The sequence below is a fragment of the Silene latifolia genome, chromosome 7 (assembly GCF_048544455.1).
Source record: "Silene latifolia isolate original U9 population chromosome 7, ASM4854445v1, whole genome shotgun sequence".
NCBI classification, from domain to species: domain Eukaryota; kingdom Viridiplantae; phylum Streptophyta; class Magnoliopsida; order Caryophyllales; family Caryophyllaceae; genus Silene; species Silene latifolia.
The window spans coordinates 122,540,027-122,612,115 of NC_133532.1; the positions used below are offsets into that span (position 1 = coordinate 122,540,027).

Genomic DNA, 72,089 nt, shown 5'->3' on the forward strand with positions numbered 1-72,089 from the left:
AAACATGTCAACTCTTTATAATCATAAAATTCAATCAGTGTATTCCCCTACCTCAAATAGCGGTGATAAGCTAACTGCAGTTCAGAAGTACTCCACCCGAAACTCGCCACCTAAACATATATATATATAACATAATTAATTCTCTTACTAATCCCGTTCCCATAATCAAAAGTTACTATAAGTAGAAACTTTCCCAATTTAGAAATTACTAAAAATATAAGTTACCCAAAATAGAAAGTTTCCTAAAATAACAGGTTACTAAAAATAGTAACCTTCCCGAAATAGAATCCCGACTCAAAACTTAAATATATTATTCCGTCACCGCCACTTAATATTAACTCACTAATTAAACTAGTACTGTAAATAATGGAAATATACATATTCCCGACTCATTAAAATAAAAATCGCAACAAAAGACCCAAAATACAAGAATCCAACCCAACTTCCAAACACCCCCTTTTTCAACCCGCCTCAACTCTCCCGTCAGCCACCAATCCTCACCGCCGACCACCAGGCCTGACACCAGGTCTGGCCTGGTCACCTCCCACCACCACCAACGTGGTCGACCCACGCCGGCGGTCCGAGCCACCACCACCAATACCCCCTGTTCACACCCAGCCGCCACCAAAACGCCATGAACAGCCCCCTTTTTAACCCGACAGCCACCACGACACTCCCCTGCCACCTTACCAACCACCACCATTGCCACCACCGTCGCACGGCGACTCTGACACACGTGGCACCACCGATTCGACCTCCCCCGAGTCCACGGTGGTGCCACCCCTTTCCCTATGTCTGAAATGCTACCAAAAACACCCCAGCGACCCCGACACCTAAACACCACCACTGCAACCACCACCAGCAACGACCACCACTCTAACCACCACCACCCGACTCGACTCCACACCAACAACACATCCCAACACCCCACGACCACCACAACAGTCCCTAAAAGACGCATAACTCAAAACAAAACAGTGTGACAGAAATGAAAACAGGGAACCTTACCTGTGACGGCCGTCGACCTGAGCTTTTCCGACCAGTACAACCACCCTCGACCCCTAGCAACGACTCCCCTGGACTCCTGGCAGTCCCTACTCCCTCCACACTCACCGGCGTGCTCTCTTTGGCCGTGTAAAAGGCTTGATCGTGAAAGGAAGAAGGGGTTGATGTTTGTGATGTCAAAATGACGGTAGGGAGGGGACTAGGGTTTTAAAGGTGTATTAGGGTTTGATTTTAGGGTTTGGTGAGGTAAAATGGTAGGTGGGTAAATGGGTAAAAAGTGGGTAAATGGGCTATGACCCCTCGACCCAAAAATGCCACTCAATTATAAACCCGACTCATCTCGCGATATAAATTAAACAATTATTTTTACGCTTTTACCATTACCTTTACGCTACCATTAAATAATAAAACTCGCCCAAACGATAATAAAATACGGGGTATTACAGTCTTCCCCCCTTAAAAGAACTTCGTCCCGAAGTTCGCCCCCATACCAAACATGTCATACGAAAATATAAAAGACATCTCGTATAACTAACACGGTCAAACACACTACTAGACTACATAAACACGAAATGTTACATTCTACCCTCCTAAAAAGAAAGTTACGTCCCGTAACTTACCTCAAGTGAACAGATGTGGATAGCTCTCTCTCATCGCGGCCTCGGTTTCCCAGGTAGCCTCCTCCGCTTTATGATTAGACCACAACACCTTCACTAAAGCAGTCTCTCCGTGCCTGGTCTTTCTAACCTTCCTGTCCAAGATCTCCTTAGGCGTCTCGATGTAAGTCAACTGCTCGTCCACCTCGACCACATCATGGCTCAAAATGTGCGAAGGGTCGCTCATATATCTCCGCAACTGAGAAACATGGAAGACATTATGTACCCTGGCTAAAGCTGGTGGTAAAGCTAGCCGATATGCCACTTCCCCAACTCTATCCAAGATCTCGTATGGCCCAATAAACTTCTGACTCAACTTTCCCCGCTTCCCGAACCTCATCACTCCCTTCATCGGAGATACTCTAAGAAGTACTTTCTCCCCCACCTGGAAAGAAATGTCGCTTCTCCTAGCGTCGATAGCTCTTCTCGCCGGTCCTGGGCGCCCTCATCTTCTCGTCGAATGATCTGCACTGTTCAACCATCTCTGAATCATCTCTGGTCCCAAAACTACCGCATCGCTCGATCATCCCAACACACAGGGACTCCTACACTTCCCGCCATACGAGCCTCAAATGGAGCCATCCCAATACTAGCGTGGTAACTGTTGTTGTATGAAAACTCAATCAACCCCAGCCTATCCTCCCAAGACCCGCCGAACTCCAAAACACAAGCCCTCAACATGTCCTCGAGTGTCCAATAGTCCTTTCTGTCTGACCATCTGTAGCTGGATGAAAAGCGGTGCTCATCTTTAACTGAGTACCCATTAGTGACTGTAACTCCTGCCAGAATTTGGATAGAAACCTGGAGTCTCTATCGGAAATGATGTCCTTGGGTACACCATGCAGCTTCACCACATACTGTACATAAGCCTTGGCCAACTCAGCTTTACTCCAAGTATCCTTCATGGGGATAAAGTGAGCCGACTTGGTTAGCCTATCCACGATCACCCAAATCATATTGTTACCTTTCTGAGTTCGAGGCAACCCAACAATGAAATCCATGGAAATGCTTTCCCACTTCCACTCTGGCACATCTAGTGGTTGAACCTTCCCTTGCGGTCTCTTATGTTCACCCTTCACTCTCTGGCATGTCAAGCATCGAGCTACGAACTCAGCAACTTCCTTCTTCATATTCGGCCACCAAAAGGTCTTCTTGAGGTCCTTGTATAACTTATCTCCCCCAGGATGAACCGAGTATGGTGTGGCATGTGCCTCGGTAAGAATCTTCCTCTTCACTCATCATTATCCGGAACACACCACCGTCCCCAAACCTCGGACTACCATCGGCATGGATAACAAACCCGAATCAACCCCAGCTTCTGCCTGTTCTACTGTGCTTTGCGCCACTTCTGAATTCTAGCATCGGCTTTCTGTAACTCTCTGATCTCCTCATATAACTCCGGCTCAACGGTCAGGTCCCCAAGAATCTCTCCTCTCCGGATCATGTGGATTCCCATCTCCCGCAGCTCATTATGCAACCTCACCCTAGATCTGGCACTGCTCAAAGCATGGATGGATTTCCTGCTTAACGCATCTGCTACGACATTCGCTTTCCCTTCATGATAAAGTATCTCCATGTCATAGTCACCAATCAATTCGATCCATCTCCTCTGTCTCATGTTCAACTCCTTTTGTGTGTAAATATACTTTAAGCTCTTGTGATCGGAAAACACCTTGAAGGTAGCCCCATAAAGATAATGTCGCCATAGTTTGAGCGCAAATACCACTGCCCCCAACTCCAGATCATGAGTAGGGTAATTCTCCTCATAGGTCTTCAATTGTCGAGAAGCGTAAGCGATTACTTTCCCGTTTTGCATCAATACGCACCCCAGACCCTTCTTGGAAGCATCAGTATACACCTCGAAATTATCATTCCCATCTGGTAGAGCAAGTATAGGAGCTGTAGTGAGACGTTCTTTGAGGGTTAGAAACGCCTCCTCACAACTCTCATCCCAAACAAACCTGTTCTCCTTCCGCATTAATGACGTCAATGGCTTTGCGATCTTTGAGAAGTCCTTGACAAATCTTCGATAATAACCTGCTAGCCCCAAGAAGCTTAGGATCTCACCCACATTCTTAGGACTCTGCCATCTCGTCACACGCCTCGATTTTACTAGGATCAACCGACACCCCTTCCTTGGAAATCACGTGTCCCGGAAAAGCAACTTTCTTCAACCGAACTCGCACTTGCTCAGCTTGGCATATAACTGGTTCTCCTCCAAAGTTTTCAAGACTAACCTTAGATGTTCCTCATGTTCTTCCTCATTCTTGGAGTACACCAGGATATCATCGATGAACACAACCACGAACTTGTCCAGATAAGGACTGAACACTCGATTCATCAAGTCCATGAACATCTCTTTGGCGCATTAGTTAACCCAAATGGCATGACCACGAACTCATAGTGCCCATACCTTGTTCTGAAAGCGGTCTTAGGTATATCCTCGTTCTTAATTCTCAACTGGTGATAACCTGACCTCAGATCGATCTTAGAGAAAACTCCGGCTCCACTCAATTGATCAAACAAATCATCGATCCTTGGCAAAGGATAACGGTTCTTGATGGTCACATTGTTCAACTCACGGTAATCCACGCAAAGTCTCAAGCTTCCATCTTTCTTCTTGACAAACAACACTGGTGCTCCCCAAGGTGAAACACTAGGCCGTATGTAACCTTTCTCTGCTAGCTCATCCAACTGCTTCTTTAGTTCCTCCATCTCCCTTGGTCCCATACGGTAAGGTGGTTTAGAAATCGGCCCTGTTCCCGGCTTCAGATCAATGGAAAAGTCAACCTCTCTCTTCGGTGGTAACCCTGGAATGTCCTCCGGAAATACACTCTCAAACTCCCTCACCACTGGAATCTCAGACAACTCAGGGGTCTCCGCCCCATTATCCCACATCTGACACAAGATTAACTGATCCCCTTTCCTCAGACTCGACTTTAGGGTATTAACAGATATGAATTTGACTCTTGGCTTGACCACATACCCCTTATAAGACACCCTAGTTCCCTTAGGTCCCCTCAAAGAGATTTTCTTCTGATAGCAGTCGATAAAAGCCTTGTACTTCCCTAACCAGTCCATCCCCAGAATCACCTCAAAACCTCCCAAGGGAAACTCTATAAGGTCACCGTGAAACACAACCTCTCCGATCTGGATTGGTACCCCAGTGTAGACTCTATCACAAGACACCGACTTCCCCGAAGGTACCACTACCGAATCAACAATTCTATCATATGACTTAAGATTTAAGACTCTGGCATGTTCCGCAGATATAAAAGAATGTGTAGCTCCGGAATCAAACAACACAAAGGTGGGTTTAGAGTTAACAGGAAAAGTACCAGTCACAACATGTGCATCCTCCTTTGCTGCTTCCTTCCCCATGGCAAAGAGCTTGCCACTGGACTTAGCTCCGTTGACTCGATGAAGCGGTATTGGGTTGCTTGTTCCCCTCGTTCTGGTTCCTCTGGAAATTACCACCCCCGCTGGATTGGTTTTGCTGGCTACGGTTCTGGTAGTTGTTGTAGCTTCCTTGATAACTGTTACTTGCCCCAGATCGGGCACCTCCTCCATAGCCAGTGTTAGGAGTACGGTAGCTGCTGTATCCTGATCCCACTGTCCGAGACCCACTGAACCCAGATGTAGGTGTCCGGAAGCCCCCAGATTGGTTTCCTCCAGAACTTCGGCACTCAAACTTCCTGTGTCCCAGCTTCCCACACCCAAAACAAGTGATCCTGGACGCATTACCTCCAAGACTAGCACCTCTGAAACTGCCTCCGCTTTGGTTCCTCATCCCCCCAGGAGCACTATTGGTGGAGTATCCACTGAACTTGCCTGAATTTGGCTTCTTGGCCCCCGTATTATCACTGACAGTTTCTGACTTCCTCTTCTCAGCTTTTCCTTTCTTATCCTCTTTGATCTGCTCGGAGAGCCTTTCAGCAGCACCAGCTCTCAGATAGATGTTCTGAACGGTGGTAGGTGGAGCTGCCGTGAGTCTCTTTTTGATATCCACCGTCAAACCCCTTTCAAACCTCATAGCCAGCATGGTCTCGTTCTTTGCAAATTCATCGATGTATGATGCCAACAGTCGGAACTTCCTATGGTATGTTTCCACTGTCATGTCCTCTGTCATCTTAAACGTATCAAACTCCTCCCTCAGCTTAGCTTTCCTGAACTCTGGCATGAACTGATCCGTTAATATCACTTGAAATTATAACCAAGACACGTATCCTTCCTCAATGTCCCTAGCAACATGTCGAATCTCCGCCTTGTTCCTATTCCACCACTCCCCAGCTGTAGCCCTGAGGTAGTGTGCAGCTTGGTCTACTTGCAGCTCTTCAGACAAGCTATCACTCGAATAGGTTGGTGAACTCCCGACACCAATCTCCCAAAGCAAGTGAGGTTCCCCTCTCCCGGTGAAGATGGTAGGGTTATGCCTCGCCACTATTGTACTCATCTTAGCAGGGTCCATTCTTTTGGCCTTTAGGGCCTCATTCTCAGCCAGTAGCCGGTCTAACTCTTCCTGGGTGATGTTTACAGCCGTGTTCCTTCTTGGAGGCATGACTACAAGAGAATTTTAGGAATTAGCTGCAACACAAAACACTTTGGCAATTCTAGCCAATTCTTTTACTCTTATCTTACTTGTCTATCTAGCATGGCTTAGGGATCACATAACCGCATATCACTAGACATAGCCTTCTGACACAACTTTATAGATGTATAAGTATAAATCAACCTTAAAACATGCAAAGGATTATGCCACAACCTCCTACCAACTCCTTATGCAACAATTATCATATCAATCAGTTAACACTTAGGCAATAATATATGGAGTTATGCTCAATATCATGCAACTTCTCTACCCTTCCTCTCATATGCACTCAGGGTTCCCGGGTCAAACTGAGAGGGCCAATGGTTCGGTGTGAGGGGGCCCCTAACTCATCCCTTACCTTTAGTGTGCTCCTAACAGTTTTGTCCCGGGGTTCATTTTATTTAGACTCTTCCTATATTCATTGGATTCATTGGTTTAGGCCTGAAGATCGTTCGCTCTGATACCACTTTGTAACACCCCCATTTATTTAAGGGCCTGAACTAGGACTCCTCAGATAAAGAAGGGCGTTACCATCTCGGAAATCCGAGGCAGTAGATAACAAAGGGAAAGATAACAGTACTTTAAAGTAAAAAGGTTATAATGTTTACAACGGAAATAACACATGTCTTAAATAAAATTAAAGTCTGACAACTAAACAAAATAAAGGTGAGCTAGCTCTAAGTCAGGTGATCCATGCTCTCTCCCTGCCAGCTCCCAATGTCTCAACAACCTGTCAATCTGCTCCCCATTAAAAGGATCATCACAGGCATACACGAATACACAGGGTCAACCGCGAGGTTGAGTAGGTAATACGATATAATAAAGAATGCAATGCTATGCTCCTTCAATCAACTCCATCACACACATCCCCGGCACGCCCAGCCATACCGATCCCCGGTAGACTATATATATCGACCGTAGTCGATCTGCCCGCTCGCAGCGGAGGACACCAGGGCAAGTCCTGCAGAACCCGCCTGGGCCTTAATCACAACAATCTCATCTCCTCCAACTCCAACTCCAATGCAAATGCAATGTATGAAATATATGAAACAAAATGCTCAACAGGATGAATAAGATAGTCAGGTATGTCATATAATTCCAAACATGTCAACTCTTTATAATCATAAAATTCAATCAGTGTATTCCCCTACCTCAAATAGCGGTGATAAGCTAACTGCAGTTCAGAAGTACTCCACCCGAAACTCGCCACCTAAACATATATATATATATAACATAATTAATTCTCTTACTAATCCCGTTCCCATAATCAAAAGTTACTATAAGTAGAAACTTTCCCAATTTAGAAATTACTAAAAATATAAGTTACCCAAAATAGAAAGTTTCCTAAAATAACAGGTTACTAAAAATAGTAACCTTCCCGAAATAGAATCCCGACTCAAAACTTAAATATATTATTCCGTCACCGCCACTTAATATTAACTCACTAATTAAACTAGTACTGTAAATAATGGAAATATACATATTCCCGACTCATTAAAATAAAAATCGCAACAAAAGACCCAAAATACAAGAATCCAACCCAACTTCCAAACACCCCCTTTTTCAACCCGCCTCAACTCTCCCGTCAGCCACCAATCCTCACCGCCGACCACCAGGCCTGACACCAGGTCTGGCCTGGTCACCTCCCACCACCACCAACGTGGTCGACCCACGCCGGCGGTCCGAGCCACCACCACCAATACCCCCTGTTCACACCCAGCCGCCACCAAAACGCCATGAACAGCCCCCTTTTTAACCCGACAGCCACCACGACACTCCCCTGCCACCTTACCAACCACCACCATTGCCACCACCGTCGCACGGCGACTCTGACACACGTGGCACCACCGATTCGACCTCCCCCGAGTCCACGGTGGTGCCACCCCTTTCCCTATGTCTGAAATGCTACCAAAAACACCCCAAATACCCCGACACCTAAACACCACCACCGCAACCACCACCAGCAACGACCACCACTCTAACCACCACCACCCGACTCGACTCCACACCAACAACACATCCCAACACCCCACGACCACCACAACGGTCCCTAAAAGACGCATAACTCAAAACAAAACGATTAGCAGACAGAAATGAAAACAGGGAACCTTACCTGTGACGGCCGTCGACCTGAGCTTTTCCGACCAGTACAACCACCCTCGACCCCTAGCAACGACTCCCCTGGACTCCTGGCAGTCCCTACTCCCTCCACACTCACCGGCGTGCTCTCTTTGGCCGTGTAAAAGGCTTGATCGTGAAAGGAAGAAGGGGTTGATGTTTGTGATGTCAAAATGACGGTAGGGAGGGGACTAGGGTTTTAAAGGTGTATTAGGGTTTGATTTTAGGGTTTGGTGAGGTAAAATGGTAGGTGGGTAAATGGGTAAAAAGTGGGTAAATGGGCTATGACCCCTCGACCCAAAAATGCCACTCAATTATAAACCCGACTCATCTCGCGATATAAATTAAACAATTATTTTTACGCTTTTACCATTACCTTTACGCTACCATTAAATAATAAAACTCGCCCAAACGATAATAAAATACGGGGTATTACAATCCCTCCTTTCCATCCTTGTAGATATTATAGTTGTTAACTTATTTTATATCCGTAATTGTGTAGATATCGCTCAAGTATATATAGCTAGAATTTGTATTGTAGAAACACACTTGGAGTAAAATATAATTGTTCATATTATCTCAATCTCTATTTTCTAATAAGCTTCAATTTAATAAATCAATGCATAAACTTTTCTACAGAAATTTCATACACGATTTAATTTTATTTCATTTGAAAGAGTTTGACTTTAGTTTTTTTTAAATATAATGAGTGCAAATTTATGAATATTCAATCCCATATAAATTTGTACGAGTTTAAAATAAACTAGTAGTGTATTTCTTAAAGACAAACCTCTTGAAAAGGCAATAAATTGACGTATATGCAAGAAATTCTTGATCCGACTCTAAAGGTTAAAGAAGCAACATCACTTGGAATAACATATGCAAGAAATTCTTGATCCGACTCTAAAACGGCCATTTCCCTTTCATCCAGTATCGGCCATGCTTCGATTCCATGACCACTTGTATGAATCAACGGAATTTGGTTTAGAAAGTAAGAGACCGTCCTACCGCCCATTAAACCGATCCAAAGCGGAGCTCCTGACCCGAAATTCACCTTATCAAATCCCCTTAAACTAGTAAAGAAGTATGATTTGGGAAAAAATTTCTCGATAGTTTTCTTATGTCGAAATGCTGCTTCGATGCGTCCTTCACCTTGAAATTTGTTTAGCCATTCACTGTTCTTGGGCTTCGACAACCCTTGTCGCAATGATACGTACGACTAGGTCACTAAGCGTTGGCGTGCCTCCCTTTTCGTTTTTTGAATTAGCGAAGGCATGTGTTACGAAATTTCCAAAAGTTGTTGGGTGTAACATCAGACGGAGGTGAGGCCGTATGTTGACGGAATGGATGACGGCCGTGGTCGTCGGAACCCTCTCTTGTCCTACAAGGGAATTATTTTTTTTCATACCTCCTCTTCATCATTTGACATATAAGCATTGATAATTAATAAGATGGTAAAGCTAATAAGATCAATTAAACTAGTGAGACACGGAAATGGAATAGAGAATCCGCTTTCACATTTCCGTACCATAAAAATCTCGAGGTTGTTAGACAAAAAAAATATTACAAAGTTTGACGCGAAAATGGAATCATAAAACAACAATAAGTCTTGCTTCAGACGGCCTGAAATAAGACGAACTAAATGTCACTATTTTTTTAATAGAATGTAACTATTTAATGCCAAAATGTTATAACTAAAGTTGTCACCTTTTGCCCTGGAAATGATGGTAACATTTTATCAGAAAATTGTAATATTTTATCATAAAATGACTACATTTAATACGTTTTATTTCAGACGGGAAATAGGCCGTCTGAAATAAGAATTTGCGCTAAAACAAAGATGAGGGTTACTTGCGATTTGTGAGCTGAATGACTGAACGGTAGCGACAGCGGCCATTAAATGATTCCAAAGAAAGCAAGTCACGGATTCGACTCGGGTAGGATTTGGAACAGAATTGCTACGAGCCATAAATTGTAGCTTGGAAATGTTAGCAGAACAAAACTCGAACGCTTTAACGATGCACCCACCACTCGGATGCTCGACTGGCTGTAGAACTGACGGCATACTCGTCATTGGCGTCAGATAGCCGCTGGAGACGGGAGGGAAAATACGAGCCTGGATAGTCAAATCCGGACTCGTTATTTCAGATAACTTTGGGCTGCCACCAGTTGCAATGGCAGCCCATGTCATGAGAAATTTGGCCCACGTGGTCCCATGTTGGAGATATGTCGAGATATCGACATAATATTATTAGGTATATGATATATTATATTATATCATATAGAATAAGTTATGATATTGATATATATGGTGGAATATTCTAGAATTAGGTTTAGAGATTTACTTGTTTGTATGGATCTCTATATAAACCCAAGTCTATTGTATTTGTGAGATCAACATATTATCAATAACATAAATCGTTTATGAATTATCTTACTCTATCATTTATCATCCCATCAATGGCCTTTGTTATTGCATGGCTTCCTACGGCAAACCCGCCACAATTAAACACACTAATCTGGAAAGTATGAAACTATTCTCAGTAAAGAAGTAATAGAGAGAATTTGAGTGAAAAATTATATTTCATTAAGTTGTATGATTACAATGATTCTGATTTGCTTATATAGTAGTTGAGGTCGGTTTGTATAATTCCCTCTAACTAATTCTAACTAATTCCCTTAATACATGGAAAGTTAGTTGATTGTTAGTTAATTCTAACTAACTGACTATGCTCATATCCCCCCCCCTCAAGCCGGACCAACTGAGAGTCACATAGGAGGAAGTTGTAGTCCTAGCTTGGACGAAAGAAATCTATGCTCATTTGCACCTAGAGCCTTGGTCATTATGTCAGCCAGTTGCAAGGCACTCTTGACATGCTTTGTCTGCAAAAACCCTTCTTGTTGCTTATCACGTACATAATGGCAATCCACATTTAAGTGCTTAGTTCTCTCGTGAAACACAGGGTTCTGAGCTATATGTTCAGCTGCTGTGTTATCACAATGCAGCATTACTGGCAGTGGGATATGAACCTGTAGATCTGCTAATAAGTTCACTAACCAGACAAGTTCAGAAGCAGTATAGGACATACTCCTATACTCAGCCTCAGCAGAGCTCTTGCTAACTGTTCTTTGCTTCTTTGTTTTCCAACTTATTAAGGATCTCCCTAAGAAGACACAAAATCCACTTAGAGATCTGCTACTGAAATTGCAAGTAGCCCAGTCTGCATCAGAATAAGATTGCAGGACCAACTCTGACTTTGCAGAATAGAATAAACCAGTATTTGTTGTACCCTTGAGATATCTAATAACATGCTGTGCTGCTTGATAATGTGTCTCCCTTGGTTGACTGAGAAATTGACTGAGATGCTGTACACTATAAGAGATATCAGGCCTAGTCATATTGAGATACAATAGCCTTCCTATCAACCTTCTGAACTTTTCGTGTTCTGCATAACTTCACCAAAGATCGGTAGTAAGCTTTAAACCCTTCTGCATTGAAAAATTAGCAGGTTTGCAGTCCTCAAAACCTGCATCCTTAATAATGTCTAAGGTATACTTTCTCTGGTTGACAACTATACCATTAGCATTTCTTGCTACTTCCAAGCCCAGAAAATATCTCATAAGACCTAAATCTTTGATAGTAAACTTCTTGTGTAATGAATCCTTCAGACTCTGAATGTCAATCTCATCATTACCACTGAGGATCATATCATCAACATAGACTAGAGCAACCAAGACCTTCTTGGTGTCTTGATTAACCTTAGTAAACAACGAGTAATCATGTCTTGATTGAATGAATCCCAGACTGAGTAAGTGCTTAGTTAATTCCAAGTTCCATTGCCTTGAGGCCTGCTTTAAACCATACAATGACCTCTTTAATCTGCACACTTGCCCCTTCTTTGCAGCAGAATATCCCAGTGGAGGCTTCATAAAAACTTCCTCATCTAGAAACCCACGTAGGAAAGCATTGTTTATATCTAATTGATATAAATTCCAATGCCTGACAGCTTTGAAAGAAGAGCCCTAACAGTGGCAAATTTTGCAACATGAGAGAATGTAAACTTGTAGTCTTTATCCTTCACCTGGTTATACCCCTTAGCAACTAATCTGGCCTTGAAACTTTCAACTGTACCATCAGCTTTGTGCTTTATTTTGAACACCCACTTGCTGCCAATAACTTTCTTGTTTGCTGGCAGGTTAGTAAGTTCCCAAGTATTGTTATCTTCAAGAGCTTTAAGCTCCTGATTCATTGCAGTAACCCATCTGGCATATGTGCTAGCTTGGGCATATGTGCTAGGTTCATGCTCCTCGATCACATTGCATAAGGACATGACAAAATCCTTATCATAAGTAGTCAGATCATTGAGAGTCTTGACATGTAGAGCACTATGTCCTCTCCTGCTCTTTGGCAAAACATAATCTGAAAGAAGAACAGAAGGTCTCCTTGGCCTATCTGACTTCCTAACCTGCTGGTCAGCTGGATTATTTTCCACTAAAGACTGATCAGCAGTGGTTGCATTATCAACACCAGACCCAGCACCCTCAAGGATATCAGATGCCTGAGTGCCAGTGACAGCTATATCAGCTGCTGTATGATTATTGACAGGTTCTGGTACTTTAGAAACAAGATGCTCATCTTGTAAGACCAAAAAATCAGTCTCATTGGGACCAATAACTTCAGACTGTACAGTTTGTGTTGTGACAGAATGATATGGATAGATATTCTCTTGAAAAAGAACATCTCTACTAGTGAAAATGACACGCCTATCCATGTCATACAACTTATACCCCTTCTGATTACAAGGATACCCCAGAAAAAGACATCTCCTGGCCCTGCTTGAGAACTTATCAGTTGATGTAGGTGGTTGGGTTGCATAACAAAGAGTGCCAAAAATCCTGAGCTCATCATAGGATGGTAATTCATTATAAAGCAACTCATATGGAGTCTTCCATCCCAATAACTTCACAGGCAGCTTATTGATCAAATATGTGGCAGTGAGGATACACTCACCCCAAAACTTTATAGGAACTTTAGACTGAAGCTTGAGTGCCCTAGCAACCTCTAGCAAATGCCTATGCTTTCTTTCCACACGGCCATTTTGCTGAGGCCTGCCTACAATACTTCTTTGATGGACTATACCTTTGTCTCTAAAAAAGTCCTTACATTGAACTTGAAAAAACTCTGAACCATTATCTGATCTAATGGTTTTAATGGAAGTAGAAAATTGATTCTCAACATAAGCAACAAAGCCCTTAATAAAACTAGGTACTTGTGCTTTGTTTTGAATTAAAAAAGTCCATGTATTTCGTGAATGATCATCTAACACGGTAAGAAAAGATCTGGCACCAGATAAAGATGGGACCTTATATGGCCCCCAAACATCAACATGAACTAAATCAAAAATCTTTTTAGCATATGACAAACTCCTTGGAAAAGGCAACACATGATGTTTAGCTAAAACACAAGTCTCACAATGAAATTGTTTTATTCCTTTCAAATTTATTCCAATTACATGTTGAAGCTTCTCTAAAGAACTATGACCAAAACGAGAATGTACAAGTGCTAAATTTGGTACACTAGTAGCATTTATTTGACAGTATGAGTAACTATTCTTATTTGGACAAAATGAAACATGTCTCTGAACAAGTGGAGTTAAACATGTTCTAAATCTATAGAGATTGCCAATTCTATGTGCCTCTGCAACTGCCTTACTTGTATGGTCCTGAAAGACACATTTAGTTTTCAAGAAACAAACAGACAGATTAGCAGCAGTGATCAATTTAGCCACAGATAGGAGATTTTGCTGAAAATCAGGAATTAATAGAACACTATGCAAAGTGATATGATCAGTCAAAAAAACATCACCAATTCTATGCACAACTTTGACAGTTCCATCAGGCAACCCCACATAGACAGGTTTAGCAAGAACTTTCACATTATGCATTAATTTAATGTTAGACGTAATGTGATCAGATGCTTCTGTATCTACTATCCAATCATGGTCATTAAAACCATTAAGACTAGTAGTAAACACATAAGAGGAAGGAGTCATACCAGCAAAATTAATGGATGACTTCAGATCAGAAGTACTAGATGAAGGAACATCAGAAATAGCCTGAAACACTTGCTGCAAGACTGACTTGGTGACAGACTGAATAATACCCTGAACAAAATCTGGATTAACATGAGGTGAAACAGCAGCTTGAAACTGAGATAACTGAGCAACCTGAGAAACAGGAGGGCATTCAAGAGGAGAAATAGTCTGGTACTCAGAATCCTGATCTTCAGGTAGCATATCAACATTATTAGCCTGGAAAGATGAACTAGCACCAGCTTTGCCTTTGCCCTTCAAGAAAGCTTTGTATTTGTAGCACCTTTCTTGAATGTGTCCCTTAATCTTACAGAAAGTACAAGTCTTTAATCTGTGACATTCTTCAATTGTATGTCCAGCTTTCTCACAGTGAGTACAGAACTTATACTCAACATCAGAATCTTCCTTGGGACGCTTATTTGCAGTACCAGCTTCATTGGCCTTGGAGTTGAATCTCTTCTTGGAAGCAAAAGCAGCTTGCTCAACAGAAACTTCAGCAGCTTGATCATTGATATGCTTCTGCCTCTCAACTTTCTGTAACAACCCCAAAGCCTTATTGATGGGTGGTAATGGTTCCATGGTCAGAAGATTAGTCTGAGCATGCTCATAACCAGAAGTCAGTCCCATCAATAACTGCAGCAGCTTGGATTGAGTCTCTCTATCAACCAGACGTTTTAACATTTGACAAGAGCACTAATTCATGGCACCACAAGTACAAGATGGTATAGGATCAAGGTGATCCAAATTCTCCCAGATATTATTTAACTTGCCATAATATTCAACAAGAGGAGAATTATCTTGAGTAATTCGACCAAGATCCTTCTTAAGCTCATAAACTTCAAGGATATTTGGCTGTCCAAACCTCTCAACAATGTCAGTCCACAGAGATTTTGAAGAAACAGCAAATTGCAGGTTCTCACGAAGACTAGGAATAATGGAATTAAGAATCCATCGTTTAACCAAAAGATCACATCTGATCCATTGGTTATACTTTCTGTCAGTAGCAGCAGGAAGAGAACATTCTCCAGAAAGAAACCCACTTTTGTTCTTGGATAGCAGAGCAGCAACAACTTCACGTTGCCATTGCAAGAAGCTGGTGCCATCGAACAGAAAAGAGGACAAAACCAGACTTGGCTGATCAGTAGGAGAAAGAAACAAGGGATCATCGAAAGGAGAATAAAGAGATGAAGTGTCTGATGAATCTGACATTGTTGTAAATGTTTAAGAAATGTAAGAAAAAGATTTAAGGATGTGTATGTTTGTTAATGGCGGAAGCGTAGGATCGTAAAAATGGCGGATGATACCATATGAAACTATTCTCAGTAAAGAAGTAATAGAGAGAATTTGAGTGAAAAATTATATTTCATTAAGTTGTATGATTACAATGATTCTGATTTGCTTATATAGTAGTTGAGGTCGGTTTGTATAATTCCCTCTAACTAATTCTAACTAATTCCCTTAATACATGGAAAGTTAGTTGATTGTTAGTTAATTCTAACTAACTGACTATGCTCATAGAAAGCCGCCTTGATTAGCCCCTCAACCTCGACTAGGTTCGGGTTGAGAAATGTGACATCCTTGGGGATAAATAGGGGAACCAACTCGACCCGGTTAGGTGCACTTAAAAAGGAAATTAAGGTACAGTTAACTCTTGCAGCGACGAGGGAAATTCCCTCGTCGTTGCAATTGATAGTTGACTCTTGGGGAAATACCCTTCCGGCGAGAGGGTAATAAAGGGCGAGTGTTTTGGAAAGTGATTCTTTCAACCGGGTAATAATACTGATATCCTCGTCGTTGTTGTAACGACGAGGGGCAGTATAGAAGAACGCCAAAGGTGAGCTATACACGGTTAATGAGATTTGATCGAAAAGTGAGAGTTTGTAGGATTTTAGATGTGGGGGAGTTGGTGTTGATGGTTTAATCATTTCGGTTGATATTGTTTCCATTTCAAGAGATAATTCCATGGATTTCATCATTTCTACTTATGGACAATTGACTAATGCTAAAGGATTGATATTACTATAAATAACTACACCCATAGTCTTATACTCTTATCCTCAATGCTAATGTGAAGCCACCCATTTAAAGGAAGATAAGATAGGTTTGATATGAAGTTGAAGTTGGTTTTTCTAACGTGCCATAAAGGTAGTTTGAATTTAGACTTTTGGAACATTTATTAAAGGAAAATGATAAGTCTAAATATAGTTTGAATTTAAATATTTATCTAAATATAGTTTGAATTTAGCTTATCGGTTTTTCTAACGTGCCATAAAGATACGTATTGATAAGTCTAATAAGAAAAGATTTGCAAAAGATTCTCATTAATTAGTAATGCAAGCATTGAACTAATAAAAGTTAACAATAATATCATCCACAGCAAAAGTAACACCTCTAAATTTGTGTTAGCAATTAATTAATAATTTTTGGAAGAATGAATGAAGATTGAGTTATATTTTGTTGAAATTGCCCAATAATGAAACACTATCTATTTTCACAAGTGTACTAAATAAATTATTTGAAAATTTTAATAGTAATCCCGTGAATTTTCACGGAAACAGATCTGATCTGAACTGAACTGAACTTATAGGATCTGAACTGAACTGAACTTAACTTAACTTATAGGATCTGAACTGAACTGAACTGAACTTATAGGATCTGAACTGAAATGAACTTATTGGATCTGACTGAACTGAACTTATTGGTGAACTTATAGGATCTGAACTAAACTGAACTTATAGGAACTGAACTGAACTTATAGAATCTGAACTGAACTTATAGGATCTGAACTGAACTTACACGATCCGAATTTAAATTATCTTAAATTAATTTAACTTTATTATTATTATTATTATTATTATTATTATTATTATTATTATTATTATTATTATTATTATTATTATTATTATTATTATTATTGTTGTTGTTGTTGTTCTTGTTGTTATTTTTATATTATTATTATTATTATTATTATTATTATTATTATAAAAAAAACGCAAACTTTTAGTGAGATTAAACAAAAATTTTACATGAAATTAGTGGGTAGCCAAGAGAGAACACTGATAAGAAAATATAATCTAAAACACATGGTAAAATAATAACATTTTTCTGCTTAATATACATTGGTTTGTTTATACATTATATTACGGTTACATTACGATAAAAAATAATGAGAAGAGTGATAGTTTTGTTTTGAGAATAATAATGTATATATGTATCGAATAATTAATAATGTCAAAAATTTTTGCGTCAGTTTTTAAAAAAAATACTCTGTATATTACTTTTCTAAACTGAATTTATATGATCTGAACTTATAGGATCTGAATTGAACTGAACTTATAGAATCTGAACTGAACTGAACTGAACTTATAGGATTTGAACTGAACTTATAGGACCTGAACTGAACTGAACTTATAGGATCTGGTCTGAACTGAACTGAACTTATAGGATCTGAAGTGATCTTAAATTAAGTGACTTTAAGTCCAAAAGAACATGGCCTTACTCTTACACTTGGGTTACTTGATAAAAGCAACCCGACCCGGTTGACCCGATCTGAAAAGGCTTACCCGAGACCCAAAATTGGCCCAAACTACATCGCCTGAATGTGACCAAAAGTCGACCCGAGCTTTCTTAACCCGTAACTGCCGGTCCGGAAATGGCCCGATCCGAAACCACCCAACCCGAATATGACCTGACAAAACATAACTCTAACTGAACCGAAATGACTTGAAATGACTTTTTCTCTCTTATTCATTGACTCGAAAATGACCCGACCCGAAATGACCAGATCCGCTTGACCTAAAACAGTCACAACCAACAAACTCGAAACAGATCTGAAATCCCAAACGACCCGACCCGACCCGAATTAACCCGAAATCATTGAGAGAACTGAATTGACAACCCAACCCGATTGACCCGTACTCTAAATTGTGAGCGACTTAGCAGTTATATCCATAAACTTGTTTGTGTAATTGCGTATGCCGATGCACTATTTTACAAATCAGGACTAAATTAATGGTTAAATTAAAATTAATGTTCCTTTTTCAATATTCGGGGAGGAGTTATTATACTATGAATAATATTGTTAACATTTTAAATGATTTTTCTTTATTTATGTAATATCCTATAACGAATCATTAAATAAAATGGATGAAACCAATAACGAACCCAATTTAAGGCATTCATAAATACTTTCATGTTTATCAAAACATAGCCCGTAGTTCGATTCTCCGATCCAACAAAATAACAACCATGATATCCATCTAAAAAAAATAACGTCTAAGCATTAAATAAACGTACGTTTTACTGTAAATATCATAGAATTGAAACCAATACGAGTAAAAGTTAAAGTGACGCCTTCGAGATAAAGGTGAAAGGAGCAACATTACTTGGAATAGCATAGGCAAGAAATTCTTGATCGGACTCGAAAACTTCCATTTCCCTCTCATCAAGTATAACCCATGCTTCAATTCGACGACCACTTGTATGAATCAACGGGATATAATTCTTAAAATAAGAGCTTGGTTTACCACCCGTTAAACCAATCCAAACAGGATCCCCTGACCCGAAATTGACCTGATCAAGTCCAGTCAAACTAGTAAAAAAATATGATTTTGGCAAAAATTCCTCGAGGGTTTTCTTATGGTGAAGTGCTGCCTCAATGCGTCCTTCGCCTTGAAACTTGTTTAGCCATTCGTTATCCTTAGCCTTTAAAAATGCTTGTCGCAGCGATACGACTAGCTCACAAAGAGTTTGGGTGCCTCCCTCTTCGTTTTTTGAATTGGCAAAGGCATGTGTTACAAACTTTCCGAAAGATGTTGGTGGTAACGCTGGGCGGAGATGAGGCCGCATGTTGACTGAATGAATAACCGCCGTGGCCGTTGGAACGCTCTCTTGTCCTACGTAAACAATAACGTAGTTCAATCACAAATTATTTTTTCAGACGGGCTGTTTTCCCGTCTGAAATAAAACGGATAAAATGTGACCATTTTTTTAGAAAATGTAACCATTTAATCCACAAAATGTTATGACTAGATACGTCACTTTTTACCCTAAAAGTAATGTGAAAAATAATAGTAAGATGTAATCAGAAAATAACGACATTTTATTGTAAAATGACAACATGTTGCCCGTCTTATTTCAGTTGGGAAACTCTTTTGGTAAGAATATAAATAAAAACTCTTTTGGTAAGAATTCCAAAACAAATATGCTTTTACAAAGTTTAATGTCAGGCTCACCTCGAGTAACAAAAATATCAATTAATAAAATAAATTACTACGGAGTACTCTGTATTTGTTAAAGGATAATGATACGGCGCCACTGGGTGGCGCTCAATTTCGGTGCCACCCTCTGGTAAGCAATAAACTAGGTGTCGTAATATACTAGAATTAACTACCAATTTAACAATTTATAAAGCCAAACTCAACTCTACACTATGCAATTAAGAATAGTAGTATAGCATAAGTAAGGGTCGAACCCAAGAGAAGGGATTTAAGACTAAAAACTTGAATTTGTAAACTATTAACAACTAAGTAGGTCTCTACTACTAATCAAGAGCCTAATAACAACTTAAACTTAACAAAATGCAATAATCACAAACAATGGCTATTAACAAGGATCAACTAGTGGGAAACATAGATGGAAAAGGGTTGGTTTTGGGAAACAAACATGGGAAAATGAGTAAAGATTGGAGATCTTCCTATTGAGACAATTCAACAAACAACTAGTATGCAAGATTCAATATAAAGGGGAAATACTTGATGTAACTCTCTCTTAGTAACCCAACAATGGTAAAGCTTGACTCTTTTTACTCTCTTACTAATTTCTACCCAATACTATCACCTCAAGATATTGATACATGCAAATTAAACCATCTACACATATCCTTCAAACTTAGACAACAAGTCATTAAACCATGAAAAGAGACTAAGCATGAGCATTAAGAATTTAACCAAAAGGTGAAGCTAGGATCAATTCCTCACAAGATTAAACCATACAAATGAGTAAAAGACATGAACTTTCCTATTTGTTGCAAGAATCCTTTAAACCAAATCAACTAACAACAAACTTGCTTCAACAATCCCAACTAAATTAAACCATTTCATTAGGATTTGCACTAGTCAAGTAAATAACATGCAAGGATGATCAAACCAAACATTCAATTACTCAACATGGGAGATTAAGCACAAGAAAAGAACATTAGATAAATTAAGAGAGATTTAAGAGTCTTACAATCACCAAAGTTGGGTACTTTGATCAAATTACATCAAGCAATGGAAAGATTAGCCTTCCATCTTCTTAGAAAAACCCAAGAATAAAGAAAGATTACAACTTGAAATGGAAATAGCCTTCTTAATTGTTACAAGATTCAACCCTAAGAAAGAGATTAGATGATAATATGATGGTAGGTAGATGATCTTTGGTCTTCAAAATCTCGGGGTATTTATAGGGCTGCACCGAAACCTAGGAAGATCCTTACTTAAGAAGCCCACAAAGAAGATTAGAAAAACCCGTAAAGCGTAGTGCGCGCAGCCGCGCAAGCACTGTTCATGCCTGCGCAATTTTGCGCACCTGCGCACCCTGTTTGCGCAGGCTGCGCACCGGCTCGCATTTGTGGACTTCTATTTCTTCACGAGCTATACCTCTTCAATTTCCCTCATCTCTTCCAATCTTCATTCTTACTTCTCCCAACTAGCATCCGGGTTATAAGCGATCCCCTTGTGCCTTGTCTTGACCATTGGAAGGTGCTCTATGGCCGCTCGGGTTCCATGCACAAGGATTGAGTGCCCAACCGAGTAAAAATGCACAAGTTACCACTATATACCCAATTGCCAATTGTTAGGAAAAGTGTACCAAAAGACCCATATTAAAAGACACGAGGGTGATAAAATCACCCTTTTAGACCGACACAATACAATACTATCAAACTCCCCCACACTTAGACTTTTGCTAGTCCCGAGCAAAACCCGAAACAAGCAACCATGAAGTCTACAAGAGAGTGTAGGAGAGAATGATCTCTCTTCCCTTTCCTCTTCCTTCTTATATCTCCCTCAAACACACAACCACCGATTAAAAAAAAAGAAAAACAAGACTCAAAGTTTTGCACACACTCTTCACTCACTCCCCCTCCTTATTTCTCCCTCAAACAAGACACGACATACCACCAACGCCGACTCATCACGCAACTCCACCCTTCTTATATCACCTACAAGAGATGGCCACTCTCACCTTATCCCAAGGTGGAAGCAAAGTGGCCTAAGCAACTCCTAAAACATCCTAATTCACCACTTATATCACCCCCTTATCACTCCAAGCAAGGTATGATCATGCTACTTGGTTGGCCACACTCCGAAGTAAATCAACAACCAAAGTAGCCAAAGCAAAAATCCACCGATTTGGGACAAGTTTTGTGACTCAAAAAGAAATTAAATCCTACTCTAGCCTCCTTCCAAGACCCTCCTTATCACTCCCTTCTTATCCCTCCATCTTTTGGTGTTACAATTTTCAATTTTTCATTTTTTTGGTGAAAATCCCTCATTTTGCCTAAGGTGCCCTTCCGGGTTTTCACCTTAGCTTTTCCTTTCCTCTCATGGTGGCTCGCAACTCATTTCTTCATTTTGCCCGGAATGCCCTTTCGGGTTTTCATCCCGTCCTCGGCCACCTTTCCCAATCTTGCCTAGGCGCCCACCCTTGTGGGTTTTCACCTAGCCGGATTTTTTTTTTTTTTTTTTTTTTTTTTTTTTTTTTTTGCATTGACTTGAAAGACAATTTACATATGATACAATTCTCACTCCCCCACACTTAAATTTCACATTGTCCTCAATGTGAGGGAGTGCCAACTTCTTCAAAAATTTAGTTGGAGGGGCCCGAGCCTTCGCCTTGCTCATATGCCCCCCGGTTCATTCTTCTTCTTTCTCTTCTTGCTTTTTCTTGTTGGGCCCTTATGTAGGCCTCATTCACTTGAGCTTCATTGATGGTGGGTTGATAGGTTGGTTCATTGTGATGAAGAGTCATGCCGAAAAGGCCTTGAATGAGGCCAAAGGAGTCCTCATGGGCTTAGGCGTCGGAGTAAGAATCCTCAAGGTATTGGTGGTGCCTTTCATTTTGCACCCCAAATTGTTGGCTCACTTCTTCTCGCCACTTGTTTTGCTCTTGCCACATGGCTTGATTTTCCGCCCAAGCCTTTGCACTTTGTTGTTGCCATGCAAGAGACTCCTCTTGCCTCTTGGCTATCCCTTCAAGAATTTTCCTTTGGGCCAATTCGGCCTCATCTCCTAACCTTCTATGTTCTTCAAAAGATTTTCGAAATTGATCAAAACTCTCCAATCTTGGCGTTTGTTGTTGTTGCCAAGAATGGGAGCTCTCAACCCTCCCACTAATTGCTTCCAACGTCCCCCGGGTATCCTCAAAGTACTTAAACATTTGGTGTTGCCATGGTGGTAAAGGTGGACTTGAGGAACCCCCGGCCTCAAACATAGGAGTGTCTTGAGGCGGTTGGTAGGATGAAGGAATGTGCGGGGTCTCATGGAAGCCCCCCTCAATTATCTCAACTTCTCTTTCTTCTTCTTGTTGGGGATCATGGGAAAATTCAACGGCTCTCCTCTTCCTCATTCTTGGTGGGGGTGGGTTGGGGAGATTGCCCTCGGGAGGACAAAAGAAATCCCGGGCACGTGGTCCACTCGGGAGGGGGCCATTCAAAGGGAGCTTCATGTATTGTACTTTCCCCTCCCCTAACCAATGACAACTCCATGGAACCGTATCCATTGGAAGAATCATGTGAGTCTCTATCAACCCCGCTTCATTATATAGGTGATTCCCCCACACTTGAGGTTGCTCTTCCGGTATGTCCCCAACCAAACTTGCCACAAAAAGAGTGACCAATCCTCCACAATTTATACTTCCTTTCTTTTCACGTTGCTTGGTCGCACCCACCACAAAAAGCCTTGCCCAATCCGGCACTCCCTCCCCCTCGGGCAACATTGCCCACAAACACTCACGGACCCCATCATTGAGCTTGGTAGGCTCCCCCATCGTAAAGAAAAAGCATGAAATCATTCGGGTGAGAATCCGGATGGGGGGGTTTGTGATTGAGGATATTTTGTCATTGTTTGTCCGGGGTGATCTCCGTGTGAGTCCAAACCAAGTATCGTCCAAGGCCGTACCCGGTAGGTTTAAGGAGGAGGGTGGTTTGGTGATTCTCAAAATTTCCCTTACCCGCTCAAAGGTTATGGTATGCCAAGTTCTATTCAACCTAAAGTTCACCCGTTCATTCCCTCTTTCCCCCGTGATTTCAATGGTCGAGAGGAATTCTAAGGTGTAGGCGGGGTATGTACGAGGTTGAAGGTTAATGTACCTCTCTAGCCCCACCTTGGTGATGAAAGCAAGGGTGTGGTCGTAAATACCCAAATCCCTCAAGGTTTCCGGGTGAAGAAATTTGGAGACCGGTAGGGGCTTACTCTCAAGGAACCTAAAGTGAGTCTTAAGGTTGTTTGGTAACCCTTCATCCCCCTTAAAAGGTTTGGGTGGTGCACTTGGTGGAGGTTGGTTGGATGAGTCACCCTTCTTCTTAGATTTTCCCTTGCCAAGTCCAAAAACCATCTTGTTCTCTTTGAAAATTTGCAAAAACAACCACTTTAAAACAACCAAGAATCTGAAAAATTTTCTAAGGGGCAATTCAACAAACACCTTGTGAGCACTAGCACAAAATGGTGTAGCTAAGGTAATTTTGTTGAATATTTGCCTTCCCTAACAGAAAATGATTGCCAACAATCCCAAAACAAGTAATTACAAGCAAGAATTCAACTCAACTACTCAAAGGAAATCGAATTGCATGAATTTAAGACAAAGATAGTGAAGAAAGTTGTTATACCTTCCCGAAAATCCTCAATCTTGCTTGAATACGGAAGAATGTTGCATAAAAACCCCTTTATAACCCAGAAATCCACTTGAACAAGCTTCAAATCAACCCGGAAAAATTCTAGGGCTTGGGAGATTGGGGGATTTTTGTCAGAAAATTGAAGATTTGGTGGTGTTTTTGATTCCAAGGATGATTTTGGGGAAGAAATTGGTGATGAGAAGGAGGTTTGTTGTTGATATGGAGTGATTTGGTAGGATTTGTAGTGAATGAGAGAAGGGGGATTTGATTATGTCGAAAAAAAAGTTGAGGGAAAGATGAGGATGAAACACGGGATAAGAGAAGATAAGGAACCGAGATTACAGACCTGCGCAGGCTGCGCAATCACTGTTCACGCCTGCGCAAAATTGCGCACCTGCGCAAGCCTTATGCGCAGGCTGCGCTGTGCTTCGCAGTTTTGGGCTCTTGTTCTTTTAATTCCAAACTTACTCCTTAGTCAAAATTTTTCCCATTTCTTCTCATTCTCTTTTCCTTGGTCTCTTCCTATAACTTTGTTCATCAAACCCGACTCGCATCTCCTCTTGGGCACGCCTTCCAAGAGGGTTCTTGCAAATCACTATATCATTAAACAAACCTCAAGTGCCTTTTTACATGTCAAATGCAAATGAAATTAATTCAACGAAAATTAACATGCGAGTAAATAAATTGCGGAAATAAACTACTCTAAGAAAGCAATGAAATTGGGATAGAATATTTACAAATTTGCCGTTATTTAACGTCGATGGCTCGACTTAGTCAAAGTTGGAGAATCAATCTTTATAAATTGGATCTTCTAAAAGAAGATCCTCTTCACCTTGTAGTTCGATTCCTTTGTAGTACTTCTTCAACCTTTGCCCATTTACCTTTATCACTTTCCCCGAGGTCGGGTCTTCCACCTCCACCGCTCCGTGGGGAAAGACTTTCTTGACTTTGTAAGGTCCATACCATTTCGACCTTAGCTTGCCGGGAAAATTCTTGAGGCGACTTTGAAAAACCAACACATCTTCTCCCTCTTTGAAAACTCTTCTTGTGACCATCTTGTCGTGCCAAGACCGAGCCTTTTCCTTGTAGATGCTAGCATTGTCATAGGCATTGTGCCTAAGCTCTTCCAATTCTTGTATTTGAAGCTTCCGGTGCAATCCCGCCTCATCGACATTTTGATTAAAAGCTTTGATTGCCCAATAGGCTTTGTGCTCCACTTCTACGGGAAGGTGGCATCCCTTCCCATAAATAAGCCTATATGGGGACATGTCGATTGGGGTCTTATAAGCCGTTCTATAAGCCCATAGAGCATCTTCAAGTCTCTTGCTCCAATCCTTTCGGTCGGGATTGACCGTTCTTTCCAAGATGTGTTTAACCTCCCGGTTAGAGACTTCCGCTTGGCCATTTGTTTGGGGGTGATATGCCGTAGAAACTTTGTGAAGCACACCATATTTTTGAAGCAAGGTTGAGATCACCTTGTTACAAAAATGAGTCCCCCTATCACTCACAATGGCTTTTGGGAAGCCGAATCTTGAAAATATATTGCTTTTGACAAATGCTTGCACCGTCTTTGCATCATCACATTTTGTGGGGATGGCTTCCACCCACTTAGACACGTAGTCGACCGCCAAGAGGATGTAGATGTATCCATAGGAGTTAGGGAATGGCCCCATGAAGTCTATTCCCCAAACATCAAAAATTTCCAAGTAGAGCATCGGTTGTTGGGGCATTTCGTTCCTACGTGATATGTTGCCAAAACGTTGGCATCTATCACAAGTAGTAACGAAAATATGAGCATCTTTAAACAACTTGGGCCAATAGAAGCCGCACTCAAGGATTTTACGTGCCGTTCTATGCGGCCCAAAGTGACCCCCACAAGCGTACTCATGGCAATGCTTTAGGATAGATGGGATCTCTACATCCGGCACACAACGGCGGATGACTTGGTCTTGGCACATTTTCCACAAATATGGTTCATCCCATATATAGAATCTAGAGTCGGACTTGATCTTGTTCCTTTGACTAGATGAAAGGGAGGTGGGAAACTTCTTGGTGACCATGTAGTTTACCAAGTTGGCATACCATGGCTCCGTCATCCTCAAGCTATAAAGAGATTCATGAGGCAAACTCCCATCGACTACCCCCATTCGTTGCATTTGTTGATCATTAAGTTGTAGTCGACTTAGGTGGTCGGCCACCACATTTGCCAATCCCTTTTTCTCTCTTATCTCTATGTCAAACTCACTAAGTAGGAGAACCCACCTCATTAATCTTGGTTTGGAGTCCTTCTTGCTCACAAGTTGAGTGATGGATTTGTGATCGGTATAGACAATCACCTTGACTCCTAGTAAGTATGAGCGGAACTTCTCTAGAGCATATACCACCGCCAAGAATTCCTTCTCGGTGACGGTGTAGTTTCGTTGAGCATCATTCAAGAGAGATGAAGCATATTGAATCACATATGAAGCTTTGTCATCCTTTTGTCCCAAAACGGCTCCAATGGCAAAATCGCTTGCATCGGTCATGATCTCAAAAGGCCGATCCCACTTGGGTGCTTGAATGATTGGGGCCGATATAAGTCTCTCCTTCAACAAGTCAAATGCTTCCCTACAATGATCATCAAACACGAACTCCACATCCTTGTGCAAAAGTTTGCACAAGGGGTTAGCTATTTTGGAGAAATCTTTAATAAACCTTCGATAGAAACCCGCGTGTCCCAAGAACGACCTCACGTCTCGAGTATTAGATGGATACGGTAAGGTTTTAATCACATCCACCTTTGCCGTATCCACCTCAATCCCTCTTTTCGACACTATGTGCCCTAACACGATTCCGCTACTCACCAATAAGTGACACTTTTCAGAATTTAAAACAAGGTGAGAGTCTATGCACCGTGATAGGACCATAGCGAGGTGGTCTAGACACGAGTCAAATGAGTCCCCATGGATGGTGAAGTCATCCATGAAGACTTCCAAAATACGCTCCACATAGTCCGAGAAAATGCTCATCATGCATCGTTGGAAAGTGCCGGGGGCATTGCACAATCCAAAAGGCATGCGGCGGTAAGCATAAGTACCAAATGGGCAAGTAAAGGTTGTTTTGGATTGATCCTCCCGGTGAATGGGGATTTGAAAATACCCTAATATCCATCCAAAAAACAATAGTACTCTTTTCCACCTAACCTCTCTAGCATTTGATCTAGAAAGGGTAGGGGAAATGGTCCTTCCAAGTGACTTGGTTGAGGCGGCGATAATCAATACACACCCTCCATCCCGTTTGTAAACGGGTGGGGATCAATGCCCCTTGAGGGTTTTTGATTACCGTCACCCCTCCCTTCTTTGGCACAACTTGAGTAGGACTTACCCATTGGGAGTCACTAATTGGAAAGATAATACCCATTTGGAGAAGTTTGATAATTTCTTCCTTGACAACTTCCATCATGGGTGGATTGAGCCTCCGTTGTGGTTGCCGGACGGGTTTTGCATCCTTTTCCAATCGAATTTTGTGCATGCAAGTGCTTGGACTTATTCCCTTGATATCCGCGATGCTCCATCCAAATGCTCCTTTGTATTTATGCAAAACATCCACTAATCTCTTCTCTTGATCACCCTCAAGTTGGTTTGAAATGATGAGAGGTAGGGTGTTATTTGCCCCAAGAAAGACATATTTCAAATTGTCGGGGAGTGGTTTGAGATTGGGGGTGGGTGGCTCTATGATGGATGGGAGGGGCCTTTCAAGGGAGGCCTCTAAGGACAGAAAATGGGACGGTTTGTCATAAGAGTAGGAGGAAAAACATGACTCGGATGGGGTGAAATTGCGCAGTCGCGCATAGGGTCTGCGCAGGCTGCGCATGATTGCGCAGGCTGCGCATTTGGGGTGCGCAGGCTGCGCATGGGCTCGGCATTCCTTCTTCAATTTCTTTCACTTCTTTTTCATCCTTTGATTCTTCTAGTGGTTCTTCCTTTTCCAATGCTTCAACACTTTCCCCGCACATCATGAGACAACAAAAACCGCAACCCTTCCTTCTCGACATTGTTAGTGAGGGCCACCTCAAGTGGGTCCCTATGACACAACATATAAACTTGAGAGGTAATTGGTTCAATGATGTCTAAGAAATAACATGAATGTGAATCGCTAGGTTGTTTCATAGCATCATAGATGTTGTACGTGAGTTTCCTTCCATCAAATTCCATAGTGAGGTTCCCATTAGACACATCAATCTTGGTTTTAGAGGTCTTCATAAAAGGCCTCCCCAAAAGGATTGGAGTGGCCCTCGAGTCGGCTTCCATGTCAAGAACATAGAAGTCGGCCGGAAAGGTTAAGTGATCTACCTCTACCAACACATCCTCCACCATCCCCTTTGGGTATATGCTTGAGCGATCCGCAAGTTGGATCACTACATCGGTTTTGTTCAATGGTGGAAGTCCCAAAGTCTCATAGAGAGCATATGGCATAACATTGATTGATGCACCAAGGTCTAACATAGCATGAGTGAAACTTTTGTCCCCAATAGAGCATGGTATGGTGAACATTCCCGGATCGCCACACTTTTTGGGAAGTGATTTTTTAAAAATTGCGGAGACATGTTCACTTACCCGTACTCTTTGGGTTCCCTTCCTTGGGCTTCTCCTAGGTGTGCAAAGTTCCTTGAGAAACTTTGCATACCTAGGTACACCTTTCAAAAGATTTAGCAAAGGGATATTTACTTCACACTTCCTAAAAGTTTCATAGAGATCCTCATCTCTTGCGACTCTTTTAGAATGTGTGAGAGCACTAGGAAAAGGTACCTCCACAACATATTCTCTCTCGATCTCCTCAACATGATACTTGGTTTTGTTGCTTTCACTCTTTTCTTTGTCATTCCTCAAAGGACTCTTCTCCTCTTCTCCATTAGTCTTAGAAGGTGTTTCTTTCTCTTTCTCAACCACTAGCTCTTCTTCAATTTGTTCCTCAATGTCAATGACCCTCTCATGTGACTTGGCCTTCCTCTTCTTCTTCGGGGGAGATTCTAGGGTTCTCCCCTTTCTCAAAGTCATGGAGCTTGCATTTTCCTTTGGTGGAAATGTTGTAGATGGAATCGAGTTAGAGTTCCTTTGATTGTTCTTGGCCATTTCTTGTGCAAGTTGGCCAAGTTGGATCTCAAGGTTCTTCACCCTAGCATCACTTGAAATTTTGTCCGCATCCATCTTGTCAAACCTCTTGGTATTTTCGGCTTGTCCTTTCATGATCATCTTAAACATCTCATTTGTAGACAAATCTTCATTTCCTTGGGAGGAAGAGCTCTCTCCTTGTTGGAAGTTCTTGTGGTTACCTTGGAAATTCCCTTGTTGTCCTTGGTTTCCAAATTGGAAGGATCCTCCCTTGGCTTGTTGATGATTGTTGTTTCTTTGGTAATTGGAGTTTTGTCCTTGAGAGTTGGAGTTCTTCAAGTGGTTGAATTGACCATTTTGGAAGCTCTTGGAGGTATCTCCTCCCCAACTAAGGTTTGGATTGTCCCTTGACCCAATGTTGTAAGTATTGCCACTCGGATCATACTTATAATACCCTCCCCCATTGGGGTTCCTAGAGTTGTATTGACCGTGCATCATGGCACTCACATTCTCCTTGCTTATTCCTTGCTCTTCCATGATGGGACAAGTTTCCATTGGGTGTGGGCCTTGACAAAAGTTACACTCCACATTAGATCCTTGTGCTCCTCCTTGATTGTTCCCCACTAGTTGAGCAACCATTTTTGTGAGATCATCCACGGTTTTCTCAAGCTTGTGGGAGGAAGGAGAAGGTGTCTCAATGGAGTTAATAGTCTTTGACCCTCGGCTTCTTCCATAGTTCCTTGTGCTAGCGGCCAACCTTTCTATGATCTCATTTGCTTCCGCCACGGAATAGTTGTCAACTCCACCACCCGTAGCGGAATTAACCATGATTTGGTATTGTTGTGTAAGACCATCACAAAAGTTGACCAAAAGGTCATCACCACTAAGGCCATGGTAAGGACATTGAGCAACTAACTTCTTGAACCTCTCCCAATACTCATATAAGCTCTCACTTGCATCTTGCTCCGGAGAAGTGATGGCTTTCTTTGCATGGTTATGTCTTGAGTCGGGGTAGTATTTCTCAAGAAAAGCCGCTTTCATGTCCTTCCAAGTACGGATTGTACCCGGTTGAAGGTAAAACAACCAATCTTTTGCCGCATCTTGTAGTGAAAATGGGAAAGCTCTCAACTTAAATTGATCTTCCGTGACACCATTTGGAATGGCACCTTCACACATCATATGGAATTCGGAAAGATGGCGATTTGGGTCATCCCCCGCATGTCCATGAAACTTTGGGAGGTTGTGAATGAAATAGCCCTTCAACTCAAAGTTGGCATTGGCCCCCATGGGTGGGTAGGCAATGCAAAGAGGTTGAGTGTCATAATTCCTTGCCCGGAGCTCCCTAATAGTTCTAGTATCATTCGCCATTTGAGGGTATTCCACTTCAATTGGGTCTACTTCAATTGGTTCCTCTAAAGGTGCTTCCTCCACTCTAGGCTCTCTTTGTGGTCTTTGGTACCAAGGGTTAGTGAATAGCCAAGAATATGCTCCAAAAGCGTCTTCTTCCACGGGGGTTGATTCACCGTGTTGTGGAGAGTTAAACATAAACCTTCGCACTAAGCAAACAAATTAGAACTTCCTATTACTTCTAACAACAAGAGGAGTAATAAAACAACTAAACATAAAGTCACAAACTCAAGTTCTAGCTATGTTGCCCTTCCCCGGCAACGGCGCCAAAATTTGGTAAGCAATAAACTAGGTGTCGTAATATACTAGAATTAACTACCAATTTAACAATTTATAAAGCCAAACTCAACTCTACACTATGCAATTAAGAATAGTAGTATAGCATAAGTAAGGGTCGAACCCAAGAGAAGGGATTTAAGACTAAAAACTTGAATTTGTAAACTATTAACAACTAAGTAGGTCTCTACTACTAATCAAGAGCCTAATAACAACTTAAACTTAACAAAATGCAATAATCACAAACAATGGCTATTAACAAGGATCAACTAGTGGGAAACATAGATGGAAAAGGGTTGGTTTTGGGAAACAAACATGGGAAAATGAGTAAAGATTGGAGATCTTCCTATTGAGACAATTCAACAAACAACTAGTATGCAAGATTCAATATAAAGGGGAAATACTTGATGTAACTCTCTCTTAGTAACCCAACAATGGTAAAGCTTGACTCTTTTTACTCTCTTACTAATTTCTACCCAATACTATCACCTCAAGATATTGATACATGCAAATTAAACCATCTACACATATCCTTCAAACTTAGACAACAAGTCATTAAACCATGAAAAGAGACTAAGCATGAGCATTAAGAATTTAACCAAAAGGTGAAGCTAGGATCAATTCCTCACAAGATTAAACCATACAAATGAGTAAAAGACATGAACTTTCCTATTTGTTGCAAGAATCCTTTAAACCAAATCAACTAACAACAAACTTGCTTCAACAATCCCAACTAAATTAAACCATTTCATTAGGATTTGCACTAGTCAAGTAAATAACATGCAAGGATGATCAAACCAAACATTCAATTACTCAACATGGGAGATTAAGCACAAGAAAAGAACATTAGATAAATTAAGAGAGATTTAAGAGTCTTACAATCACCAAAGTTGGGTACTTTGATCAAATTACATCAAGCAATGGAAAGATTAGCCTTCCATCTTCTTAGAAAAACCCAAGAATAAAGAAAGATTACAACTTGAAATGGAAATAGCCTTCTTAATTGTTACAAGATTCAACCCTAAGAAAGAGATTAGATGATAATATGATGGTAGGTAGATGATCTTTGGTCTTCAAAATCTCGGGGTATTTATAGGGCTGCACCGAAACCTAGGAAGATCCTTACTTAAGAAGCCCACAAAGAAGATTAGAAAAACCCGTAAAGCGTAGCCACGCAGTCCGCGCAAGCACTTTGTTCATGCCTGCGCAATTTTGCGCACTGCTACAAGACTGTTTGCGCAGGCTGCGCACCGGCTCGCATTTGTGGACTTCTATTTCTTCACGAGCTATACCTCTTCAATTTCCCTCATCTCTTCCAATCTTCATTCTTACTTCTCCCAACTAGCATCCGGGTTATAAGCGATCCCCTTGTGCCTTGTCTTGACCATTGGAAGGTGCTCTATGGCCGCTCGGGTTCCATGCACAAGGATTGAGTGCCCAACCGAGTAAAAATGCACAAGTTACCACTATATACCCAATTGCCAATTGTTAGGAAAAGTGTACCAAAAGACCCATATTAAAAGACACGAGGGTGATAAAATCACCCTTTTAGACCGACACAATACAATACTATCACCCTCTCACATGGATCCTTTATTATTGGGGTCCCCACTTATTTTATGGATTTATCCATTATTTTGGGGGTCCACATTTATTGCTTGTGAGAGGGTGGCGCCGAGATTGGGCGCCACCGGGTGACGCTAACTCATTTTCCATTTGTTAAATAAATGTCGAAAACTTAAATTAATGTCTTTACCCTGTCATCGTCCATTTGGCATTGCTTCTGATTTTATTTTATTTTTCTAACATATTTGTCATTTTTTTAAAAAATTAATGTCTTTACACTCTTACTCTCTTACTCTCTTCACGTTTTTATATTTAATAAACATATTTCACGAATAAATCTTACTTAGGAGAATACTCCCTCGGTCCTGCCTATTATTAGATAACAAGTTGATCAAATTGATAATTGAAAGCATTCTCAAATAGAAAGATAAACAATTTACTGAGACACTCAGTAATAGATAAACAAATGACTCGGAGTCTCAGACGGAGGGAGTACATTTTATACAGAATATTCCGTAATATTTACTTGTATATTTTTAGAGTATGGAATAAAGAAGTGAATTATATATATATTTTTTTTTTTAAAAAAAGAAATAAAGACAATAGTTAGTTACCTGCAATTCGTGAGCTGGATGACCCAAGACGAGGAGCAGCAGCAGCAGCAGCAGCCGCCGCCACCATCAAATGCTTCCAAATATGGCAAGTCACGGATTCGATTCGGGTAGGATTTGGAACAGAATCGCTACGAGCCAAATTTTGTAGCCTAGAAATGTTAACATGACTAAACACAAATGCTTTAACAATGCATCCACTACTACCATCCTCAACAGGCTGTAGCACCGGCGGAACCATCGGCAGTGGAACATAACCGTTGGAGACGGGTGGGAATATACGGGTCTGAATGGTCAAATCCGGATCCCCGAATTCATACAACTTTGGGCTGCCACCAGTTGCAATGGCAGCCCACGTCATTAGAAATTGGGCCCACGTAGTCCCATCAATGGCCTTGGTTATACCATGGCTTCCTACGGCAAACCCGCCACAATTAAACAGACTAATCTTAAAAGCCGCCTGGATCAGTCCGTTGAGTTTGATATGAGTCGGGTCGACAAAAATCTCAGCCGTTGGGATAAACCGGGGAAGTAAGTCAACCCGGTTAGGAGCACTTAAAAAGGAAATTAAGGTGCAGTTAGGTCGTGCAACGACGAGAGGAACTCCCTCGTCGTTGCAATTGATAGTTGAGTTTTGGGGGGTTACCCTTCCTGCAAGAGGGTAATAAAGAGCGAGAGTTTTGGAAAGTGATTCTTTTAACCGGGTAACAATACTGATACCCTCGTCGTTGTTGCAATGACGAGGGGCGGTATAGAAAAACGCCAAGGGCGTGCTATAATCGGTAAAGGATAGGAGTTGATCGAAGAGGGAAAGTTGGTAGGATTTGAGATGTGGGGGAGTTGGTGTTGATGGTTTAATCATTTCGGTTGATATTGTTTCCATTTTAAGAGATAATTCCATGGATTTCATCATTTCTAGTTATGGACAATTGATTGATACTAAAACATTATATTGATGGGAACTTAAACAGTTATACTAAAGCAAGTACCCAAAATAAACTTCTCTCTAAAAACCTAGAGAGAGAATTTTCTCTCGTTTGAGAGTTCCTCCAAAAATAATCTTTTGAAATCAAAATATTTTAAAAATTCCTTTCAGACCTTTCACTTTCTCTGACAGGCTATCTTTTTCAATCTACAATCTTTGCATGCCTTCTTTTGGGCTTCGCAAAATCAAAAACTTTAACGTTTCAACTATCCAAAATCTAATCATTACCATTCCTTTGCTGTTATTGGCTTCTCTGTACACCCCTCTTTATTTCCTTCGTTATTAATACACCATTGTTTTACTTTGTTTTTCTCACAAAACCTCATCTCTCTCAAATAGCTATGGAAAATAATCCTTTCTTTTATGTTGAGGATGAGCTTCCTCCTTTAGAACAAATTTTTCATAATATAAATTTTCGAACTGAATCTACTCAAAATCCTGGGCTTCTAAATGAATGGAGATTTCCTAGAAGTGGAAGTGTTGTATCTCCACATCCTGATAATTTGGAGGATTCAGTAGAATTTTGGTCTCATTGCTTGTTGGGTTATTTGGTGGATTATCGACTGCTTCGTGCTCATAGTGTTAATCGGGTTATTGAGGATAACTGGGCAACAAGGGGCCCAGTCCATGTTATGAGAATGGCAGATATTTACATTATTCACTTTGAGGACTTGCTTGATCTTCAAGATGTTTTGGAACGAAGTGTTCTGGTTATTGATGGTGCATTAATGGTCCTTCGTAAATGGAGGTCCGGCATGGTTCCACGATGTGTTACGTTTCCTACAGCGAAATTATGGGTTCGTGTTTGTGGTTTGCCTTTTGAATATCTAAATATGAATATGGCAGGAATCATTGCGCGGTTATTTGGCAATGATACTGTTATTGAGGAATTTCATATCATTCCGGATCATGATTATCTTCGTATGCGGGTGACTGTTCATTTGGGTGATCCTCTAAACCCAGGGTTTTTTCTAGCATGCAATAATAATAAGCTCTTGTGGATACAGTTTAAATACGAGGAGGTATTTAAGTACTGTACTAGATGTGGTCGTATTGGCCACAAAGTGGGTATTTGTGGTGATCGGATTGAAAATATTGTATCTAATCTGAATACATCTTTGGAACGTGCTATTGATCGAGGGTTTGTGGTCTTTCAGACTCGATATCAGTACACTATGTTTAATCTCAATCTTTGCGCATTACCATCTACCTCACGTTATATTACGTCAACGGTCAGATTAGGGCATAGACGTGGTGAATATGTACCGGCTGATTTTTTGGAGGAATATGTTATTGACTTCGATTTGGGTCTCATCGATGGTGGTAGGATGTATCCCGGAATGGAATTTGCTGTTACAGCCCTTCCATTCGCTAGTCCAGTTATCTATGAAGACATGCAAGCATTTCATAATAACATGCAGGCTGCGAATGGAGGTGAGGGGGGCTTGCATGGCCGGTGTGGATAATGATGATAGGGGTTCTCCAGGGAATTTTAATGCACAAGCTGAGAATGTGGATCAGGGAAATGACATGCATGCTCCTGTAGGAGAGTTGCATGTGGATTTTGGGCATGCAAATCCTGAAATGGATGAGGATGTGGTACCACTTGCTACTGGAACATTGGATCAGGTTAATGGCATAATGGATCAACATAATGGGCATAATGAAGCTGATCATCAGACTGTGCATGCCATGCAAAATGGCTTTCATGATACTACTGGTTTACATGGGGAGGATATGGTCCCACAAATACATTTAGATCATCAAGGGAATGGTCCTAATCAGGAACTCTTCCAAAATGGGGATTTTATGCTTATTCCGCCTGCTCCAGATAATCAGGAAGTGTTTATTACTATACATGAGAATGGTGATCTTCCACCAACAATGGCTGAGGCTGTGGTTGATGTGCATGTACCGGGTCTCACACATTTTATTCCTATTATGCAACAAAATCAGAATATCGAGGAAGGAAGGGATATGGGGGTGGAGATACTACCAAATGTTCCTCCTGTTCCTATATTACACCCAAATGTTTCTCCTGCTACAAATAATGTGGATCCACCGTTGCATGGGCCTGATTTAAATTTGGGTTTACATAATGGCTATCTCAATACAAATGGAAATCTTCAAATTCCAGTACCAATTCCGGTTACTTTGCAAACTAATCTGCATGTTGCAGATGAGGGTTTTCTTCCTCCTAATACTAATATTTTGGATACTAATGCTAATATGATTGCACAGGAAGTTCCTATTGTTTTACCGAATGCAGGCCATCCACATCAACAGGATATGAACCCATTGGGTGCTGATATGCATCAAGGTGAACATGTCCAGTGGCCTGATGGTGATCCGTATAATGTGTATCGTGGACAAGGTGAATTTGAATACCCTTTTAATGAAACTGAGTTTATTTTAAATTCTATTCGTCTACGAGTACAACAGGAACCTCATAGAGCTTTTCTTGAAAATGATGCACGTGGTTATGAGCAATATTTGGATGCACCAGAATTAATGCCAGTTATGTACCATGATCCTTTGGTTAATAATATGCATCCAATGGCTTCAAATGAACCAGAGCCTTTGGTTCCTGAAAATTCGTCAAATGATAGTGATGCATCAACTCCTGAATGGCATTTATTTTCTTCAAGTTCTGATACTATTGCAGCCATGTTATCATCTCCTAGCCTTTCTAATTCTGATATGGATATTTTTCATGATGCCGTCGATGACTTAGCTGCCTTGATTAATTCTGGTGATCCTGCTGGGTCTTTCGAGACTGAGGGTTTTTTAATTTCTTCACCACCTCCGCGAGTATCTAATGATCTTCTTTTCAATGCACATGGTTTAAATGATGGTGTACCTTCTTCTTCTTTAGCAGTTGCTTCATCTTCTCATCAGGGTCGGGGCAAGGATTTATCTATTTTGGCTGCTACTTTACAGGACGCAACTGATTGTCCTTCAGCCAGTCCTAAAAGGAAGTCTTTTTCGGATCCGGGGGTTTCTAAAAAGCTTTCTACTGCACTTTATGATCATGAGCAGCTCTCAACTGTGACGAGTAAAGGTAAACGAAGGAGGATGGCTGTGGGTGGGAATTCTGGATCTACATCAGGGTTCCATTTAGTTATTCGTGATCATGAGACTATCATTTCCAGTAGTAGTTCGACTGATGATGACGCTGTTGCTTTGTTCGGTGGTGTTGCGGGGATTGACCAAACTCAATCCTCTCTTGCTCCATGAAGTGTTTGGCATGGAATTGCAGGGGTCTCAATGATCCGCTCGCTCCTGCAATTGCCAAAATTAGAGCGTTGATTACTAGTAGTATGTATGATCTTCTTTTCTTTTCTGAAACTAAGTGTAGTAGTACTACTGTTTCCTCTTTATTTGGTCGTTTTGGTTATGTAAACTCAGAAGGTATTGATGCTTTAGATACTAAGGGAGGCTTGTGGATTGGTTGGAAAGCCTTCTGGAATATTAGTTGTATCTTTAAGTGTCAGAACTATGTTATCCTTAAGATTAATATATGTCCTACAAGCTTTTGGTACTTGTGTTGTGTTTATGGTCAGCCCAAAAAAGAAAAGCGTGCTGATGTATGGCTGGAACTTGAACAACAACTTCGTCTTCTTGATTCTCATTTTGTTCTTGTTGGTGACTTTAATCAAGTGGATGATAATGAGGACAAACTGGGTGGTACTAAGGGTACTATTTTTGGAGCACAATTTTTCCTTGAATGGAAAGGCAGAAATTCCTTGTCCGACATTGCTTTTAAAGGTCCTAAATTCACATGGTGTAACAACAGGAAAGGTGGTGCACGGGTGTATGAAAGACTTGATAAAGGACTTGCTTCATTAACTTGGTATTCTCATTTTCCTAATACGGGTATTCTACATTTACCTATTCAATGTTCAGATCACGCACCTATTATTTTGGATACAGATATGTTATCCACTCAACGCCGCTTTTATTACAAACTTGAGAGTTGGTGCTTTGAATATGATGAGTGTCTTGACATTATTAAAACTGAATGGTTTAAGTGGGATAAAGGGTCCCCTTCTTTTAGGCTCCTTCGTAAGTTGAAACGAATACGGGGTGCTTTGAAACAATGGACATTTTGCAAACGAAAGGAATGGACCCAGAAATGGACTGATTTTGATGACAAATTGAGTACTGAACTACAACAAATTTTTAATGGAGGTGATGAAGGTGCTTATGAGGATTGTCATGCAAATTTTTTGGAGTTTAATAAGGCAGCTACGTTATTCTGGAAACAACGTGCAAAATTAAATTGGCTCAAAGAAGGGGATGCTTGTACGAAATACTTCTTCAGTTGTGTAAGAGAACGACACAAGCAAAATCAAATTTTTGGGATACAAAGACAGGATGGCAACTGGACTTTTCAAGAATCTGACATTCATTTGTCTTTTGAATTATACTACAGGGATATTTTTGAGAGTGGGGTTGTTCATGAATCCTTTCCTTCTTTTCTGGAGACATCTCGCTCTATTTTTTCAAAACTTCGGTTTAAGTTAACTAATGACCAGCATGATGTTATGGCTAAACCATTTACACGGAAGGAAGTACGAAAGGCGGTTTTTCAAATGGGTTCGTATAAATCACCTGGTCCAGATGGTATCCCTGGTCTTTTTTATCAGAAATATTGGTTTTATATCAAAGAGGAAGTGACGGCTGCGGTTTTATCTATGTTAAACACGGGTAATATTCTTCGGGCTCATAATCGAACTTCTATTACGCTCATTCCGAAGACAAATAGTCCGGAGAAGGTTGAACATTATCGTCCAATAAGTTTATGTAACGTTATTATGCGAATTGTTTCAAAGTGTGTTTCTAACCGGATGAAGGTATTTATGCCACAGCTAGTAGGGGAATTTCAGAATGGTTTTATCCCAGGACGATCTATCATGGATAATGTTTTAATTTCTCATGAATTATTCCATCATATTAGCAAAAAGACTGATGGCAAGGTAGGTGTTATGGCCGTCAAAGTTGACATGAGCAAAGCATATGATCGATTACGCTGGAATTTTATTGAGGCAACACTTTTCTTTATGGGTTTTCCAGATCATATTATTCGATTAATTATGAATTGTATCAAGTCGGTCTCCTACGAGATACTTATCAATGGTAACCCAGGACATGCTTTTCTTCCAAAGTCGGGTATTCGTCAAGGGGATCCATTATCCCCTTATTTATTTGCTCTTTGTACTGAAGTCCTCTCCCAACTCCTACTGGATGCTGAAGATTCACATCAGATTACTGGTGTAAAGATATGTCGTGAATCTCCATCTATCTCTCATCTATTATTTGCAGACGATTCTATCTTTTTCATGCGCGCAGATACTCGTGACTGTCATCAGTTATGTACTACTTTGGAACGTTATTGTCATCACTCGGGTCAACAAATTAATAGCAATAAGTCTGCAGTGACTTTCAGTCCAAATTGTAATCTTCGTACTGTATCTAATTGTTTGAAAATCCTTAATATCCCAAGTGGTAAAGAAATGGGTCTATACTTGGGTTTACCTACGGATTTTGGGTCTAGTAAGAGGGAGATCTTCGCCTCAATCATTAACAAGGTTTGTAAGCGAATTTTTAGTTGGAAGAACGCCTTTTTATCTGCCGCTGGTCGTCTCACACTTATCTGCTCGGTTTTAGCCTCACTATCTCTTTACTCTCTATCGGCATTTAAAATGCCGGTAAGTGTGGCATCTAAGATTGATTCTTTGATTTCACAATTTTGGTGGGGTGGAAATCAAGTAGGGAATGGAATTCACTGGTGCAGTAAATTGTTTACGCATTCGTCCAAAATCAATGGTGGATTGGGCATTCGGAATGTTGGATGTGTCAACCAAAGTCTACTCGCTAAAATTGGTTGGAAAATTATCTCTAACACTGATTGTTTACTTTCACGGGTATTTGGTTCTAAGTATCGAATTACGAAAACGAATATCATGAATCCCTCCTTTGTTATGAATGGATCCTTTTCATGGGGTGGCAGGGGAATTAAATGGGGTCTGGAATTGTTAAAGGACAACTTAGCCTGGCAGATTGGATTTCCTTCAAGCGTGGATATTTGGCGTGATAAGTGGATTCATGGAGCGTCTTTAGCTCAGATGTTATCAGTGCCTCCCGCTGATATTTTCCTTAAACCATGCTTATTGGTTTCACTCCTGCAAACACAATATGGGGAATGGGATTATGAGAAGGTGCTTCATTTATGTGGACCTGATGTTTTACCTTTTGTGCTTTCGACTCCTATTCCTTTGGAGGATGATTCAGATCAAGTATATTGGACTTTAACTTCTAGTGGGGAATATTCTAGCAAAAGTGGGTATGCTTTGGCCTTCTCTAAGCTATGGAATGCAAATGCAACTGTTAAGGATAAAAGTCGTATGGTTGCTTCGTCTCTTGTGTTTTGTCGAAAGAGGCTATGGAGCCTTCCTATTCCTAATAAATGGAGAATTTTCTTGTGGAAAATCTTGGCAAATTCCTTACCATGTGGAGCTGAGGCGTGGAAACGGGATCTTCAGTGGTATTGTCTTTGCCAATCGTGTCCCTCTGCATCTATGATCCTTGAATCTTTGGATCATTTGTTTCGAGACTGCCCTTTTGCTGCTCGGGTTTGGGCTGCTACGCCTTTGGGTATTCGAACTTCTGTTGGGAGTAATATCCCAATCCAACAATGGGTCATTAACTGGTTACACTTATTGTCCAAATCACCAAACCCCACGTTTTCTGTCTCCTTGTTCGTCAGCACGCTATGGCACATCTGGTGTGCGCGCAATCGACTTACCTTTCATGATACTTCAATTGATTGCTACGCCCTTCTCAATCTTATCAGTCGGGATGCTCATACTAATTTGCAAGTTGAGGAGGAGAGGAGTACAGTAAAGCTTGCCACTGTTCTTCCTGCTGATGAGATGCATGTTTCATTTCTTTTACGAAATCATTTTCCCATTTGTTTAATTGGGTCAATCATTTGTTCGGAACATATTCGTCTAAAGTGTGACGCTTCATGGAAATCTAATATGAGAGCTACTGCTGGCTGGTTTTTCAAAGATAACAATGGAGTTATGTGTCATGTTGGACAAAGTGCTTTCTGGGCAAAGACTCCTCTTCAGGCTGAAGCTATTGCGTTGAAGTCTGCTTGCCAAGATGCCATCTCCCTGGGATATCGACATATTGATGCAACCTCGGACTGTCTAAATCTAGTCCTCCAGTTGAATGGTGGGGCGACTGTTGACTATGCAATTGCTCCCATTTTACGATCTCTACTTTCCTTACTCTCTTCATGTCATTGTTTTTCTGTTAGTCATTGTCCCAGGTCCCTCAATAGGATTGCTCATGGTATAGCAACTGCTGTACCCTAATTTAAGCAATCTTTTCCTTTCTGACAAAAAAAAAAAAAAAAAAAAAAAAAAAAAAAAAAACAGTTATACTATAAGTCTATAACTATACCCACAGTCTTATCCTCAATGCTATTTGCCAACCCAGTGAAGCGACACATTACCATTACATGAGGACAAGTTTTTCATGTAAGCACTGACGAAGAATAGCACATGCCAAATGAGGGAGCAAGGATCCTCTCCATTTCCTTCTTTCCATTTCTTGTCCATTTCCTCTCACATTCATATATTATATTATTATTCCTCCTTTATGTCATCAATTACTTGCACCATTAGATCGTTCTAAAATATGATCCGGACCGTTAAAAAGAAATGGAAGGAAATGGAGAGAAGAAGAAATGGAGAGGATGTGTGTTGCAAATGAGGGATGGCCCAGGGAGTGGCACCTGGCAAAGTCAGGAAGTGAACCGAGCGAGGTCAAATGGATAATAGTTTAAGGGAAACTCGAAAAAATTTGAAAAATTTTCAGTTGATATTGTTTCCATTTCAAGAGATAATTCCATGGATTTCATCATTTCTACTTATGGACAATTGAGTAATACTAAAGGATTTTTTTTTTTTTTTTTTTGTTAAAATTAAATGACGTAATACTAAAGGATTGATATTACTATAAATAACTATACCCATAGTCTTATCCTCAATGCTATAGTGAAACCACCCATTTAAAGTCATTTCTCTCCATTTCCTCTCACAATCTCCTTAAATAATAATTTCTTCTTTCATCCTCATTTTCCTTTATTTTTATGCGTAAATTTAGAAGCGTTAGATGTTTTCAATATGCGATCCGGGTCATTAATAAGTACTTGCCTCTCCATTTTTTTTTTTGAAAAAATGGAGAAAAAATGGGCTCCATTTAAAGGAAGATAAAATAGGTTGTACTGTGGTACTAGTGGTGTAGTTGTCCTATATGAACCCCCCTAACATGGCATTTTTGGGTATTTGTTTCCTTGATTTTGCATTCCTTTTTATCGCAAATTTTCATTTAAAACAGATATTATCTGTTTTACAATAAACTTATTTTTAGACCTGGTAAAAACAATCTAACCCGATTGACCCGAGATCTGAAATTAACCCGAACTACATCACCCGAATGTGACCTGAAACTCGAATTAACCCAACTCGGCCCGTAAATGACCCGAGCTTTCTTAACCCGTAAATATCGGCCCGAAATGACCCGATCCGAAACCACTCAACTCGAATATGACCCGGCAAAACATAACTCTAACTCAACCGAAAAGACTTGAATTGCTTTTTCTCTCTTGTTCATTAATTCGAAAATGACCCGACCCGCTTGACCCAAAACAAACTCGACCAACAGACCAGAAACAGAACTGAAACCCGATATGACCCGATCCGACGCAAATTAACCCGAAATCAATGAGAGACCTGAATTGACCCAACCCAACCCCAACACAATTGACCCGTTTGCCACATCTACTTACATAGAAACCACTTTAACTCAGCTAGAGAAGATTTTGGTAAGTCTTAAGACAAGACACCAATATTCTACCAAAGTCTTAAGTTGAGTCTTGGAAATCCAACACTAACTTAAAACTTTGGGTGAGTCTTGACCCCAATTTCAAAGGAAATTATTCAATAATTAGTGGATCTCATGTGTTATTTTTTTTTAAAGTTAGTAAAAAAAAGAAGTGAAATGGAAAAGTTGAGTCTGAGGTGAGTATGACTGACAATTTATGGAGTCTGGCCCGAGTCTGGATAATAAAAAAATAATAAAAATTAGTAGAAAACTGATATGGCAGAGTGTTAAAACTTTGGTGAGTCTTACCAATAATCATACCTTTAGCTAAATTACCTAGTCTTAAGATTTGCTATGATATGAAACTCTAATGTGTTTTCATATCTCGGTTCCTACATTTGCATAAGTATCGTTCTTCTACTCAATAGTCAATACTCCCTCCGTCCTAATCAATAATTATCTATTTCTTACTAATTTCCTTTTCCTTTTCTGGAAGATTTGTGTAGTGCAAATTCATTTTCATGTGGGGTAATGTGTTTTGTGTGGTTCAAATTCATTTTCTTATTTTTTGTGCAAAAAGTAAAGGAAAAGAATAGAGTAAATAGGAGACATTAACTATTAATAATACACCTAAAAATGAAAATAGATAACTATTAACAGGGACGGAGGGAGTAATAATCATCAACGTAATTGTTAAATCCCGCGCACTTTGCCTCTGTCAATTCCCCAACCGTACTCCCTCATCCGTAACCACCAATCCCCCACCCCGACCACCCAGCATCATCGACTCAACACCCGCGCATTGTCGACCTGAACTGATCCAATCCCCAGCCACCCAACAACTCAATCCCTTTCCCTCTTCTACCTTCCTCGACAAACACGAACGGCCGTCGACCACCATCGTCGTCGACCTTCTGCCGCTGCGTCCCCTCCCCTATCTCCGTCGTTGGCCAGCTTTTAGGCAAGGCGCCTAATTGTACTAGTTCGTCAAGGTAATTTTGGGATTTTTTTTTGAATTCCCACAAGGGATACTTAATTCATTACTAAACCATCCGCAACGGCAATATCTGCAATATACCTAGGCAAAGTAACCAACCAATTTTTGGGATTTTTTTGGTTTTTGATGTATTGGTGACTGGTGAGCCCAAAAAATGGGAGGGATAAACTCAGAATAAAGTGTAGAAATGCGCAGGATTTAGTAAAATTTTGCGCCGACAAGTCCCATCATCAATTACAAATTTACAATCATCTCTCCTACACTTTTTACTCCGTATCTGTTTTGACGGGGACATTGATTTTAAAGCTTTGTGTTTTCACACTATAGATCGTGAATCATGTGCATTGTGCATTGTGCATTGTGCATTATGCATCATTATGCATTATGCAAGCTAAACAGCAGAATTCAACAGTCAACACCCAATAAGTGAATGGTTTTATATTGAGTACATGCATGCATATGTCAACTAGGTCGTCGTCGAGCCCACAAATTCTCATATAAGACAGACATATTCGCCTTAATTTGAATACGGATCAAGTATCACATATAAGACAAAACAAAATGCAATGGAATTACCAAAAAGTTTGTCCATCTATGCAAGTGGAGGTTATTTGACCCGTCAATTGTCCACAATTAACCGGAAACCTTATTAGCTTAAACAACTTGTAAGCCTGAATCATGACAACTAGGAATTACAATTAAAAAAATGGCCAAAGGACGTGTGTACCTATAATTTCATGTGTACAGATTTTCAATCCTATGTATGTAATAGATTCAATTCCTAACTCTATCAACAACTCAACGCACCCAAAAAAACAAACAAACAATAAAAAAAAAACTCTGAACAAAATTTGGTAATTACTACAAAATGAGTTTAACACCAACTCCACGACTCATCACTCTTCCAAAAGCTGTTGATCAAGCAACACTTAAGTTGGGCCACGATATAATAGATGATGACGAAGAAGCCCAAAACTTTGTATTGGCGGCCCAACTAGTTCAGTCAGGTAGCTCTCTTATATGACCAATTTATAACATATGACTAACCCAAAAGGAGATGAGATATAATCTTCTCCGATAACAGGAGAGGTCCATTACTTTTCCAAGAGAGAAAGGAGGGATTACATAACTGTTGCGTAGAGGTGATCAAATGCGGGCTTGGGCCGGACATGGGCCGGGCTCATGTTCAATTTTTGGCCCACAAACAAGCGGGTTAGTGGGTTCGGGACGGGTTAGTGGGCTGAGCCTTTGTATTTTTCTTTAAATGCCTTGTCCGTACCCGCTTATTTAGCGGGCGGGATGGGCCGAGTTTAATGGACGGGACGGCCCATGAACAGCTCTGTAAGTGTTGCGATTACCATCTCACCCCTTATGTGTATGTTAAATAAGTACTAGATCCTCCGATTATTGGAGAGGATTTCAGTTGAAGGAGATGAACCCAAAATTAAAATTTTATTTATTTATGTTTTAAGTTTATTTTGATGAGTGGATATCTTATAATGAATACTTGATACATTTAAATATGCAGGTTATCATAAAATATTATGTTATCAAAATAAAAAAATAAAAAAAAATTTACATGTTTATTGAATAATTGGGTATTTTGTTAGAGTTAGTTTTATATATAAAATGGTCTTATGCAACAATTTATGTCAGGTGTATTGCCTATTGTGCTAAACACGGCCCTAGAGCTTGATCTTATTGGTATCATTGCAAAAGCAGGCCCAGAACAGAGACTATCCGCCCAACAAATTTCCGACCAAATTATGACGAAAATGGATCGGCCTAACCCGGATGCACCGTCCATGTTGGATCGTATACTTGGGCTTTTGTCTAGTTATTCTATTGTGAGCTGTTGTGTTCAGCCCACTAAAAATGGTGGGTATCAAAGGGAGTATGGTTTAGGGAAGCTATCCAAGTTCTTTCTTCCGGATCGAAATGGTGGTAGCCTTACTCCTCTCCTTGCCTTGTTCATGGACCCTGTTGTCCTAGCTAGTTGGTAATTTGTTGTCTACAATCTTGCTTCATCCAATCTTGTCATAAGACCATGATAAAACCGTCTTACATGAGACTAACCAGTTGTTGTTACTGTATTAAGTAAACGAGTTTGGTTTGGTGATTACTCACCTGAACTTTCATTTTGAATGCAGGACAAAGTTAAAAGATGCCATTTTAGAAGGAGGAATACCATTCAACAAGGTACATGGAGTTCATGCATTCGAGTACCCATGCATCGACGAAAGGTTTAATCAAGTATTCAACAAAGCAATGTTCAACTACCCTATCATACTTATTGAAAAGATCCTCAAGAAATACAAGGGTTTCCATGGCATCCAATCCCTTGTTGATGTTGGGGGTGGTCAAGGACACACTTTAAAGGCGATTATTTCTAAGTACCCTACAATTTTGGGTATTAATTTTGATCAACCACACGTCATTTCGAATGCCCCAACATATCCAGGTACTCCCTCTGTTCATCACCGACTTTTTGGTTAAATACTCATTTAATGAGTGTTTATATACTCCGTATTTATATTGTAAGACAGGTTTACACAATAATTACTCAATTGTATTTGTATAACATATTCGTTATGAGTTTTCAAAAAAATTATTCATTATGACATTTTACTCCGAACAATATTTTCTAATGAATTCTACTGCGTACAATGTACTTCCTGTCCTAGGTGTGAAGCATGTTAGCGGAGACATGTTTGAAAGTGTTCCCAGCGGTGATGCAGTTCTCATGAAGGTCTTCTAACGGAAAATTTTCTTAAAACTATTACATTTTAAGCGCAATTAAAAGAGATTTTTAATATTCACATAACATCGTTGTGAAATAACAGTGGCTACTTCAAGTTTGGAGCGATGAAAAGTGCTTAATGGTGTTGAGGAATTGCTATAAGGCGGTACCCAAGGACGGTAAGCTGATTATTATAGAATCGTTAATGACAGCAGAGCCGGAAACTAGTGTAGTTGCAAAAGCAATAAGCCAAATGGATGTGTACATGATGACTAAAAATCCAGGAGGCAAGGAAAGAACTCTACTTGAGTTTATAGCCTTAGCAACGACGGCTGGGTTCGCGGGCGTTAAAGTCAAATGTCAAGTTGGTCAGCTTTGGGTCATGGAATTCTACAAGTAAAACCGATCTTTGTGTGCATGTATACCGTAGATGAACAATAAGAATCACAACTTTGTACTCGAAGTTTAATGGTAATTTGTTTATAGGCATTCACGGATTCACGGTATGATCAATTTTTTGCAAATTGATAATGTGTAGAGCAAGATTAAGGTATTGGGCTCGAACCTTTCTATGAAGATTGTTTATTAATAGCAATGCATCCCAGAAAGCATCAAGGCAGCCGATTAACAGCAAGGTCACCGGAAAAGTTGAGGGAGCGGAGCAGCAGTCTGCAGATCAGCAATCAAGCACTCTTCACTAATGTGAAGAACTGCATATCTTTTTTTTTTGGCAACTAAGAACTGCATATCAAATGTATACAAGATGCTATTATTTATTCCGTATAATATACCAGAACTAGTGAAAAACTATAGCAAGAGAATTTAAGTGAAATGTTGCTCGCTTTAAAGAAGAGTTGCAATGCTACATGAAGGAAGGAGGATGACATGGCTGTGATGGTTCATTCGATGGACACGGTTGAGATGATGACTGCAAATATGATTTATCCATTAATAAATTCCACTCTCTATCATGCTTCTCAGTATTTGTTTATCATCACGTGTTGAATCCTCTAAAGACTGAATTCTGTATTTACTATTTAGTTACAAACTAGAGAAATGTGCTCATGAAACAAGTATTTAGTAAGAGAGATACCTTATCGGGATCACTATCACTTGATATCACTACACACCAGCCGCTTGCTCTCTGGACATCAACCTGGAAGCGAATTTCTGAACCTCGAGGATGTGATGATAGTCAAGGTTTACAATTGTACCTCCCAAAAGAGTTGATTACAGTCACCGGACTCGCAGATAGTAAAACCCAGAACCCAGAAGTTCCAAATATGACTACAGGTATGCACTAGCAACAGAACAAACAGATTCTCACAAGACGGACTAATGATATTATCACCAGGAGACAAACCATTTTGCATAATTAATAGGGAACTTCAATTACTATTTGAATTAGCGGGTTAATGGGTATATTAGTACTCCTTCTAGTTCACTGGAATTGCAACATTTCATTAAAATACTCTTCACATATATTCACCCAATGTTGCAATTCCAGTAAACTGGAGTGGAGTAATTAGTTGATCTCACATTGAATATCATGTACTCCATATTTCAAGACACTAATTGCATAAATGAAAAAGGATATCTTTTTTTCGTAGATGGGATGGTTCAGCATAAGAAGATTGTTGTTGTTAACAAGTGCCCGGACCAACAATTCCTTTGCTTCGTCATGTTTTTTCTTCAACATGCTACATATCTGTAGAGCATTAAAAAATGGCACATTTTCATCTTAGTAAGGATCTGAGATACAGAAAAAAGGAATAACAGATTGCAAAAGGAACGTCGGCATGTGTCAGAATGTTGATCGTTGAAGCAACCAGTGTTTTCTGGACAAAGTTATCATTTTAAAAAGAAAAAAAAAACATGTAGTCAGGGTATTAGTTGTTCTTATTATAATCAACAAGCACTTAATATACAACACTATTAAATCATGCTTAAATTTACTCACTCGTCTGAATAGTAAAAAGCAATTAAGCAGAAATAATTTTGAAACTGCAAAATGTTGGTGCAATTCACGGTTTGTGCTTTTTATATTGTGAAAATGCAAATGTCGGCGCAATATTTTTATGCGTGTTTGAAACATCTTTTTTGTTGTTTCAACACGGATAAATCCATGTATATTTGACCCCTTATCCGTATCACACAACAACCAGGAACCTTTGAGTCATATATATTCACAAGGATAACGTTGGTAAGATTCTTCCCTATTTGAACCAAATGTCACTCAAATAGGGAAGATTCTTCAAAGAAAAGCAAGAGAAGGTAAAACCAAATGAACTACAAACAATAATTTTTGAGTTTAACCTTGAATAGTTGCCAATTTGGGTAATCAATCCCACATATATAATACAATGAAGGAGCAAGTTATATTCAGGAACACTTACATCGTCTAGTTCTTTGGCACACGCCTCAGCCTTTTCAACACTTTCATCACTCTCCACCATCAATGTGAAACCTAGGTTCTCCATGTTTTCCTCTAGGTGAAAATCAAACTTAGGACTCGGGTTCTTGGCTGTGACATTCTTTTTACTTCCTTCACATGAAGTAACCCGTGTCTTGACCTACATGCACAGTTGTGTTAGGATGGAGTACAGCAATTCATCCTGTAGTAGAATATATATTCTCCGTGATTTCCACTTAGATAGTTGATGAATATAATTATACGAATGCATCAAGAAAGTAACAATGTTAAGCTTAAGATGGTTCCAATGAGTATGTAGAACAGGATACCTCATTTTCAACTTCTCTGGGTGATACATTAGACATTCTGCACAATCAAGGAAAAATGTTAAGCTTAGGATAGTAACCCACCCTCTCTCTCATTTATATTATCGTCATTTGGCTTGATGGTCAAACAATGTCAGCTGTGATCTTAACACATTTGTATGATTTGATACCTTTTTAGATAATATGATAAATGTTTTTTTTTTTTTGGGAAAAATCAAACTAGTAAAAATTTGATAGTCTCTCTAAGTAAATTGATAAAACTTAATGATCAAATTTTCACGGTTGACCACCAAAGTCATATTAGGACCAAAAAAATTGGAGCGAAGGTAATTATATAATTTCAGCAGTGTAGCTGTGTGGCACACCTGCTTTCACTGACCAAGTGACGTTTTGATGGCTGTGGATCAGCAACCTGCCAATTGCTCTTTGAATTACAACTAAGAAAGCCTAAAGAGGTCTTATAGAACTTGAATATGGCATGATTATGAAAAGAACCTCAGTTGGTTTCCGCTTCAAAGAGGTAACTGAAGGTGTCTGTCTCAGAACATTCACCGGAGAAACTATCTTGGTCTTCTCTTCTAGCCTTGCACTTTTCTCAAAATTTACCATGGATTTAGGAGTTTGGACAATTGAAGAAGCTGATTGCTTGTTTACGGTATTCCTACAAGGCATCATCGTTGCTTAAAATGAAGAATTAAGCAGAAACAGGGAGTCAAGAAGTGACACAGTGACTGGTAAAACCAGTTCAAGTTTAACTTACCTTGAAATTTTTAGGCTAGGAAGAGTAGGCACTGTCTTGTCAGTTCTAGCAGACAGAAGTCTATTCACTTGCCCAATGTTTGATTTCTGAGCTATTGATATGCTAGAAATCTTGTCGTTGAGTTTCCCAGACCCATGGTTGCTAGATTTAGCTTCCCGTTCAGGTGCAACTACTGAAGGAAGTTGAATGCTGCAAGAAAATAAAACATGAGCAATCCACGAGATACAAAGACACTTATAACTCTAACCGGAAAATCCGAGGCATGGTAATGTCTAATGGATCACCCATATTGTCAGAGTATGTGCAATAACTTGGTTAAATCATTACATCCTTAGTGATTAGTGTTTTCGAAGAGAGGGAGGGGGCTGTCTACCAACAAATTAGCAATGAAGATTCAACCTTAACCAGACAAAGACAGACAATAATGGGTTGACATCATGAAAACATTCCACATTTAAGAAATAACCACAGAAAAAAGGTCAATTCATAGGGCTTGCTTTGAAATAGGTAATTGTTACTATGGTAATAAAAGATGAAATATGAGGAAGTAAAGGTAGTGGGAGAAGAAAAGGGTGGAAGAGAATGCAACAATTATTTCATTGAAGGACATAATAATCACTCGCCTCTCCCTAGGTAATGCATTATCTCAAATGGGATGATATTTCCCCCATCACTCCATGTTCCTTCCTTCAACACCAACACTTCCTCCTACCTTCCTTTATTTTGGCCTCTATCACACTAGTAATAATTACCCAAACCAAGCAAACCCATAGAAACAAGAGAAAATAATAGTCATGCTTCAAATAATGATATGTCAGTGATGTATCTATTCTGGGTTAGAAGACGTATTTTTCGCCTTACCTATGAGGTTTCACATCAATACTTATTTTCCTTGTATCAAGCAAATGGAAACTATCCTTTTTGGCTTGTCTATCACCAAGTACAGCATCAACAACCATCTTAGTCTGGATTTCTCCGCTTTCATTACTATCATCATCTCTGCATAAGGTTGGAGCTGCTAAGATATGTAGCCAATTGGAGCTAGTATATTGTAGGTCTGAGAACATCTGTTGTATGATGGCCTTACCTCGAAACATCAGTACGCTTTTCCCTTCTCTCCACAGCTGAGTCTCGTTTCATTAATTCTTTGGCACATGAACTAGGATTGCCATCCAATTTTCCCCCATTACCTTCGTTCCTGGAGTCACCACTGTCAATAGCAGATGAGGTTCACAACTATTTCCACATACCTTCAGAACTTGCAAATTTGAAGGAGCTTCTTTTACCTCAAGTCTGCAGCTCCCAATGATGCTGAACCCTTTTTGCTTTTCTCAAGTATAAAATGTTTTTTCCCAGCACCATCATTTGTGCCTCGTACCATGGAAAAGCTGTTAGCTTCTGAAAGTTTGAATCGCATTTTCATTGACTTGGCAGAAGTTGGTTTACTGCAAAAAGTGAATACTCAACTTAATAGTTTAAAACTTCAAAATATGATGAGAAATCTCTAACACACAAAAATTAGTTTAACGCAATCTTGACCTTGTGTTATGAAAAGGAAAAAAAAAACAATCTGTCAAATCAAGTCGATCTAGGATGAAAGTATCAGGTTAATTACTCACTTTCACTACACCATATTTTTATCGTCTCGGGATCTTCTAGTGTGTAATCGACACACTCGACAAACAACTGAAATCAAATATGGAGTATCTACCTAATTGTAGACCAGGCAATAGGCATACAAGAACGAAAAACTCAAAGCCATAGTGAGCTCACAATAGCTGATAAGACTATTGCAGAAAATCAAACTAGCGCAAGATCAAGTATATAACCTTTCAGAAGGTGCCAGAGGATCTTTCACATCTGATTTTTGCAATTTAGCATTTAACGAGACCTCAGAGTTCAATCTTTTGGAGATCGTAGAGGATAAGGTATCCAAAGTCAGAGTGTGATTGTCCAGTTTTTCGCTTACCCCAGCCACTCGTTCTTCTTCGCTTTTCATTTTCTCTGTAAAGCACTGATGGGATGACCTGTCTGGATTTGTGGTTATCGAGTCTGTACCCAAAAGAGCCCCAGCTGCAAATTCTTCTTGTAAGGTCTCTACTTCAGATGTTCCATCACCAATTTTCTCATTCGGAGAACAAGTCTCATCATCTGATGCTTTTGAGCCCGTGCCCAAAAGAGCAGAAATGTTTACCATTGGGGCCTGTTCTTTTACCTCAGCAAACACTTGCTTCGATGTTTTTTCCTCAGTAAGGTGAAAATCTTCTTCTATGCCTCGCGCAGTCAAAATTCTATCTGTCTCTGGAGATGCAAATGCTTCTTCTGAAACGTTTACCATTGAGGCCTGTTCTTTTACCTCGGCAAACACTTGCTTCGACGCTTTTTCCTCAGTAAGGTGAAAATCTACTTCCATGCCTCGGGCAGTCGTAATTCTATCTGTCTCTGGAGATGCAAATGGTTCTTCTGAAACTTTTACCAATGGGGCCTGTTCTTTTACATCAGGAGACACTTGCTTCAATGTTATTTTCTCAGTAAAGTGAAAATCTTCTTCCACACCTTCGGCACTCGTAATTTTAGTTGTCTTTGGAGACACAAATGCTTCTTCTGAATCTACTAGCTTGTGTGAGGGATTGCTTTCAGGATTTGAGCTGAAGTCATGTGCTCTTGCCCGAGTTCTAGAAATTTTTGAATCAGTTTCCCCTGCCATGGGACACTTAGGGTCTGGCTGTAGGGCATCCACAGGAACTGTTTTATTCATAGGCATCTGAGTTTGTGTTTGCTGATGTATGGCAATTGTGGAATTAGAGGGGCCCTTGGAAGACGAGGCGCCAAGGCTTTTCTCTTGCTCAACTGAAAGACCGTGTTTTGAATCAACTGCAACTTCAGATTTTGAATGTTCCTTCTGAGTGGCGTCTTCCTTTCTTGGCTCACTATTACTTGCAGCTTGATTGGGTAAATCTTCACACTCAATTTTGGACAATGAACTAGCTTGTTTGCTGGTTTTCCCTTCAGTTGCATTTTTTCCACCTTTAGTTGCAGAGTCATCCAAGCTGAAGTCCCCAAACCTACACAGACAATGGCTTTGTTAGTGAACAATAAAACAAGTTTGGTTTCTAGATTAAATATTGGGAGCATAAATTATAACATTAGCACTTCGTCAAGTTGGAATATCCTACCTTTATTCCATTTATAGTAAGTCTTGTGTGAACAGACTGTACCCATACAACCTGACCGTTAATCATAATACTCCCTCCTATTCCAGATAACCGTCCCATTGTGAAGATGACACAAGAATTAAGAAAGTGACTTTAGACCACACAAAACGGACAATGGGACAGTTATGTGAATAGACGGAAATGGAATCGAATTTGGACCACACAACACTTACCAAAAATGGACAATGGGACATTATTGTGAATAGACGGAAATGGACAATGGGACGGTTATCTGGAATAGGAGGGAGTATTAAATAGGAATTCAACACTGAATGGCTGGGTTGTATGCGTACAACCGTCTCGTATAAGTTTTTTTACACGCATACCTATTTGACCTTGGTGGTCACCCTATGTAAGCTTTAATCATTAACCTCTCGAAATATGTATCACAATACCAAATAAATGTTATGTTTGATTTATCAACAAAGTTATATTCTTCAAAAGTTGTAACAATTGATTACGCTCTACTGTGAAAAAATATAGGTGAGCATCGGTTGACCTCAAAGGCAAATGAGAGCAATATAAATGAGATGGAGGGATAATACACAATGTCTTATCAAGTTGAAGTGCATCTAAGCTGAAGTCAACCAAGCTACAAATACGTTAAACGATAAGACCAGCAAATATCCCATTCATCTAAATGCTAGGTTTGATTTTAAAAGTATAATCATGAACAATCTACCAAGCAGGAAAGTGACGAATTCGATATACAATGGAAACTCATGCATGCTTACCCATCAAAGTCAAAAGAGAAGGTGAATTTGTCGTCCTTCTCCTGACCACTTTCTTTTGCCGGTTTACTTTCTGATTTCTTTTCCTTTGATACAGCAGACTTCTTTGGTGAACTTGAAAAATCAATATCTGGCATATCTAATTTAAAAGATGACATCTTTCCAAATGCATCATCAAGGGAAAAATCCATATCCCTGTAAAAACATGCCCGTGAGCACAGCATAGAAGTGATAAACTAAAGGTAGCTATAGTAAAACAGGTAACACGGTATTATCCGGACTTAAGAAATCAATATGTTACTGATGCTAAGCAAATACCTCATAAATTACAAAAATGATCCCACAGCCATGCTTCTGAATATATGATTACTAACTTCACGTGCTCAAAATTATAGAACTTACGAGAAAAAAGACATCAATTACGTATTTCCATTCCTGTCTACCTAAGGCTGTTGTATGGAAACAGGAGCGGACGATAAAAGCAATGTTTGCATAGCTCAAGCATGTGAGCTTTCACTATATATGATTGTCCGAAGAACAAGGATAGCTTTCAAAGAAACATTGTTGATCGGGGGTAAAAGCAGAAAATAGCAAGAAAACTAGAAACGGGTACAATAAAAGGTAAATACATCTGATCCACAAACAAAAAACAATCGTAGGAAGCTTACATGCCAAAGTCAAATGCTTTTTTGTTGCCTTTTGCAACAGGTTCAAAATTGAAGTCCATATCACTCCCACCAGTGGACTTCCAAGAGCTAAGAAAGTCCTTGGATATGTCGTCATCTGTTTCAAGCATATTTTAGCAATCAGCAGAAAACAAAAGCCTCAAATAGGTAGATATAATAATGAATATGTTTCAGTAAGATGTTAAAAGACAGACAAAACTAGTGAAGTGAGTTTGAACAGCCGAAAATAGTAAATTGCAATATTTTTTACATTTTTAACCAAACAATTTTATAGAGCAGAACTTATCTCACCCTGCCTCTTCGGTCTCTCCTTTACACCCAACCACCAACGGAAAAAATAAGTTACAACCTCAGTCAAACTGTTATGGTTGAGAAGTCCTATTATGACCTGGTTAACCCAAATATGATGTCTTGTATTAAAAAGAGAAGAAAGTGAATCATTTAGTATAAACCAAAGAGTAATTCTTCCTATTGTGAAATGGTTTTCAGATAAAACCTCCTTCGGACTTCATGCGGCCCAGCCACAGGCCATTTTATGTGAAATTTCATAGTTTTCATTCACCCATAATTACATTTTGATAAGTTTGACACATCCTACCCAAAACTTCATGTTCCACATCAGCATAGTAAGCCAAAAACATCACAGTTATTAACTACTTCATTGACAGGCATTCACAACATCCAAGCTAAACTAAATCGCATTTATTTCAGCCATTACCATACGATAATATACATCAGGATAGGTAGACGTATTAGGAGCATGTCTTCTCTGTTGGAACGAAGACTTCTTTCTAGAATCAAGTATTCAAAAACGACAGCATTACAAGTTTACAACAACAGAGCCATATTTCTTAAAGACCTAAAGAAATATGGGGTCAGCTAGCATGTTTTTTTGCTCCTGTTCTTTAAATGTCGTACTTATTCCATCATTTCTATGAAGTTAGGGTTTTAAATATCAATAACTTAAAGTTGAGATCGGGCAAGTCAAGTTAGTAATGTTTTCTTCCCCATGGCAATACAGCTCCTTTTACTATTAAAAAAAATTGATGTTCTTGCCTAAGGAGAGGTTATACTATCTTTATAAACAGGACAACGAGATAGGATGCCTTCCACAACTACAACATGCCAATATGGTATGTCAATTAGAGTACCTAGGAATGACGTTTTTGCTTTTGTTTTACCAGTTGAAGCATCCGCCTTATCTGATTCAGCCATCTAAGTACTGCAAGGATTAAGGAAAACTGATTAATTCCGGAATCTGAAAATAGGGACAGTAGATTACTTGGACAACAACAACAACAACATTACCCCAGTGCCTCAATGGCTCCCGCAAATTGCAGGGTAAGGGGGGGTCGGATGTACGCAGCCTTACCCTTGTGTTAGCAACACAAAGAGGCTGTTTCCGAATGACCCAAGATGAAAATTGCGTCGAGAACTGCATCGAAGGACCGCCACTTTACAAAAGAAAGAAGGGCAGCCACTTTAGTGAGCCATTTTGATTTATTCCATTATAATCCATAACCAAAGAATAATGAGTCTTTGGCTCCATTGGAAATATGGAAATAGTAGATTACTTGGACAAATGAAGATAAAACACTGATTAGGAGAACCATTTGAGAATCAACAGCGTGACGATTGTTTAGCACCAACCAAGACAATCAATACATAATGTCAATGAGTAAATGATCAGACATATGATGTTTCATCGAGTTTTATCACATCAAAACAAAAGAGCGGGTTGCAATGCAAAAGGCATTCTATTTGAATATTTGCCAGTGAAAATGCTACCCTAGTCCAACTGAATAGATATAAACAGCACATACAATCGAACGAAGAAGAGCATATAAAGCATCCTGAAAACAGCCTAATCCTCTATTTCTCAAACTACCAACATGCACTAAGCTTCCTTCGGACCAGCCGGTACAATAGATTTTGTTTGCTAATATCACCAGACTCTCGTATTCATTTCAGAAACTCTGAAAGTGTATAGTATAATTAAAAGTAGCAAAAGAGGGCCTCACAGACATATACTATATATTTGAACATAAGATTAACTTTACACCATAAAGAGACAATGTCTATATACATTGTCATTTACGACATGCTTCATGAGTGACTCCTAGAGCAGTCCATCCTATTTCAAGGAGTTAAATCAAATAGAATGTCTTCTGCGTATAATGAAAGCGAAACATAATCATGCTTGTGATAGCTTTAATCCTTTCTGGACCCCAAATCAACAAACAAGCGGAAAACTTCCACCAATCACAGGGTCTCCTCTTGCAAGACAGCAGAGGGTATAAAAGACATAGACTACAAACTATTTCGTACAGATTAAAAATCTTGGATAAGGTTAAAAATCTTGGATAACATACAAACAACGGGAAGATGAGATCTGCATTATTTCTTATAGTGATAAACAACGAAAAAATGAGAATGCGCTGAAAATTATAAAAAAATAAATAAAAAGATAACATCACAGCAAGTCAGCGGCAATGGTGTTTGTACAGTTTCGAGCCAAAATGTACAACAGGCTACAAAAACTCAAAAATCCATCATCCAAGTAATACTATAGACTGGACTAGAATAAAATTGAAGAAATAAATGATCTGTTGAATTACGAGTTTACGACTACCTTAATCACTTGCTAACAAAGTGAGGGAAAATCCGAACATTAGCTAAACTACAAACTTATCTAAATTTAAGCCAAAAAATAGACATCAAAATAAAATATCAGCAAATATAATCAGAATCAAGTATATCTAAAGCACGAAGATCTTGACTAACTAATAATACGCTCCGAATTTTGTAAGATGCAAAGCTCACTCAAACAACTAGAACAAATTAGAGTGAAATTAGCCTTAGATTTACACATGAAGAGATAATCATTGATATTGAAGCTTATATAAGTGCATATATGAATTAATAACAAATTTAAGCCGAAATTAGAAATTTATCAACTATATTCAAGATATCTAAACGCTCCTAGATTCAAATAATGTGAACCAGAATCAAAAAATTAGAACAAATAATTACGGAAATTGAAGTTTATACAAGTGCATATATGAATTAATACAAATTGAAGCCGAAATTAGAAATTTATCAACAAAATTAACCAGAATCTTATATCGATACCGCAGTAAATCTCCACTTCAAAACTAATTATGCGGTCCTAAATTCATAAAATGCGAACCTCAATCAAAGAATTAGAACGTATTAGAGTGTAATTAGCCTTCGATCAACCATATATGAATAAAATAACAAATTAAAGCCGAAAATCAGCAACTTATCAACAAAATTAACCAGAATCAATTATATCGATACAGCACAAAAATCGCAACTTCAAAACTAATTATACGCTCCTCAATTCATAAAATACGAACCTTAATCAAAGAATTAAAGCAAATTAGAGTGTAATTAGCCTTCGATTAACACATGAAGAAATAATCATAGCAATTGAAGCTTATAAAGTTGCATAGAAGAATAAAATAGCAAATTGAAGCAAAATTGCGAATTACAGTAGAAGAAATTCGATGAAATTTCGAGTAATTTCAGTGTAGAAAGCACGTACCAGTTCGAATTAGGGTTAAAGATGCAAATGTATTGGATGAAATTAGGGAGAAAATTCGGCGATTTTTTAGAGAGAAGGTGGAGGATCTTCAGAAGGTTCTCGGTTTTGGCATCAATGAATTCGCCGGTTAATTGCAGTGACGAACGAGGACCGAGTGGCGGGAAACTTGGTATTGTACTGCTACAGTGCTACTTGTATCGGTCGTCGCGGTCGATATTTGCTTTTGCTACAAATATTAATAGACCTACAATGACAGATGTAGCATTCTTCATAAATATTTTTTTGGTGTAAACCGGGTTGTCCACCGTCGACAACGGTGTATAATCCCTCGCCGCGCGTGCTCTCACGAAGAGGTAAACGGCTGGCCAAAGAGCTTGCTCCATTCCCATTGGGAGGGATCGAACCCCTGACCTCATGGTTAATGGATGAGGTGAGCAACCACCACACCAAACACATTTGGTTAGCATTCTTCATAAATATGGGAGGCGGTTTTTTTTTTCCACAGTATTTTTAGGAAAATTACATGTGATTAACTAAATTGTTCTTGAAATGTAACTTTCATACACTATACGAACTATTGTAGATGTAAGTGTTTTATTTGTAAAAAGGTTCTATACAAGGGTTTGGTCGTCTTCTTTCAGGCTTAAATACAATATACGGAGTACTATTCAATTCAAATCCTATATATTCAATTTAGTTTAGTTAAGTTTTACTTTTTACTCCATTTATTGGCTAAGTTATACTCTTCGCTTCATATAATTCCAATCCAAAAGAACATGGTTTTTCTGATTTTTATATGTAGGAAACTGCCCATAACTTGAGAAGCAATAAATAGTGTAAATATTTGTACCAAACTTCTTTGGTAATTTTGATGTACTAAGTAATTGTGCACCCCAATGAATTAACATTATTTATACGAGTGCGTCTTTTATCAATTACTCCGTATTTATGTATAAATGTATAATGACCTGAATATTGATACAATCTTATACTAACTGTACGAAAGAATTTTCGAGCATGATAGCAAAAGTGGAAGGAAAGGGAGGGGAGGGGGAAGGAGGGAAGGGAAAGGGAGAGAAGGGAAGGGGAAGGGGAATGAGTTGTGGTTGTTTGGATATAATTTCTCTCCAAATCATGCCTATTGTGGAGAGATTTTGATTAGGCTTGGGGGAGGGAAATTGGATCCCTCCAAATCTCTTCCCCTCTATTTCCCTCCATTCTCATTTGCTATCCAAACAAGGGATTTTAAATCCCCTACCCTACCCTACCTCCCTTTCTTTTCCCTTCAAATCCCCAAATCCAAACACACCCTTTGTGTTTGGATAGCAAAAGTGGAGGGAAATGAAGGGGAGGGGGAATGGGGTGTGAGTGTTTGGTTCAATTTCCCTCCAAATCTTGCCTATTGTAGAGAAATTTTGATTAGGCTTGGAGGAGGGAAATTGGATCCCTCCAAATCTCTCCCCCTTCATTTCCCTCCACCCTCATTTGATATCCAAACAAAGGATTTTAAATTCCATACTCTCCCTCCTTTTCTTTTCCTTCCAAATCCTCCAATCCAAGCATACCCTTAATCTAAAAACTAAAATCCACTAGAAATTACATGTTCAGCCCAGAGAAGAAGCCTGGTGTATGCTGCAAACAATATGTAAATAACTGAATCCCCAATTAGGGTATTCCATTCATACGATATATATATCCAGAGTACAAGTGTGAACCCGTATACAAATATACGATATACTATCCTATTATACAGGAAGCTAATATTAACAAAATAACTAACTAATATTTACTGACTAATACACCCCCTCAGTCGTAGCGGTAGGGGAGCGAACGCAAAGACTGGACCGGAACTGAGTAAACAACTGTCGCGGAAGTCCCTTGGTGAAAATATCAGCATATTGATACGCGGAAGGGACATGAAGCACGCGGACCTTACCAAGCTGCACCTGTTCACGAACAAAGTGTATATCAATCTCAATGTGTTTCGTACGTTGGTGCTGAACGGGGTTACCGGACATATAAACGGCGGAAACGTTGTCACAGTAGACAAGGGTGGCTTGCCGAATAGGCATATGAAGATCAAGCAGTAAATTACGGAGCCAACTCGTTTCAGCAACAGCATTAGCAACCCCTCTGTATTCGGCCTCGGCACTGGAGCGAGACACCGTAGCTTGGCGTTTGGACGACCAGGAAATTAGATTATCACCCAAAAAGACACAATACCCAGATGTGGAACGGCGAAAATCAGGACAACCACTCCAGTCAGCGTCAGAGTATGCAACGAGAGAATGGGACGTGGAGATGGATAAAGTGAGGCCAAGTTCCAGAGAACCCTTAACATACCGGAGTACGCGCTTCAGAAAATGTAAGTGAGGTTCTCGTGGGTCATGCATAAATAGACACAATTGTTGCACTGCATAGGTGAGATCAGGTCGTGTAATAGTCAAATACTGTAGCGCACCTGCAAGACTCCGATAGAGACCAGGGTCAGCAACGGGAGGGCCATCACTGGCGCTGAGTTTGGACGAAGTGTCAACAGGAGTGGCAGAGGCGTTACAACCGGTCATAGAGGCACGAGCTAGAATAGACTTGGCATACTGACTTTGGGAGAGAAAAAGGCCAGTTTTGGTGCGAGATACAGCAATACCAAGAAAGTGATGTAGCGTGCCCAAATCTGTCATGGCAAACTCACGAGACAAAGCAGTAATAATAGACCGGAGAAATGCATCACTAGAAGCCGTTAGAACGATATCATCGACGTATAATAATAAATAAGCAACATGCGAGCCCTGATGATAAATAAATAGTGACGCATCACATTTACTGCTGCGAAACCCCTTAGTAATAATAAAATTTGCAAACCGCTGATACCAAGCTCGAGGAGCCTGTTTAAGGCCATATAAAGATTTGCGAAGGCGACATACATGTGACGGGGCCGTCTTATCAGCGAAACCTGGGGGTTGATGCATATAGACTGTCTCAACTAAATCACCGTGTAAAAACGCATTTTTAACATCAAGTTGACGAATAAGCCAAGAGCGTGAGACAGCTAAGCTAAGTACGGTTCGAATGGTGGCAGGCTTAACAACGGGACTGAACGTTTCCTCACAATCGACACCAACTTGCTGAGTTTTGCCATTAACAACTAACCGCGCTTTATAGCGCTCAAGGGAACCATCGGAGCGAAACTTGTGACGATAGAGCCACATACACCGAATCACATGAGCATCCGAGGGTCGAGGTACCAAATCCCAAGTTCGGTTATCAATAAGAGCTTTATATTCGGCATTCATGGCGACTCTCCAATTCGGGTCACGAAGGGCCTCGGTGGGTGACTTAGGTACAGGTGAAAGGGGAGGCTGGTTGTGGGCAATGAGGTTCATGCGGTCAATGGGTTTAAAAATGCCGTGTTGGCTACGTGTAGCCATGGAACGGGGCGGTGGTGGAGGGGGAGGTGGAGGAGACGGGCTAGGGGAGGGAGGCTGGTGGGACGAGGTAGAAGCGGGTGTAGGCTGGTTGGCTGGAGTATTAGGCTGGGAGGCAGGGGAGTGAGGTTGGTTGGCAGAGGTGACGGGTGGTTGGGAGGGAGAGGGAGGCGGTTGGATGGCAGGTGTGACGGGTGGCGGGTCATAGGCGAACTGGTCAAGGGAAGGTGGGGGGCCTGTTTCCAGGAACGTGTAGGTAGAAGGGGTGGGGAGGAAGGTTTGTGCGTAAGGAAAAACATGTTCGTCGAAAGTCACGTGCCGAGACAATATAATCTTATGAGTAGCAAGGTCGAGACACCGGTACCCTCTATAGTTAGCGGGATATCCTAAGAAGACACATTTTGTAGACCGAGATTGGAGTTTATGGTTGCGTGTGGCAGAGAGATTCGGATAGCATAAGCAGCCGAAGACACGGAGATGATCGTATGTGGGTTGACGAAGGTAGAGTGCGGAAGCGGGGGATCGATATTGGAGAAGTTTGGAGGGAAGAATATTGTGTAGGTATGTAGCTGTGTGAACAGCTTCTACCCAAAAGTGAGGAGGGAGAGAAGCGTGAGATAAGAGTGCTAAGACGATTTCATTGAGGCGGCGTATCATTCGTTCGGATTTACCGTTTTGAGAGGACGTTTGTGGGCATGAAAAACGCAGGGATAAGCCATGTTTTTGAGAGAATTGGTGAAAGGACGAGTTGTCAAATTCGCGACCCATATCACATTGGAAACTTTTAATTTGACATTTGAATTGTGTAGTGACAAAGGTACGAAATTGCAAGAATTTATCAAAGACCTCGGATTTAAATTTTAGCGGATAAATCCACACATATTGGGTAAAATTATCAATAAGCATCATGTAGTATTTAAAACCGCTTTTACTAGTAATAGGAGAGGTCCATAAATCGCAATGTATTATATCAAAAGCAGACACAGACATAGAGTTTGAAGAATAAAAAGGAAGACGCTTATGCTTGCCAATTTGACAAGCATGACAAAGTTTGGAACGACGCTCCTTATTACAACGAATAAAATCATGAGTTCTAAGGTGATCAACTATATTAAAACCGGGATGACCGAGGCGAGGGTGCCACAGGTCGGATGCAGACTCGACATGGAAGGTGGCTGGCGGATCTTTTGTTGACGTAGATGACACGGGATAAAGAGTACCAGTGCTATTGCTCCTCATTATTATAGTCCACGTCCGTATATCCTTCACAGAAAAACCATTAGGGTCAAATTCGACAGTCACATTGTTATCCTTAGTGAATTGTCTTACGGAAATTAAATTTTTGATTATTTGTGGGGTATATAGGACGTTTTTGAGTGATAAAGGTCGGGTTGGGGTAGTGATAGTCGTGTGCCCGGACCCGTGAACCGGAATAGATTTACCATTACCAACATAAATTGACCGAATATCGCTCTTATTAAAAGGAGGAGATAGCATACCTGACTCGGACGTCAAATGACACGATGCACCAGTGTCCATGTAGAAATTGCAATTCTCGGGCGGATACAACGTCATAGCCTGGAACGCTTGTCCCAACTGTGACGGTTCCATACCATCGGCACTATGCGCCATAAATACCTGTCCAGCTGGTGGAGGAGTAATAAACCGAGGTGAGCCTGTCGATGCAGCACGTGGCTGCGGCGGCTGCCATGGTGACATCCACCCCTGTTGCGAAGGGTAGGGACATGGCGGAATGGCCCACTAAGCAGGGTATTACGGTGGCCAGAATTGAGGAGAGGCGAACTGAGCAGGAGCAGCAACCCAGGTCTGAGCTACCGGTGGTCTACCACCGCCTGAATTGTTGCTACCCCCACGCGGTTGCCAATTTTGCTTTCCTTTACCCTTATAACCCTGCTTGTTCTTATTCCAATTTCCACCACTATTGGAGCGATTATTATTACCAGATTGAGAACCATCTGAATTACCTGAAGAAGAGCCCTGTAAATTGACGGGAGCAGCAAGTGCCGTGGCATTCTCGGTGGATTCGGACCGAGACGATTGTCGCTGTTCCTCCAATTGTAACATGCCTCGGGCCTCTTCGAATGACGGCATACTCTGATTTATAAAAGCACCAACAGTATCATACTCAGACGGAAGACCGCGTACCAATTGAATGACTAACCTTTTGTCGGTGACAGGGCTTCCAACATCAGTGAGCTGGCTCGCCAAATCTTTCAATTTCTGACAGTATTCATCCAACGACGCCATCTTTTTGAGTGACAGGTTCGAAAATTCGTTCTCCAACGCCGCGGCACGGGACCCCTTATTATTGAGAAAGTGATTTTGGAGACGAATCCAAGCCTCGTAGGCCGTGGATTCGCTTTCAAGTACTCGAAGGAGAAGATCATCAGATAACGACCCATAAATCCATTGAAGCACGTGTGCATCAATTTCGCACCAATCGGAGTACGTCGGATCAGCCTTCTTCGGGGCAGGGGTACCATCGATATGATGGGAAACCTTATAGCCTTTGGCATGGAGAAGAAATAATTTAACCCAAGAGGAGTAAGTAATCTTAATACCATCAAGCATACGTACCTTGTGGAGTATGTTAGTGACGGAATAAACGGGATGGAGTCCGGGCTTGCCGGATCCAGACGTGCTGTCGGCATCCTTCGTCATAGGCCGTAGCAGAGGGAGACGAGAGGAGGACGATAGCCGGAATCAAGTCTTAGCGGTTGTGTTTTGAAAAAAAAAACCTAATCTTTGATACCATGTAAATAACTGAATCCCCAATTAGGGTATTCCATTCATACGATATATATATCCAGAGTACAAGTGTGAACCCGTATACAAATATACGATATACTATCCTATAATACAGGAAGCTAATATTAACAAAATAACTAACTAATATTTACTGACTAATACAATAGTTACAAATTACTACTGCTACTGTTACTGTTACTGCTAACTTTATTCCAGAATTTGGGTTCCCTCACTAAAAATGCATGTGGTTGTTGGAATACCATTGATGCAGTCTGTATCAAGATTCCGGCAGTTAACGCGAATATGACATATATCTTGTCTTCAAATTTGTAATCAAAGTAATGAAGCATGTACTTCTCTCCGATCCATTCTTTTTCGACTTCTCTTCTGTTTTCATCCTGTTTCAAACCAGGAAGTAAAGTATATGAGTCTATGAGAACCCCTATAGTTACCGAATAAAGGTGAGAAGGAGTTGAAGATGTGAATGGACCTTGAGAAACATATCTAATGGAGCATCGAATATGGCTTCGACTTCAGCAATATTCGGCGTGGGATGAAATGCAGCCTTGTTGTACAGCAAGCCAATGACTGGCACTACTACCATACCATTCTGTCCAGTATACAAAAACCATTTAATAACCAAGGATTTTTTACTTGCTGCAGCAATACTTTGTGACATCCAAAAGGGTGACAGACATAGTCGATAATCAAGTCCGTTGCTTGATTGATAAAACTCATACTTTGACGACACAGTACTTGGCATTCAGGCATCCACGTCCAAAGAAACTTTTATAAGACTAAAACTCCATATAGGTGATGCTAATACAACATGAATAATCATCTGAATCCCTAAATAATCCGATTTTTTTCTCTTTTGTCATTTGTTCAAGATTAGATGTCATAACGGTGGAAGGCGAAGGTGATAATGTTAACGCGGAAAATACCTTCATTGTGAAAGATTCAAGGGTACAAACAACATCAACAAGCAAAGGGTCCAGACCAATCTCCTCCTTGGCCTCCCTTAACGCAGTTGCGACTTCATCTACGTCACCATCTTCCATTTTCCCACCGGGAAGTGCTACATCACCTGCAGCAGCAGAAAAATAGCTCAGAAATCAGCATCTGTTCCCACATTATACACTGAGAAGTCGACCCCTCTGGTTTTTCGACAAATAATGTGTTTACTCTTTTATTTAGCCTAATCTGAAAATTAATACAGATTAAAAAGAAGGTACCAGGGTGAGTAGATAGCATAGAAGACCGCTGAGTTAGGATAACACGTAGATCACCGCCGTCTCCTTGGAAAATGCAGACCAGTACAGCAGCTCTTCTGGTTGTTTTGCACGTCGAGTTGATTATGTCGTCAGCATTTCCGACAGGAGATAAATTTACGAGTCTGAGACGTCGAGCGACTTCCGACAATGTTAATGTCCCGAAATGTGTATTATTAGTTAGCATTTCTGGCTGTCAATGACAGACAACTTTGGGATATTTTTCATATGTAATCAACTGGTATCATTGGCAAACCCACCTACCAGGCTGCCACCAACTAATTTTGAGGGCTGTAAAACGTCGTCGACGTTTTATAACAAATCGTCGACGCATTTCATAAAAAAGACGTCTCCTACCCTTACTCTTCCTCTCTCTACCCAATTCTCTCCCAAGTCAAAAAAAAAAAAAAAAAAAAAAAAAAAAAAAAACGACAATTCACTCGACATCAACAAACAACAACACGAAAAATCGACATCAACAAAACAACGATTCAATGTCAAATGCTAACAACGAATCTGAGGTACGTAATTACACAATCTATTTTCATTTCAATCGATTTAGTATGATAATTGAATTAGATTTTAAGTTGATATATTGAATTACATGTTAAGTTGTAGTCGTGTATATGGATGAATGTAACAAACAATTACAAGTTAAGTCGTCTTAGAACTAGGATGAATGTAACAAACACGCCCAAACCCAATATTTGTAGTCGTCAATTAGGACGTTGAAATTCAAAGTCCCTCATGGAGAGGGACGTGTATATTAAACGTCCATAATGGACAGGGACGTGAGAACTCAATGTCCCTCATGGACAGGGACGTGGATATTCAAAGTCCGTCATGGACAGGGACTTTGAAAATCAATGTCCACCATGGACAGACTTTGAAACTCAAAGTCCATGCATGGTTTGGACGTGTACTATTCACGTCCATGCATGGGTGGGACGTGTACTATTCACGTCTGCCATGGTGAGGGACTTTGAGTTTCAAAGTCCGCTCCCGGTTCGGACTATGAAATTGTTTTTCTTCTTTTTTTTTTTTTTTTTTTTCGTAAGTTTAGTAATTTTATCATATTTTAGCATGTAATCATTATTAATTTTGTGTTTTAACAGGATTCATTTGAGGAATTTGGTGGAAACGATGTTAATTACAACCGCCTATTTGAGACGGTTACATGTTTTGCGAGTCGGGATGAGGCGTTTGAGTGGGCTCAAAAAATAGCTTTTGATAACGGGTTTGCTTTAATAAAAGCATCAAATGGGGCCAAAAATCGTAAACAACCCGAGTTGCTAGGCTCTTACTTTCGTTGTTCAAGGTACGACCGAACTAGAAAGAAGATCGATCCCGATATTCCCGAGAAGCCTAAGAAGAAAGGGACACCTAAGTGTGAGTGTTTGTTTCGGGTTCGAGCCGTTCGAACCTTAGGCTAATGATATAAATGGAAAGGAGTTGATTGTTTGGAACATTTTGACCTCAGAGAAAGGTGGATATCACAACCACGAAGTAACAAAGTACAAAGACGGTCATAGGCATTTTGCTTTGGTTTGAATGCCGAGAAAGAGTTCGTGAGACAACAAGTCCTAAGGCGTCGATTCCCCGAAAGATATTAAAAATGGTCTTCATCAAAGAACTCCCGATAAACCCCAACCTACAAGCACCCAAATTTATAGTGCGGTTAACAAGTTTCGGCGTGAAGTTAGAGGAACACGCAATACCGCTCGACAAATGTTGGCTGTAGCCGTTGCTTCTAATTATGTGGAATGGCACAAAACAGATCCCGAGACAAAGGAGCTTACTCATGTTTTTATGGCTCATCCGGAAGCGGTTAAACTGTTCCGTGCTTATCCACATGTGGTTCTTATTGACTCGACATACAAGACAAATAAATACAAAATTGCTCTTGTTGAGGTTGTTGGTGTAACACCGTGTGGTTCTTCCTTCTTAATTGCTACAGTGCTCCTTCCGTCAGAGTCGGAAGACGATTATGGGTGGATGTTGTTGAGATTAGGGGAGCTACTAAAGGGTACGGGTTCATCTATTTCTGCCTTTGTCACTAATCGGGAGATGGGTTTGATCGGCGCTCTTGAGTCCTTTCATCCGAGTACTCCTCACCTTTTGTGTCGTTGGCACATTAACCGTGCTATGGAGAAACAAGCACTCTCAAAGCAGAATTTGATGTGCTACAAAGATATGATTTTGCACAGTCCAAAAAGCGGTTGGTACCGCGTGATCAATGCATCCACCATTGATGAGTTTAGGAGCGCTTGGGAATGTTTTAGTGAAACGTGGGAAGAGATGGCGCTTTATGTGATCAGTACATGGGGTAAATACAGGAAGAAGTTCGTGAACTGCTATACAAACCAATACTTTCATCTCGGAAACACGGCAACTTCCCGAGTAGAGTCCGCCCATTCACTTTTAAAAGCTTGGTTGAAGAGTAATAACCTAAACCTTGACACTATGTGGTTTCGTATTCATTCCATGCTTGAAGCGCAACACTCGAAGATTAGATATGAGCTGGAGGTTTCGAGGAGTAGGCCGCGAAATGGAGATCGTGTATTTTCATTGTTGCAAGGAAATGTGTCTATCAATGCCATTGAGATAATGGAAGCAGAGATTAAGAGAGGGATTGTAACACTACGGATTTCCTTTGGAGCCTACTCGACCGAGTAGAGCCTACTCGGCCGAGTAGTGCTCTTTGTGTGAGTTATTTCGGTTCTGCCGAGGAACACTCGGCCGAGTATAGTGAATACTCGACCGAGTGTAGGCCACTCGGCCGAGTGTCGTCACACTCGACCGAGTGTCCGGTTTGGCGAGGTTATATTTCGACGGTTTGATTAGGGTATTTTATATTCTCCGCGTCAGTTTCTAATATCACCTTTCACACTTTATCATTTCTACGTTACCCTAATCCTACCCAAATCATTCCCTAATTCCTTCCTTGAGCATCTCGTAGCATAGTTGTGTGGATATTTGCGGTGATTATTCCGTATAAACTCTTGTTGCACTGTTGGTAAGTTCTATCTTTGTATTATTGTATCTTTTGGGTTACTGTACTTTTATATGGGAAGGGAATGTTGGGAATTGTTCAAAGTGTAATTGTGTTGTACGATCTTTGTATAGGAGAAGACTTCGTAGAGGAGCCTTTTTGATTGTCCGTGTTGCTTATCTGCTTTGTGATTGCTAAGGTAGGGTTTCCTACTCGATTCTTTGTGCTTTACATGACATATTATTGTATTTATCGTTGTCTATTGATCATCGTAATATGGAGATTGTTGTGACAATGTTGGTGTGAGAGGGATTGAGATGACAGTAGTGTCATGTGATTGTGATTGTGGTGGAGTCACTTGCGGGAGTGGCTTCACACCCCTGAATTCGCCCTCCGTGGAACCCGCCACGGGAGGGGATGTGCACATTAAGGGACAGGGATTATTGTCGCTCGTTGAGGAGCTGGACTAGGTGGGATCGGCTGCGGTCACCCACTGGCGGCGAGGATTACCTGTTGCGATGGGTAATCTGGCAGGGCTACACACTTTAGTGTGTAGTCGGTTACTATGTGAGACAGGGTGATTGGGAGTTGACGATGATCGGACGAGTATTGCATTTGTTTGTCTTGTTGTTGCATAATACTGACCCCGTTGTTGTTTGTGTAATCTGCGGTGATCCATTCGGGGATGGTGAGCAGGCTTGACAGGTTTTACTAGTGAGAGCTTGGGGATTTCTTTGGGAGAATTGCCACCACGAGTCATAGCATCACTGTCTGAGTCTTAGCGAGTTTTCCTTTTATTATTAAGACTTTGAAGTTGTATTTCTTTAGACAATATTTGGGTTTGGATATTGTAAACTTTGTATTTTACATTACTTTAATAAATGTGCTCAGTTCAGACGCTTTTGATATGTACTAACCTCGGGCAACCGAGATGGTAACAGTCTTTCATACTTGGGTAGTCCTGGTAAGGAACCTTGGTATGAGGGGGTGTTACAAAGTGGTATCAGAGCCGAAGATTCCGGCACCTAAACAAATGAATTCAATGAACCTAGGGAGTCTAACTAAAATGAACCCGGGGAGAGTAGTTCGGAGCTACCGCAAAGACTCGGGAGACGTCCCGGAGTCGCATAAAGGCCCTTACTAACTCGAGCCGGTAACTTGGGGAAAGTGTGATGAGGACTAGGCCTTGTATGTGTCCGTATGTGGAGATGCATGTTAGTAAAAGTCGATAATTGTATATATGTGTGATGGGATTCTTAACTGTTGTGATGGGAGAAGTAATTGATGAGACGGTTGTGATTTCAACGTTGGATTTAGCGTATGTGCAAATTGGATGTTGATATGTTTACAATATGGCGTTAAAGTTTTAATATATGTATCGCATGCTGAGGTGTTATAACATGGCTTTTGAGTTCTTACGTGATTGTTATGAGAATATTGAGTATGATAGAGGGATCGTAAAGTGTTAACCTGTAGATAGTGTTACTCGGCCGAGCATGTTAGGCACTCGACCGAGTATTGAGTACTCGGCCGAGCATAAGGGAACTCGACCGAGTGTTGTTTTGAAGGAAAGTAGCAATCGCTACTGTTTATGGTAACTCGACCGAGCATGGGGGTACACTCGACCGAGTATGGTCCACTCGGCCGAGTGTTGCTATACTCGACCGAGTGCTTCTTTTTGTGTTTTCATGTTTTTCTCTGGAGTCGATACTCGACCGAGTATCTGAGAGGATACTCGACCGAGTGTTCTTTACTCGACCGAGTGTTATTCATACTCGGCCGAGTGTTCTTATGGCGGAGGGGTGTTAAATTTTGAGCATGCGTTTACGTTTCTTTCTTTCTTATCAGCTCAAAATGCCGCCCAAAAGAACTCCTGCGCAGATCCAAGCTTCGGAGATGACTCTTGATGAGATTGATCGCATGATTGAGCAACAAGAGGCTCTCCTTGAAGCTCTCAAAAATGTGGGAAAAGGGAACGAGAAGCCGATTGATGCAACTCAGCTTAGCATCAACATTGCTCGTTTCCACCCTCCCACATATGACGGGGTAGGTGAACCAAAGCTGCTCGAGAAGTGGCACCGTGAGATTGAGGCCCTCATGGAAATGGTTAAGTGCCCCGAGGACATGATTGTTGAGCAGGTAGTGTACTACCTACGAGGAGAAGCTGCAGTTTGGTGGCAGAATGTCAAGGAAGATGCTAGAGCTTATTACCAGGAGGAAGGGGCTATTCCGTGGTCTGGGTTGAAGAGCGCTATGAGAGAGCAGTTTGTGCCAGAGCATATCCGACACAAGATGAGATCCGACTTTGAATCTTTCACTATGTCTGAGGAGATGACAGTCACTGATTACTATCATCGATTTGTGGAGCTATCTCGTTATGTGGAAGATTTGCAGCTCGGACAGAAAGGTTTGGCTCTCCGATTTGAGAGGGGCTTGTCTGCTAAGATCGTGAGTCGTATGCAGGCTGGGGTTGCTACTGACCTCAAGGAGGTGTATCTGAGAGCGGGTCAAGCTGAGAGAATGGTGGATCTCTCAAGGGAGATTGAGGAGAGGATCACTACACGAAAGAGGAAGGCTGATAGTGGGAACAACAATCAGCCAACCAACAAGAAAGGGAATTTCAACCATGCTAAAGCTTTCTCTAGTGGAGCTGGTTTCTCTGGAGGTTCTCGTGGCTGGGGAAAGAATGGAGGTCGGGCTGTAAGTGACAACACCAACCTTACGTGCTTCAACTGTGGTGGTGTGGGCCACAAAAGGCGGGAATGCACGAGCTACAAGCCCGGCAATGGTGCAGGAGCTCGATCAGGAAATTTCTCTCAGGGGCCGACTCAGAGTTTTGCTAGTAGCCGACCGGGAGGTTCATGGGGCAACAGAGGTGGACGGGGGTAACCGGGGCGGTTACAACCGCGGTGGTGGTGGATCTTATCGCGTCGGAATAACAATGTCACCCAGACTCGGCGGCTAGCTAAGCCTAGTACCTCCAATGCTTCATTCGGGGTGGAGGACGAAGAATAGTGGAAAGCTCTTCATGAT

The 72,089-nt window shown here is 40.5% G+C and overlaps 3 protein-coding genes across 5 annotated transcripts; 1 reads left to right on the plus strand and 2 right to left on the minus strand.

The window, feature by feature from the left end:
* The first annotated feature begins 44,856 nt into the window (after window positions 1-44,856).
* On the plus strand, window positions 44,857-47,396 carry LOC141592879 (caffeic acid 3-O-methyltransferase-like). The gene is made up of 5 exons (XM_074413754.1): window positions 44,857-45,167; window positions 45,817-46,159; window positions 46,311-46,621; window positions 46,845-46,909; window positions 47,004-47,396. The coding sequence occupies exons 1-5, from the start codon at window positions 45,029-45,031 to the stop codon at window positions 47,298-47,300; spliced, it is 1,155 nt and encodes a 384-aa protein (XP_074269855.1). The 5' UTR covers window positions 44,857-45,028; the 3' UTR covers window positions 47,301-47,396.
* Window positions 47,292-58,775, minus strand: LOC141592878 (uncharacterized). Of its 3 annotated transcripts, none has more exons than XM_074413752.1 (16): window positions 58,600-58,775; window positions 56,183-56,253; window positions 55,014-55,128; window positions 54,349-54,540; window positions 52,229-53,464; window positions 51,686-51,844; window positions 51,487-51,609; window positions 51,261-51,398; window positions 50,400-50,588; window positions 50,135-50,300; window positions 50,005-50,051; window positions 49,643-49,679; window positions 49,297-49,473; window positions 48,498-48,608; window positions 47,994-48,085; window positions 47,292-47,569 (listed from the first exon to the last, which is right to left on the minus strand). In XM_074413752.1, exons 2-15 carry the CDS (start codon window positions 56,244-56,246, stop codon window positions 48,023-48,025), a joined length of 2,817 nt encoding a protein of 938 aa, XP_074269853.1. In that variant the 5' UTR covers window positions 56,247-56,253; window positions 58,600-58,775; the 3' UTR covers window positions 47,292-47,569; window positions 47,994-48,022. The 3 variants fall into 3 exon arrangements, with proteins under 3 accessions (XP_074269853.1, XP_074269852.1, XP_074269854.1); XM_074413751.1 differs by having other exon boundaries at window positions 47,292-47,610; XM_074413753.1 differs by having other exon boundaries at window positions 51,487-51,597; window positions 58,600-58,742.
* Window positions 58,776-64,906: 6,131 nt separating this feature from the next.
* Window positions 64,907-66,344, minus strand: LOC141592882 (nudix hydrolase 15, mitochondrial-like). The gene is made up of 4 exons (XM_074413758.1): window positions 66,029-66,344; window positions 65,738-65,880; window positions 65,284-65,403; window positions 64,907-65,191 (listed from the first exon to the last, which is right to left on the minus strand). Exons 1-4 carry the CDS (start codon window positions 66,249-66,251, stop codon window positions 64,961-64,963), a joined length of 717 nt encoding a protein of 238 aa, XP_074269859.1. The 5' UTR covers window positions 66,252-66,344; the 3' UTR covers window positions 64,907-64,960.
* Window positions 66,345-72,089: the final 5,745 nt, after the last annotated feature.

Excerpts from the sequence above, each read along its gene's own strand:
- LOC141592879 (XM_074413754.1), top strand. The coding sequence starts at position 45,029 with ATGAGTTTAACACCAACTCCACGACTCATCACTCTTCCAAAAGCTGTT. Across the intron at positions 45,168-45,816 it reads GGCCCAACTAGTTCAGTCAG|GTGTATTGCCTATTGTGCTA; the intron begins GTAGCTCTCTTA and ends AATTTATGTCAG. Across the intron at positions 46,910-47,003 it reads GTGATGCAGTTCTCATGAAG|TGGCTACTTCAAGTTTGGAG; the intron begins GTCTTCTAACGG and ends GTGAAATAACAG.
- LOC141592882 (XM_074413758.1), bottom strand. The coding sequence starts at position 66,251 with ATGCTAACTAATAATACACATTTCGGGACATTAACATTGTCGGAAGTC. Across the intron at positions 65,881-66,028 it reads TATGCTATCTACTCACCCTG|GTGATGTAGCACTTCCCGGT; the intron begins GTACCTTCTTTT and ends CTGCTGCTGCAG. Across the intron at positions 65,404-65,737 it reads TTGAATCTTTCACAATGAAG|AATGGTATGGTAGTAGTGCC; the intron begins GTATTTTCCGCG and ends TATACTGGACAG.
- LOC141592878 (XM_074413752.1), bottom strand. The coding sequence starts at position 56,246 with ATGGCTGAATCAGATAAGGCGGATGCTTCAACTGGTAAAACAAAAGCA. Across the intron at positions 50,052-50,134 it reads TGAAGCGGAAACCAACTGAG|GTTGCTGATCCACAGCCATC; the intron begins GTTCTTTTCATA and ends AGCAATTGGCAG. Across the intron at positions 49,474-49,642 it reads CCAGAGAAGTTGAAAATGAG|GTCAAGACACGGGTTACTTC; the intron begins GTATCCTGTTCT and ends CTGTGCATGTAG.